A 72089-nucleotide genomic window follows, 5' to 3' on the forward strand; every position below is an offset into this window, starting at 1 on the left:
ATTTATTAGGATTAACCAAAGGCAATGGTTGTAACTTGCAAGAAGAAAAAGCAAAGATGGCTTTGTGAAATAGTCGTTGTTTGTATGGTGTGATTAGCTTCCTATCTGATAATATGGAAGCTATGGGGGAAACGACAATGAAAAACCGCGGTTAAGAATCGATTACGCGCTTTGGAGAGACGACTATGAACAGCCATAATCAGTTCCTGCAATCTCTGGTCGTACCAAACAATTAATGGCGTTTAGATTCAAAAGCTGTTGCAATCTTTGATCCCCAAAGAACAGTCAACCAGGGATGTTCTTCTAACCCATTAAGCTATAGATGGTTAATTGGTTAGCCTTAGTTAGCAGTAGGTTTTCTATGTACGTATCGTTTTTTTGTCTGGTTCTTTAATTTCTAGTAGATAGTTAGTTCCTTTTTTGCTTTCTCTCTGTGTTTTGTTGGTTGGTTAGTTCTAACCTTTGTTTTAGTGGAGATGAAGAGTAGCCGAAAAGTAAGCGTTGCAGAGGTCAACACCGGGGAGTTATTGGCGAGAATTTCTAATAAGTAGAGGAACAGAGCAAGGCCAAAGAGCAATCCAATACAGATGTGCGTTCTTGATCTTGAGAGAGGCCATCTAAGGCTTCTTGAGAGCTCCACGAGAACGGAGGCGAGGATCTTGAAACATGTCATGGGAGAAGAAAATAGAGAAACAACAATCGGAACAAACACCGCCACTTGCTGGTAATGGAGGTGTCAGCCAGAGGTGGTGGTGGGGGCGTTTGTTCCGATTGTTGTGATTCCGGTCGCGGCGGGGTTGGTGGAGGAACAGGTGGCGGTGGCGGTGGCGGTGTTTGTGTGTTGTGATTGCAATGAACGAATAGTTACTATTAAAGGTTTATTTTTTGTTCATTTACGTTTTAAGAGAGAATGGTATGAAAAAAGAAAATAGCAAAAATTTATCAAAGTATGCACGCCTCCAAGTCGAATAATTGTCGCCGGTGAGTGGCACTGAAACAAGCACCACCCCTGGATTGTCGGATGGATGAAGGAAATACGGAACCTTGGATCGCTCTCATTGATCGTGATTATGTTGGTGTTCGCCATTGAAAAGGAGGAAAAAAAAGGCTTCAAGAAGAAAAAAAACAGAGAAGACAGGCGAAACAGACAGAAGGAGAAATATATATACATGGTTAGGAACATTCGAGATATCAACAAATCCTATACGATCACATGCGAAATGGAACCAAACAATCTTGAACAAAATAATGATTGATATTAATCAAGAGAAAATTCACAATAGGTACTCTGCACTTTAGGTCGATTGTCAATTTAGTACCTAAACTTTAAAACGTAATAATATAATATTAAACTTTCAAAATGAGACAATCCAATATCTATTACTGTTAATAAACTGTTAATTATATATATCAAATGATTTTATGTACGATTTAAGACTTTTGAAAATATCAAAATTATCCTTAAAAATAAAACATATTATTCATCATCTTATTTCTCAACAATCCACATGATGATTAAAACTCAAAAACCCAAAATAAATGACTCGTTGCTCGCTATCCTCCAAAAACCCAAAATAAAGGAAGCAACAAACCCATGTTTTTAAAACCCAAACTTATCCAAAATCCGGATCTGCTACACTTTTTCTTCTTACCTCCTACACTAATAAGTAACAACTGTGTAATGGAACACCCGAGATCAACTCTAGGAGACCGTGTTAACCCATCAGCAGGTAGTAGATTGTCGCTATTAACAGATGGTTCAACTGGTTGATAAAGCAACTGTCTAACATCTAACATTATTATTTATTTATGTTGGCGTTGTTTTCAGTGTTACAAAAATATAACAAATTACAGGATGGATTTTAGACCACGCTGAGTGCGCTTTATGACGAGCAGATCCCAATTTTAATTTCGTATCCAAACGCTGTTGTCATCCAATCCATTGGCTTTGTTGTTTAGCCAGTCCAATGGAAAGGGATCATCACCATTCACTATGTTTGAGCTACCTGAGCTTTATGACCTCCCGCTGATCCTCTGGTGCCCAGGCATCATGAAGATTATTGGAGGTCTCTGCCGTGATCTCATCGAAACTAACGATTCGCCGGTTGAGCTTTATACCTGTGAGTGGGTTAGGATGAGAGTTGAAGGGGGAGAGGGAGATATTCCTAACAAGGTCGAGATTGTGACTGGAGGGGTGGTGTTCTCAGTTCGCATCTGGCCGGAGGTTCTTCCAGAAGCTAATCGGTGGAGAGAAGATGTTCAGAGAACTGAAGTCATTTTAAAAGAGCAAGGGAGCGGCTCAGAGGTTTCAAGAACGGTAGTCCTCGAGGAGGAAGGGGAGTGTATCTTCTTAGAAGAGAACCTGAGGGGCTCGTTGTTGAGTCTTCCGCCGGACCTGGAGACTCAGGTACAGGCAGCTCAAACCTGGAGTATCGAAAGGGGAGAGGAAGGTGGAAGGGCAAACAGCAAAGCCAGTGCTCATTGGGCACATCCACCGTAAAATATTAGCATTCATGCTACGGATGTATACAAAAAATACACGTTTACTTGAGCCAGCTTGGACGGCCTCCGGCCTCCAAGACAATGACCCACACCACTTTGTCCATTAATGGAGTATCCCCCTGTTTTCCCTTCCAAGACTGATGAGTGCTGAGATACGTTTAACTTGTAATCGAATACCTGGGATCACCTATATTAACAGATAGTTGAAAAAGAAAATTAGATGACACTTGAATGGCATTTGTGTCTTTTCCCATGACACTTAACGGCTAGTTAATAGCAGGTACTACATTGTCGTATTTTGAAAGTTTGGATACTAGATTGTCGCATTTTAAAGTTCGGGTACTAAATTGGCACTCAACCTAAAGTACAGAGTACCTATTGGGAATTTTCCCTAAGGTGGTGTTCGTAGCGCTGAAGTCTGAAAACATCTTTGAAAATATTAGAGGTTGAGCTACCTAATGTTGTCTGATCCAAGGTGTCTCGAATCAAGATCGTAGTTAGATAGTCCTGCCAACTGGTGAGGTTGAGGTGGAAGGGTGAAGTCGCACACCAAGATCTGGAATCAAGAAAAGATCAAAGGCCCGGGGAGTTGTTCCCCGGGTAGACACTCCGATGCTCAAGTCAGTGGTATGAAAGGTAAGTGGTCGGACCGAACAGATGAGAATGATTCTAGTCCAATCCAAAGAGGCAAAGTAATAGTATGAGGAGTCAAAAGTCCCTTACCCTGAGCGGAGGTTACCTATTTATAGTCAAAGATCTGTGTCCAATTCGGATGAGGCTTCTAGGGTTGTCGAGATGAGATTACCTATCGAGGTCTTCAGAATAAGTCCTCTTCCCCAACGAAGTTGTTTTCCTTATCCGCACAGGGCTATCTTTCTTGGTCGTGCTTATCCGTCCTGCGTGGTGCCGACGTGCTGGAGAGATAAGACAGCCACGGAGGCTGCCACGTGGTTCCCGCAGCCAGCTCAACGATAACCCAAATACCACTCCCCCAGTTCCAAAGTCGAGGAGTGTAGTGCTCGGCCACAGTTTGGTGTAAAAGAGCTTTGCAGTTCTCAACTAAGGAACTTCAACTTTCGTTGAGCATGTTCTTCCTCCGCCCGGCTACCTTTGACTCAACCTCCCCAAGCTCTTTTCTCAACATGTCCCGCACCTCCTTCAATTCATGAACTCAGCTCTTCAGCTTGCGGATAGTGTCGTCCCTTTCTTCCACGCCATACTTTAGCTTGGCATTTTCTTCCTTCACCTACTCAAATTTCGTCTCCAATGCCTCACAAAGGAGTTGTAGCATGCAAAGATGATCAATAAAGCCAATGACTAAGCAGGCAGACTACAAAATGATCGATCATCAGTACGATGATAGAAGTAGTGAACAACCGAAGAGAAGGGGAAATGACTTACGGCCGCTATCTGGTGCAAGGCCGCACTAGATCTCTAGAAAGCTGCTGGTCGGGCTATTGATCTCCTGCCTAATGATGGGCATCATCAAACCCCGGACGAGCTGCTTGGGGGCCCCCTCCATCTTGAGGCCGTCCTCCATTCGGACACTCCAATGTGGCACGTATACACCCACGAGCTCTCTACCATGGTGCGGTCTAACACGCACTCCCACAGGCAATGCCAAACTGATGTTGTCCTATCCGAGGTGTCTTGAACCAAGATCGTAACCAGATAGTCCTGCTAATTGGTGAAGCTAAGGTGGAAGGACGAAGCCGCGCACCAAGATCTAGAATCTAGAAAAAGATTAGAGGCCCGAGGAGTTGTTCCCCGGGTAGACACTCCGACGTTCAAGTTAGTGGTATGAAAGGTAAGCAGTCGGGCTGAGCAAATGAGAATGATGTTGGTCCGAGCCGAAGAGGCAAAGTAACAGTATGAAGAGTCAAAAGTCCCTTACCCTGAGTGGAGGTTACCTATTTATAGCCGAAGATCCATGCCCAATTCGGATGAGGCTTTTGGGGTTGTCGGGATGACATTACTTGCCAAGGTCTTCGAGAAAAGTCCTCTTCCCTAGCAGAGTTGTCTTCCTTATTCGCATTGGACTCTCTTTCTTGGTCATGCTTATCCGTCCTGCGTGGTCCCGGTGTGGCTAAAGAGATAAGACAACCATGGAGGTTTCCACGTGATGCTCGTGACCAACTCAACCATAACCCAAACACTACCACCGATGCCCTTTTATAAAATTAAAAAACCGAAAAGGTATTCAACATTGTTCATCTTCTTCTTATTGCAATCTGTTCGAGCTTGCACAAGGGACGACAATGTTGTTTCTAATTTGCAACAATAGCAAAGGGATGAGAAGAAAAGAATAGCAAAAAGAAATAGCAGATAAGGTTCTAAAAATTGATCCAGTTCAAACATTTTAAATATTTTAACAGTGATATGTCATCTTACCCATTAGATTGAAATATTTGGGTAAGATTCATATAAATATAAGAGAAATGAGGTTTGACTGTTTGAGATTGAGAAAGATTTGAGAAGCTGTTGACGACTGAGAGAGTAGGAGAGAGAAGAAGAAGAAGAAGAAGAAGGAGGAAGGAAGGAAGGAAGAAAGGAAGAGGAGGACACTTGTAGGCTGCAGTGGTGACGACGATGGCGACTTACAGTGGCAACAGTGATAGCGATGGCAACAACGAACTACAATGGCAACAACAGCGGTGATGGTGGCGAACTAGCAATGAAATTAGATCCAAGATTTCCCTTAGTTTAAGATCTCTCTCTCTCTCTCTCTCTCTCTCTCTCTCTCTTAGATCATTTGTCTAAACTGCTCTCCCAGATCCATAAATGTGAGATCTTTCAAATCTCTCTCACTATCTCACACATCCCTCAACTAATCTCTCTCTCTCTAGTATATCTCAGATCTGAGAGATTTTCTTCTCTTTTCATTTTTGTTCTAACTTGTTAGAAGTAATAAACCATAAACCATTCTCAGGGTCAAACGGTTCAACGGTCAAACCATTCAGGTCAACAGTTCATTAACTAATTCAACGGTTTTTACCAGAGACTGGGTTTGGGGTAAAACGGAACTGGTCGCCTGGACGATTTCTGGTTTGAATGGTCCAACCATTTGGGTCAACGACGATTTGAAAACATTGACGACAACAAGGGGAGATGAAGAGTCTTGCAAATGGGTTCTTCTAATTGGATTGAAGAACCAACACTAAATAGGGGGCCCTGGATGAAGCTTATTGCCCAGGGGACAACGGCTCTACATATTGCACAGGGGACGACAGCTTTGTTTCTGGTTTAGTTGCAACAGTAGTGAAGAGAGAGACAAAGATAGATAGATAGATAGATAAACTGACAACCTCTAGTTTGTTCAATTATATTTTTTATAATATTAATAGTATTAACATTTTATAAATATTATTTTATATTAATATTTTAAATTAATTTTAATATTAAATTTTTTATAATCTTAATATATGAAGTCAAATATTAACACTTTAAAGGAAAATTAAAAATAACAAATATTATTTTATAATATTTTTAATTAATAATATTTTGATAATTTAAATCTTTTATTAATATTCTTAATCTTATTTATTTTTTATTTTTCTAATTTTATTATTTCTTAATATTTAATATTTTTAAAATTTAACAGTTTTTTTATTGTTATTTAAGTAACAATTTGATGGTAAATTTGTAAAATGTACATTTTTCAGATATAAGAGCATTCAGATTGATGAACAACTCTATTACACTCAAATATCTACAAAAGCAGAAAAGCAAATTTTCTATAGATTGCTTTAAAGATTTTTTGGTTTTTTTTTTTTTTTTTGCTTTTCAGACTCCATACTTCAGATTTACCGAACACCACCTAATTAATAGCTTTAGTGTATAAAGTAATAACAATTTGACCCAGATATTAGTACCAAGTTTTAAGAATCCAAAATTTTCTTTTTCTTTTTCTTTTTCTTTTTCTTTTTTCTTTTTTCTTTTTTCTTTTTTTTCGTTTGTTTCTTCTTCAAGGGCTACATAATGGGGTATATAGCCCATCCCCCAAACCAGGTGCAGTCGGGATTTGATCCCAAGTCTACAAGAGACCATACCAACCAGCCAATCAGCACCTTGCTCAATCAAAGATAGTTTCAAACTATGAACTAAGGATGATTCAAATGGATAAGCGAGAAATCAGATTTGCACCTCACATAATGCATCTCACAGCAATGTCATAGCCCATCACAACCTTGCATAAAGAGCATCTTCTCATAAGCTCCATTTGGGAAGAGTGTAAATACAAATATGTAGATTACAAAACTTTGTATCTTTGTAATATTTTGTATGCGCTAGTAATTAAGCACATACATTGCACATGAGAAATTTTTCTTCATATTAATTATTTGAAATTTAGATATATCATAGTTAAGATATAAATTGAAAATTAGCAAAAGTAACAATATGATTAAAAATAAACTTAAATGCTTGTATCAAGTAACATATTATTATTATTATTATTATTATTATTATTATTATTATTGTTGTTGTTGTTGTTGTTGTTGTTGTTGTTGTTGTTGTTGTTGTTGATTATTATTATTATTATTATTATTATTATTATTATTGTATTCCATTTCTATCAAAAATGAAAATAACTTTTATTTTAACAATTATTTTTCTTTAATATGATGAATATATAACATTAGAAATGTTCTCAAATGTTTTTGACAAAACTCTATACATTTTTATTTTTGGTGTTCTATCTTTTTTCTAAATATTTAACATTCAATTATGACATCATGGGTTTCTTTGAAAAGTTGAATCATTGACCCACCATCTAGATAAGAAATTAGCTTTGCTTTTGGATTAGTTTTAAATTAGGGAAAATTATAGTCAGAGTCGGTTGTACATTTAAAATTAGGCTACAGGTTGGTCCAAAAACCAACAAAACTCTAACTATCTCTACATTTCAAATTCTAAAAACCCCCACCATATCGTCGAAGGCTTATGTGGTTGTTGCCAATATGGGACTTAATCCATGTTGGACACAAAAAAAATCTTATACCTAAATTGCCCTTTAATGTTGGGTGATTGGAAAATAAAAAAGGGTTTTTAGATCTCATGCTCCTTTCTCTCTCTCTCTCTCTCTCTCCCAAAGTTCTCAAAGTTGTCTCTCTCTACTCAACAATTGTGTGATTTCAAAAAATAAAAATAAAAATGGTTTTTGGTTTCTGTATTTTCGTTCTTTTTATCAATTTCTCTTATTCTCTCTCTACCTATCGTTCTCCCTCAATCTCTCTTATTCTCTTTCTCTCCCACTCCCTCTCTCATTCTTTTTTATGTTAATTTTTCTTACACACTTATATGGTATTAACCAAATCATATAAAAGAACATAAGACAAATTTGATATGGTTCAAAAATCATTACACCAATTTAATAAAAATTCACAAGAAACTCTTGGCTATGAAATTTACACCAACTTAATAGAAATTTACAACTTGATTGTACAAGTGGTTAGTCCATTTAGTTCTTTTATACAGCCTTATTAATATTGTATAAGTTTGTAAGAAAAATAAAAAAAATGGAACAAAAGAGGGAATGGGAGAAAGATTAAGGGAGAACGATAGATTGAGAGAGAGAGAGAGAGAGAGAGAGAGAGAAAGGTTTTGACTTGGCTACAAACCGAAGCTAAGAGAGTGGGAGAGATAGAGGGAGCAAGAGATCGAGAGATGACTATGAGAGTGAGAGAAAAAGGAGGGAGATCAAGAAACAAAGGGAATGAGAGAGAAATTGAAAACCTATAGGCTTTTTGTTGTGTCCAACATGGATTAAGAGTCCCGTATTGGCAATAGCCACATAAGCCTTTGATGACATGGCAGGGGGTTTTATAATTTGAAATGTAGAGCCAGTAATTTTCCCTTTAAATTATATATTTCATTTACATTATATAAAATAATTTTTACTTATCACACTTAATTTTTGTTTGCCTATGATATCATTTGACCTAAACCACTAACCCGCCACCCAAAAAAGGAAAAGTAGTTTGATTTCTAGGTTGACATTAAATTTTGTTCAATATATTGAATGTATAGTTTTATAAATATACCCAATATTTTATTTTTTATAAATATATAACATTAGATATGTGCCCAAAATTTTCTCTATATTTTTTTGTGATTCTTTGTATTTTCTATTTTTATAAATTTTATTATTTGACTATGGCACCATTTCATTTCTAGGTAGATTTTAAATTTGGCATTCCATTTTCATTATTAATAAAAATACTTCTTACATTTCATACTTATTTATTTTATTTTTATTATTTAATTTGACATTATTTATAAATCCATTTGATCCCAAATGGTCGAATTGTTTGCCCACCACCAAGAGGGAATAAAATGGTTTTGTTTTCAAAATATTTATTTTTATACTATTAAAATTAATATTGTAGATTTAATTACAAGAATTTAACAATGAGAAAAATATATTTTAAATATAGGTTTTAATGAAAGAGAAAAAGAAAATATTTTTATTTCCAATTGATTTTAAATTTTACATTCCATTTCTATCATTAATAAAATATTTCTTATTTATCATACTTATTATTATTTAATATGTATTTTAAAAATGTCCCCAATTTTTTTAATTTCTATTTTTTTTTTCATTTGATCCATTTTTGAGTTATATTATTTAATTGTGGCAACAACATTCCATTTCCATCATTAATGAAAACATTTCTTATTTGTCATACTTATTATTTTTAATATGTATGTTAAAAATGTTCCCATTTTTTATTTTTATTTTTTTTCATTTTATCTATTTTTGAATTTCATTATTTAATCATGGCAACATGAATTGACCCATTTGACCCAAATGGTTTAATTTCTTACCACCACCTAGATGAAAAACTATTTTTTTTAGGTAGATTTTAAAAGTATAAGCTTTTATGTTATTGAAATTATTAATTTATTAAGTATGGATTTAATTAATAGAACTTAACGATGAGAAGAAACAAAAATGACTTAAATATATGATTCAATGAACATGAATGCAAGTTAATAACTTACGTGTTAGATTTAATGAGAAGGAATCGAGTATATTGAATATCTTAAAAGTACCTCTTTTCAACTCATTTAATATCAATAACCAACTACCCTATTTGTCCTCATTTTTATAAATAAATTTAAATATAGAGAGGTAAATTTTACCCTAAAAAAAAACCAAAAATATTCTTGAGGCCATTTATGCTTTTTATAGCAGTATAGATTTGTGCCGTACTTATTTATATTTGTACTCTTTCCAAACTGAGCCTTGAAAAAAGTAAAAATATAAACAAAATAATACAAAATACAAGGTTTTATACCCTACATATTTGTATTTGCTCCAAATAGAGACTAAATGACAATCAAATACGAAATATATTCTCAATGCATGGTTAGTTGAAAACGCTGTCAGGTTGGTGTGAGATGCATGAGGAGCAAGTCCCGCTTTGAAAAGTAGTTATGGCCCATGTAACCTGAATGAAAAAATATAAGTATAGAGATGCTCCCAAATGGACTGCAAGTAAGCCCACGTAAGGATTTGACACGTGGCAACATAATAGCAATCTTGATCCTATTTGTAGGTTGATGTCTCAAAAGCAATTTTTTTTTTTCTTTTGGCTGCAAGAAAACAAAGGCCATATTGTTGATATTGTTGGGATCCATAAATGAAGACAAGAGAAAGCAAGAAACCACCCTATATTATAAACCTGTTCTGTAGATCTTTCCCATGATTTCTTGATAACAAGCCAAAAAAACAAAGAAACTTCAATGGGTGGGTTGGACCGTTGAGATCTGGGCGCGTTAAGGTGTATGGACCTAAAACAATACTTTTGGCCCAGTTGCTGCTCTATACCTGTTATGTTTGAAAATTAGGTCAAAGTTTCCAAACTTTCACGGTATTGGAAGAAAATATTAATGTGCCGCCTGTGTTTCACGTAGCACCGCTTTGTCCATTTTTTAATTCTTTTATCTACTAATATTTGAGACTATATATATTTGATCATTGGGATCATGGAGTCCAACCCAAGTCCCAATCGCAAGCATTGGGTCCTTTCCTTTCCTTTCCATGTTCAACATCTTCATATAAATATCTTTCAGTTTTAACAATTGTCTACATATTAAGATGGTTTCTGGTAGATATGACATTGACAACCACAGGAGTCATATTGCAGGTCCCATACAGTCAGAATAAAGCATGGGTGATGGATGACACAGATTTTATTCTATAAATATCACAAATTGATCCCTTCTTCAATTTTGACAAGTAATTAAGGCACATCCCTTCTCATGTATCTAACAAATTCTAATTTTCTAAGTAGGCTTGTCATTTATCCTCGTTGAATCATCAAGACAACCCCAAATGCTAGTTCTACCCGACCCACATGATACAATTATGGGCTGGGCTTGGACAGCTTAAAATGCTCTTGGACCCAACAAAAAACTGGCCCATGAGCATCCTTAGAAAAGACATGGGCACAGGCCACAGGGCGTGTAATGATCTGGTGTGGGGCTCAATTGAAGAAGTTGGGCTGTGCCTAACTTAAATCATTTGGCCCATTGGTGAGTGGTGACCCACCCTAATTTTAAAAGTTAAAAAGTTAAAAGAAAGCAAGGGGTACCGATGTCATTAGACCCGGTCAAAGGTCAATTACCACTTGTCGCAAGCAAATTTGAAAGTGTGAAACACCTGTTTTTTACTTTATAAAATTAGAAACATTCTCGTCCTCTCCGGTCTCCAGTCTCCACCCCGGAACAACCGCGTTTGGGGTTTGAATCTTTGACCCGATAGACCTTTACAATTCTAAATTAATTCCTAATCCACTAATTTAAGTATTTAACACCACAGTCCACACCACCTCCATTCAAAAAATAACAAACACGTTTTTACTTGTTATAATCCACGGCAGACGTGATGTGAGTCCGTGACCCCAGCAGATCTCCATCTCCATCTCCATCTCCATCTCCCTACATTGCGTTCCGTCTCTACACGTGTTGCCAGCCTCCTCCTTCCCTTCCCTACTCCCTGCTATATATTTATACGCTCTCACCCTTCTCCCAACTTTTCATCTTTTTTTTTCTTCTATTTCTCTATCTTTGCATCTTCTCTCTCGCCTCTTCTTCGTCTCCGGACTCGGTTCTCTGAATTTCTTCTACTTGAACTATTCATTAATCACTCCCCCTTGTCTCTTTTATAGTAATGAGGAAAGCAGAGTAAAATCGGGTACTCAAGAGGAGAGATAAGATGTTGACAGAAGCGAACAGCATGTCGCGGTCTAAAACTGGTAATGCCGCGCATTCTGATCCAAATATTCCTACTCCCCCTAACGAAGAGGAATTCGCCGCCCGCAACAGCAGCGAGTCCGGGACAAGCCCCGGTTACTACGACAACCCAATCAGCGCAGATAGCTCTCCCATGATCATGTCCCCATGGAATCAGGCTTCTCCTCTCGCCAAGTCTCCATGGTCCAGATCCTCTCCTGTTAGTCCCTTCGATGAGAATTTCCCTCCCAACGGTCTAATCGGATCCCTCGTCCGCGAAGAAGGCCACATATACTCTCTGGCCGCCACCGGCGACTTACTCTATACTGGATCTGACAGCAAGAATATTCGTGTCTGGAAAAACCAGAAGGAATTCTCCTGCTTCAAATCTACCAGTGGATTAGTTAAAGCCATTATAATCTCCGGCGATAAGATTTTTACCGGTCACCAGGACGGTAAGATTCGAGTCTGGAAGGTGTCCCCGAAGAATCCCAGCGTTCACAAACGCGTCGGAACTCTCCCCACTCTGAAGGACTTCATCAAGAGCTCGCTCAACCCCAGCAATTACGTCGAAGTGAGGCGTAATAAGAACGGACTCTGGATCAAGCATTTCGACGCTATTTCCTGTCTAAGCTTGAACGAGAATCAAGGAATTCTCTACTCGGCTTCTTGGGATAAAACCATCAAAGTGTGGAGGATTTCAGATTCCAAATGCTTGGAGTCCATCATCGCACACGACGACGCGGTTAACTCCGTCGTTGCCGGCTTCGAGGGTTTAGTCTTCACGGGATCGGCTGACGGCACCGTCAAAGTTTGGCGGAGAGAGCAACAAGGCAAAGGGACAAAACACGTGCTTATGGAGACGTTGCTGAAACAAGAATGCGCGGTAACGGCATTAGCCGTTAATCCGTCAATGACCGTCATATACTGCGGTTCATCGGACGGACTCGTCAACTTCTGGGAGCGTGAGAAACAACTCGCTCACGGTGGAGTGCTTAAAGGCCATAAGATGGCCGTCCTGTGTTTGGCAGCCGCCGGGAACCTTGTTTTCACCGGGTCTGCTGACAAGACGATCTGCGTGTGGAGGAGGGAGAGTGGAGTTCACACGTGTCTGTCGGTGCTAACGGGACACAATGGCCCCGTTAAGTGCCTTGCTGTCGAAGTCGATCGTGAATCAACGGCTGGCGATCAACGTTGGATCGTTTATAGTGGCAGCCTCGACAAATCGGTGAAGGTTTGGCAGGTTTCCGATCAGCCACCGGATTTACATCAAATGGCGGCCATCCAGCAGCACATGTCCGAAAATTTTGCTCATTCGGAGTCCTTACCGTCGACACAGTAACGTGGGACTCGGACTCGGAAGCGAGAGCAGTCGTCGGGGGCCGAACCCGAACCGAATCGTTGGTATTATTTCGTTACATACACTTGCCACGTGGCAAATATTCATGAATAGCTAGTGAATCAATGAAAAGAAGCGTATCCTAAAAATGGCGGACCGCACTCCGCAGCAGAGGCGGTTCTTTTACCTGTTACATTAATTACTGTTCCATTGACACGTGTCGTAGAAGGCCTTTCGCACGCAATGGATATCAACTCGTACAAAAGCGGCCTCAATTTGACGATACGTGACACGAGAAGGAAGGGTGAGAGTTCGATGGAAAACATATATTCTTTTTTTTTTTCTATTTGTTAATATTATTTTAAAATTTTAAATATGAATATAATGATGCCGGTTTAAAATTGTCAAGAAAATGAAAGTGAAGGAGTGCTGAGAATGATGATGGGCCGGGGGAATTTTTAAATAAGAATTTATTTCCTTGATAAACTGTGGAAAAATGTAATATTTGTATTTTTTTCATTTTTTTTCTGTTTTCTTCTCAATCTTGATTGAGGAGGATGCTGTATACAAGTTGGATTTGTTTGCATTTATGGAACTGTATTGTATAGTCGAAACTCTTGTCCATATTATGAATACAATCAGAATATATAAGAACTTTGGCTTAGATTTTTGTCATTATATAAAGGTTCTCTAATTATAGTATTATCCAAAGTAGGCAATTACAACTTGTGATTTTCTATAACAACTCTAGTTATACTTGTTAAAGAACAAGAGCATAGGGAGGTCAAAGCATATAAATATCGAACTAGTTTTTATGGACCACATTAAAACATAGCAGATGACTGCTGATCCCATGAATAAGGGTTTATATGGCTTACTTTTGACACTTGTAATATGTTTAAAATTTGGCTATGTGGTGGAACTTGGACTTCCAAGTTAACCATGTCTGGTCTTATATCGATTAGATGGTGTAATGATTTTTATGATTCTTGTTAATGCATTCAAGAATTCAATCAGATATATTGTTTCTCATACAATGATTCTTGTTAATGCATTCAAGAATTCAATCAGATATATTGTTTCTCATACAATCAGTGGTGGTTTTTCAAAATTACAATGTACATTCAACAATCATTATAAAATAGACAATTCAGGAGAGTTGTCAAAAAAAAAAAAAAAAGGATAAATCATAAATTAGGGTTGTAATCAAATCCGACTCGGATCGGATTTAGTAAAATCCGGATCCAATCCGATCACCAAAACCCGCTTCCGAATTTGATCGGAAATCTGATTGAATTTGAAGACCTTATATTTGAATTTGAATCTTAATGGATTTGGATCAGATTCAGATGTAATTTGACTCTGTTTTAATTTTTTTAATACTAAAAAGTTAAAACTTTAATTACTTTTTAATTTTTATATATAATAAATTAATACAAATATAATATACTGATTTTAATATATATATATATATATATTGTAATATATAGAATAAATTTATTTATAATTTTAAATATAATTATATAAAATTTATATATTAAAATCAATAAATATTATAATATAATCGGATTCGGGTTTTAATCCGATCAAATGGACCAATTGTTTAATCAAATGTAGATTACAACATCCAAATCCCATCTGGTTACATAAATATATAGTATGAATTTGAGATAATCAAATCGAATGTTGGTTTGGGCCTCGAGTTACCAGGAGCCTTGAAAAGAGGAGTCCTTGATGGAAAGGCTTTTGTAACTCTTTAAGTAGGGAAAGGTCCCAACTCTCCTACATATAAGTTTTGCACAAGTTAGAAAGAGTCCATCACTGCTCTTCCTCAATTTTGGCTTAGAATACGGAAATTGGTAATGATGGGAGGCAATCTCCCTCTCCCTCTTATAATTATTTTGCATTTTCTACATGCTAGAAATGGGATTTTCATCCGTTGTAAGTGTTTACATAAAGTTCAAACCATTAATGCATGTCTGGATATTTCCTTCATCCGGTGATATTTCCTTTTCCGGCATCATCTTCTACGTATTAGAACCAGTGCAAAGAATTGGTTAATAAAGAAAATTAGATAATACCCGAAGGGAATTCGTGCCCTTTTACTTGTCACTTAACAATTAGTTAATAGTAAGTATTAAATTGGCATACTTTAAAAGTTTAGGTACGGCATGAACACTAAAGTTTGGATACCAAAATGAGACTAAGCCGAGAGTATAGGGTATTAATCTACAATTTTTCCTAAGTAATTCAAAATTCTCATCATTGTCAATGCATGGGAAAATGATAAGATATAGAATTATAGGGGATTTTTGTTTTAAAACAAAGTTCAGGGGTCTAAGTGTCACAAGTCATAAGTACAGGGTGATATGTGTAAGTTAACCCATTATTCTGAAAAGCTAATTCTAGATTGAATGCTGTTGTAATCCTTGGTTGTTGAACGAAACAAACCTAACGGTTATTGGTAAAAAAGAACAAAAAAAGAAAGAAAAAAAACATAATAGCCTCCTCATCTCCTCCACGAGCCATGGCCTACCTGGTAGGGCTGTAATTTCAGTTAGATTATATCCGTTTTTTATCTGAATTCAATCTAGTAAGATTTGGATTTGGATACCCTTATAACAAATCGGATCGGATAGAAAAAATCAATTCGTTTAAGCTATGTTCGGTTTAAAAGAAAAATAGGCCCTTTCAAATCATAATCTTAAAAATTCAAGGGATGTTTATCAAGTTCGAATCGATCAGAAATTCAGAATTCTTTACCGGATCGGATCGGATATTATCCCCTGCTGAATTCCAATGGATCCGATCCGTCACTATTACCTGGCCCAAATTACACTGGTGTGTACCATACCATGATAGATGCGTTTCTGAAACCCAGTAACGATAAAAGATAGCTGCGGTTTCATTCAAACAAACACTTCACCAATTTAGGCAATCTCTGCGGCTAAACTTTTGGCATTGCTACTTATTATCCAAATCAACTTTTGCAACATTATTATTATGTCTCAATAATCAAAAGCAATATCATGAATGGAAACTTAGTATTAACCTAATTCTAGTATAATATTCTTACACCTAGCTTTTTAGTAGTGGGTCCCTCACCCATCCAAGGTTCCAACTGCACATAAATATAGCCACCTATTTTACACAGTTGTTGCCATGTAGCTTTCAGGCTTTGCCTATCACCTTCCCTTATAAAAGTATTAACAGTACAAATGGATTCGATTAATTTGAATTCAGTTTTATTTTTATCGGATTCAAATAATCCTTGTTGGATTTTTGGATTGAATTGTATGAGATAACAGGGTTTGATTGGAAATCGAGTCTACTTTGAATCACTCCTATCCGATCCAAATTATATATATTATTTATTTATAAATATGTTTTGTATTACATTTTATAATTTTTTAAATGGTGCCATATTAGAAATCCATTTTTTAAGAAAATGTTTGCCGTTTGATAAACCATTTTTCTGAAAATCGTTTTCTCAGACTAAGCCTGGGAAATCGGAAAATGTGTAGTATGAGTTGATGCTTTCCCATTTTTTCTACCATTGTTAATAATAATGATACCAAATAGAAAAATTGAAAAAATAACATCCATTCCAAACACCACCCTAGTTGACAATCTCACGAGTTACGCGAGCCAGTTGTCTCACTCGTGTGTAGGGTCCTCCATTGAATTCATCTCTGATTGATGCACGTGTTAGTACTGGGTAGCGTTATCAGTAGATGTTTTGTTGTCTACTTATCTTTACACCATTAAAACCTCTTGCATTGAGATGAAACGAGATTAAAAAAAAAATAATAATAATAATAACAGACAACCGGACAATGTAAGTAATTAGCAGGTGAGAGTGCAACTGCAGTGGAAGAGGAAGACGACTCAAGTGAAGATTCCAAGGACGCTGTTGTTGTTGTTGTGCTTCGGCCTCCGAGTTCCGAGTTTCGAGCTGCAAACAGGAGTCACAGACAGATTCACAGGCCCAAGTAGAATTAACAAAAGACAAAAACAAAAGACCCTTCGATCCGACATGTCCGCCACGTCATACTTTCCATTTCATCGGGAAAAGGAAAAAACCCGCTAAATTTATTTTCTTTCTTTATTAAAATAAATAAAAAAGCGGAAAATGAAAAGTAGATTCCACACCCCAACCCCTAAGCTTGAGTTTTCGGTTCTCTCTCTCTCTCTTGCGTCGTGCTGTCTTTTTCGTTCAAACCCCACTCCTTGAAAAACATTTTTCCTCTCACGCGGAGTCAGAAAACTGCTTCGGACTACTACCGTCTTTCAGTCTTTCTCTCCTTCGTCTGACTCCTCTCTTCTCTTCTCCGCTGCTTCGTCTTCCTTCTAACCGGTAAGAGAAGAATAGACTGTCTCCTACTTGCTTTTCTTTTTTGTTTAATTTTGTTGCCGAGTTTCGCAGTGAGGTTGTCTTTTCAATCATCGACAATATTCAGTTCATCAGACACTAGGATCTAGCTTTTCTTCAATTGGGGTTAGGCTTGGAATTTGGGTCTTTCTTTGAACAAGACTGACAGAAATGGAGGAGCTTCAAAGAGAAAACTCTCCTCCCTGGAGCGCCTCCTCCTTAGCTTCTAAGATTGAGAAACGAAGCCTTTAGCTGTCTTCGATGCTTTATACGGGTTTGGAATTTACGGCTAGGGTTTCTCCGTAAAGCTCAGCTGAACTGCTTGTAAGGCAAAACTATGAAGGGGCTTCTTAGTAGTATGTTGCCCGTTGGGGTTCCGATCCCTCACAGTCAGGATGAGGTCGAGTATTCGTTTGCTATGGAATACCACGGCCCTCCTGTTACCTACGATCTCCCACGTGCTGTCCCTATCGACATCAAACGGATTCCTACCGCTGCTGTGGTCGCCTCTTCCTCTCTTTCGGATAAGCTGTCCTTGCCGGTTGTCCAGCCACTCCTTGCTCCGGATCCTTCCGGCAAGAAGCACCCCAAAGAACTAATCCAAGGCTCGCGCAAGATTGTTTCTCCGACCTCCGTCATCACCTTTGATCAGAGAGATAGAGATGGTCCTGATTGCGGACTGTCCGGTGAATTTAGTAGCTCGGGCACGCTGGCCTTCTCGAATGGCCATGACCAGTCCTGTGAATTATCTGACGTGATTGATGATGGCTCGGACACGCTGGCCTTCTCGAATGGCCATGACCAGTCCTGTGAATTATCTGACGTGATTGATGATGGCTCGGGCACATTGGGTTTATCTAATGGCCATGAAGGTTCCCCCCAGTTATCAGGAGGAATAGGAGTCTCGGGTTCATTAGGGTGTTGTAATAACCGGGATGAATCACATGAATCATCATGTACCTCAGGTGCACTGCGGCCTTCCAGTGATTGCAAGGAGAGCTTAGATTTTCTAAATGACATCAATCCACCAGATTGGGGCTCCACCGAGTCGATGCAGAGCTCTCATTTTCTGTCCTCTGAGATTTCTTCCAGTAAGGGTGATGATTTCAATAACGATCCCGATTGTCATGCCAAACGAACATCAATTGTAACGTTTCTTGATGCTGAATCAAATGATTCAGTAAATGAGGAATTTGGTCCTGGCGAAGGTCAAGTCATCCAAGAACAGAGAGGACCTGGAACAAAGACAAAGAAAGGAGCATGTTATCGCTGTTCCAAAGGTAATCGGCTCACGGATAAGGAGGCCTGCTTTGTTTGCAATAAAAAGTATTGCAGTAACTGTGTGCTAAGAGCAATGGGGTCAATGCCAGAAGGAAGGAAATGTGTCACTTGCATTGGGTTACCTATTGATGAATCAAAGCGTGAGAGCTTGGGTAGATGCTCTCGAATGCTCAAAAGGCTGCTTAATGAGTTGGAAGTTCAACAGATTATGAATGCTGAGAAGTCATGCGAAAAGAATCAGCTACAGGCAGATCTTATTTATGTAAATGGGCAGAGGCTCCGTCCAGAGGAGTTGGTTTTATTGCAAAGCTGCCCAAACCCACCTAAGAAGCTAAAACCAGGAAGATATTGGTACGATAAAGTATCTGGGTTTTGGGGAAGGGTAAGCGTGGAATTCCTTTGACCTTTATGTTGGTTTTGTAAATAGCATTGCATATTTTGTAATTATATCTTTTAACTGAAATTTACAGGAGGGACAAAAGCCATGCAAGATTATTAGCCCCAATCTTAACGTTGGGGGTACCATTTCGGCAAATGCTAGCAATGGAAACACAAAGGTTTTCATAAATAACCGAGAGATTACCAAATCAGAATTGCGGATGCTTCAGGTTTTCTTTTCTTGGACGCAATTTTGTCATGCTGATATTGGCTAGCTTGACTCAACAACGGTTAAACTAAGCAAAGTTCTATTAACCTTTGCAGTTGGTAGGAGTCCAATGTGCCGGGAACCCTCACTTCTGGGTGAATGCAGATGGATCTTACCAGGAAGAGGGACAGAAGAACATAAAAGGGCATATATGGGGAAAGGTTCAGTCTAAACATGGTTTTGTATGTCTATCTCTTTCCTTATTCCTTGTCCTAGTTTTATTCATTTTTTTTGGTGGTGTACTTCTCAGGCTGGAATGAAACTTGTCTGTGCTGTACTGTCTCTACCCGTTCCTTCTAAAACTACAAATCCTTGTGGAGAAGAAGTAAACAATCTTGTCAACAGACCTGTTCCTTACTACCTTGAGCATAGAGCACTCCAAAAGATTCTTTTAACTGGATATTCTGGATGTGGGACAAGCACTATATTTAAACAGGTAACTCCTACTTGTATCTAGTTTTCTTTTTATTATTTTATTATTTATTTTTCATTATCTCATGATTTGCAAGTGTGCAACCTTAAATCAGGCTCTAACTGGTTAATAGAACTTATATTTTCAAGAGTAGCAATCCATAAATCACCACCATGAAGTGGCAATGTGGCATAAGAGCTTCTTACACAATTTGAATTCTGGCATTCATCCATTCATTGGGACTTATGGAGAGAAGTCTACTGAGGACAGACCCCTCTGTAGATGTTAAATTCATATTACAATATTCCGAGGCTATCCTTGCATCAATTGTTGAACGTTTCATTGCTTATTGTCTGCATCTGTCCTTTTTGTTGTTTTATGCAGTTGATCTGGATGGTTTTGGGGTTCATTGTCTTTTGTAGGACCTTACTGTCTTAATATATGCTGCTCATCCTCATTTCTCCTTGCCTAATCTTTAAAATAATTTTATTATCAACAAAATGGGTGGGAATTTTTAAAGATGAAATAGAAGTTCTGGACCTTGAAGAGGGGCCTTTCTTATCTCTAATCAAGTGATTTTGGTTAATGGGACTAGAGAAAACACAATTAGTCCCGCCCAGGCATTACTCTGTTGTCCTGGTCTGTCAGTCAAGTAACCATAAAAGTTAAGCTCAATGCTGTCCAATTAAGGCAAGACCAAAGCAGAGATCATCATCATCATCATCTAAACCTTGTCCAACTATATGGGATCAGCTACATAAATTCTGTTTTCCTATTCCATTCACTTTAGTGCCATATCCATTGTTAAATTATGATTGCTTAAATCACTAAGGAAGAGATATGACAATGAATTAAAGGGCTAGGCTTGGAAAATCGGCCTCTTGCAATGGAGTCCATAGATTCATCAAGAGATAATTGCTGGTTGCAGTGTGTCTCGATGATTTATCAAGGTCAAGTTGAAAAGGATCATGGTTATCTTTTGAGATCCTAGAATTTATTTCCTCCCAGATGCTCCATATGGAAGCAAGAGGCACACTTATCCAGACCCCTCTTACCAAATGGCCCAAGGCTGGCACCACAAGAAATTAAGATGTCCTTAGGATTACCTATCTAATCCTGAATATATATTTATAAAGTGACCACTGGAAAGCTATCACTAGGAAAGAATCAAATAACGAAGTGAAGTTTCATTGGTTCCCCAACTGCCTTGCATGTTGGACATACATGAAGAGATTTATCACTGTCCTTTTGTATCCCAAAACATGCTACTGCTATTGATCTTTTATGTGGTGACCTCCAATCAAAAGCCTTAATCTTAGGTAGTGTTTTTTTTTTCCCTTTATCAGCAAAACTTAGGTAGGGTCATTAGCTTCTAATTGGCTGCAAAGGGAGATTGTCGTTTCTTTGGAAACTTTATATAACACTATGAGGAAAGATATAGAAAGAGAAAAGTAGCATAGACTAGGAAGACCAGACCTTGTGATCCTTACCAACAAAAGGAATGAAGATCACTTAGCTGAGAGGATGGAACTGTATTTTTGGGTGTTCTGTGGCTTGGTGGAAGACCAAGTAAAGGATTGCTATTGGACTCCATATAACCAAGGAATCGAAAACATTAAATGTAAATTAGTCAAATAAAACCCAATTAAAAATTTAGAATTAGCAAAAGCCACCGGCAAATCAACTTTACATATGGGTACCACCAGCACTTCTTCATGGGTCGCTTCTTGAGGTGTCTTTTTCTTTCCTGGTCAGGTTTATGTTGTTTCCATCAGAGGCTTTACCCACCTTGATCAAATTATTTTCTTCTTGTACCAATAGCAGAACAAAAAGGAAAAAAACAAGAACTTAGTTTTTGTTACTACCAAATTCCTTAATAGCAATGGTGCAAGCATTGCTATTTAAATCAAGCTCATTACCCACTTTGGCATCATCTATAATGACAGATGCGCTAACTTCTATTTCCTTGCAAAAATTAGCAAGACATATTTCTTGGGTATAGAGCTGATATAAAAGCACTTCTTGAATACAGCTATACTCAGTGGAGAATCCTTTCTAACATTGTTTTTCTAGTTTATGAAATATAAAAAGTTGAAGTTTGAGAATAACTATGATGATTTTACTCATAAAAAAAGCTATGGTGGTTTTCTCATATTTTTCTAATGGATTTTAACTAGCTATCTGAAGATGTCCATAATTTATGTGGGTGGTGTTATGTTCTGTAGAAAAAAGAGAGTAATTATTGCTTGAAACAATTTGGCCTACAGTATTGATGAACCAAGAAATCTTAAAGGGGCTGACTCAAGTCAATAGTGTTCACTTCTTTGTTGAAAAATTTTGTCTTGAATGATGAATTGTGTTTGCCTTTTCTCCTGAACTTAAGGAACTGGCAGTGAGTCATTACGTTCTTATTTCAGGCCAAGATTTTGTATAACAAACCAGTCCCTTTCTCAGAGGATGAGCGCCAAGATATTAAGTTGATGATCCAGAGCAATGTATATAAGTATCTTGGTATATTGCTTGAGGGACGTGAACGTTTTGAGGAAGAAAGCCTGGATGAAATGAAGAAAAAGCAATCCCTTGATCAGTTTGATGATGTTGGTATGGAACTATTGTCTTTTTCCTTTTGGTTTTTTAATCTTAAAGTTATCCATTTTATTTTTTCAGTATTTTGGTCAAGGACACGCAGATGTTGTATGCTCATTGTTCAATGTGTTGTTTCACAAACTACTTATCATATATATATATATATATATATATATATATATATATATATTGATTCACAAACATATTCTTCGTAAATTGAATGAATAATTTGTAAGGGAAACTTTCCTGAAGAAGTATATAAAACCTTAAAACTCTAAAATCAATCTCTTAGCCTCCATTTGGTTTGTGGGAAGATTTGGGTGGGATGGGATGGCATGAGAAAGTGTGAATTCTTCATCTTCCATTGTTTGGTTAGACAAGGGAGAAATGGAGAGTAGTAGGAATATTCCTTTCCTATGTTTGATTTGTGAACAAATGTTGAGAAAAATACATTGGAACAAACTACATAAAAACAAAGTTTAAAACAAGCAGGGAACAGTGTTACAACCACCAATCCATACCAAAATGAGAAGAGAACAAAATTGGTTCAATTGAAGCAATCAAGCACTAATTGCTAAAATTACTTTGAAAGAGCACAACCCAAATCTGTACTATTGTATGCCCTCATAAACAGAACTGATTAAACATAGAATTTTCAGACTGTATTTAATATGAAGTAAGATAGAATGAAATGGGAATCAGTTTAGATACTTGCAGAATTAGACTCAAAGCATCAGTTTATGTGATTTACGTTAAAGCAAACTATGTAAATTTCATATGTTAGAACCAAATGAGAATCATTCTGGTACTTGGTTCTGTGATTCAGACTACCGTGCTTTCAATGATTCAGTGCTCAAATCAGCACAACACTCAGGCTGATTGAACACTACCTGAACCTCCTGATTAGAAAAGAAAAAATGAAGCACAGAAATAGAGGGGGTTCCCTCATTGCTTGACTTGACCGACTGAATGCTGTAAAATCTTATTCGGTCAGATCTGCATGAAGATAGTAAAAAGCAGGAAATGAAGAATATGAGAGAGAAACCTGATGCTTTCATTGTAAGTTGATTTTGAGGTTTCAGGCATCAATATTCAATGAGAATGGATGAAGTATCTTTGAGAGTGGAAGGGGCTAAGGCGGTGCAGTTAGGAACCACAATGAGCTGGATGGTTGGAGAAAAAAGATGTAGCAGAAAAGAACAAAATATAATGGGAACAGAAAAGAAGAGCTCTGATGCAGTAGGGCTAGAACAAACTATCATGAGAGAAAGAGAGAGAGAGAGAGAGAGGGAGGGATCCCAAGGAATCACTCCAAGGGTCCTAGAATCACTCTAGTATTTGTAGGAATCACTCCATAACTCCATACAGCAAGCCCACATGGGACTGGTCAAACTATCATGAGAGAGAGAGAGAGAGAGAGAGAGAGAGGGAGAGAGAGAGATCCCAAGGAGTCACTCCAAGGGTCCTAGAATCACTCTAGGGTTTGTAGGAATCACTCCATACAGCAAGCCCACATGGGACTGGTCAAAATGACGAAAATTCCCATACTGTCCAAATATGCAGAAATACAGAAAATTCCAAATTTGATTCTTCACCTCCTGCATTAAGCTCTCTCTCAAAGGTTACGGGATTTCCAGTCCGAGCTCCTGCATCTTAACTCGAGAGTGAAAGGGTCTGACAAGCCACAAAATCTTCTCTCAACTTTCCTTTCTCACTGGGGTTGCACTGTTTTGGTGCGATCCTGCATCCCAACTTGAGAAGTTACATCCCACAACTTTCTTGTTCCATCCACCTATATCTCGCTAAAGAAGCATGGGAAAATGGAATCCTTTAAGAATATTCCATGTTTCCTGGTAGTTTCTCACAAGCCAAGCGGAGACTTAAGTGAAATTCACATAAAAGACATCAATTATTTTCCTTATGCATCCACCACTACTGGTTTCTGAGAGTGTTGGTCTGGTTTACTTTATTTATCTACTATTATGTGGCCCCCAAACACCTTTGCTGTTTGTACACTCTTAATGCACTGCAATTTACACATATTAGGCATCAACTATTTCTAATGAATTATGTATCCACTATTTTTTTAAATTATTAAAGTTTAAGAACCATGTACATCTTTTTTTGTAGTTACATGTATATCTTTTTGTGCATAAAAGAACAAAAAATATATGTTCCCAATGTCTGCAAAAGGTCTTAAATTTGAAGACGTGAAAATCTTTCAATATTTATACTATAAAAGGTCATCTGTCTGTAATTGTATTTTCCTTGGATCACGTTTACTTGGCTCAAAAATACCATGGTTCTTTTCCTTGAACAAATCCCAGCAAATAAAAAATGATACTAGGTTCCACAAAATGTGTTTACTATGGTTTCTCGAACTTTTAGTTTCTGTGTATATTTAATGCGTTTTCCCCTGCCCCTTGTAGGGGTGATGAATTAGCCCCATCCCCTCCTATGTGTTTGAATTTTTTAATGGAGTATTTTTTTTCTGTAGTTTTAGTTGATTTATGGAGTATCTCTTGTAGTCAGTTTTTTAAATCAACTTTAACTTAAAGCATGTTTTAGACCTTTGATTTGATGTCTTGCTTATACCGAGGAATCTGAAAGTGAAATCTAATTAACAACAGGAAATGTCAAGGAGAATGAAGAAAAAACTATCTATTCCATTGGTCCAAGGTTGAAAGCATTCTCTGATTGGCTTCTCAAGGTTATGGTGTCAGGTAATTTGGAAGCCATTTTCCCAGCTGCTACTCGAGAATATGCACCATTGGTTGAGGAGCTGTGGAAGGATACAGCAATTCAGGCCACATACAAGCGGAGAAGTGAACTGCAAATGCTACCTGTTGCTATTTATTTCCTGGAGCATGTAAGTTAATGTTTTATTCTGCTGCTGGTTTTATCTGCATTGCAATTTTAGGCAGATTATGCTTATAATGTTGTTTCCTGTTAAATCTCCTGTCTCTATTCACCACATCTGATGGTTCTCCATGTAACTATGTTTCTTCTCGTCATGGGTTCAAATTTACAGAAAGGTGCTGATATGTAACATTATTTATTTATTTATTTATTTATTATTATTATTATTGTTATTATTATTATTATTATTATTATTATTATTATTATTATTATTATTATTATTATTATTATTATTATTGTTATTGTTATTTTGATATACTGCTCATACAAGCAAGCTATCTCCTAACAGATATACTTGACCACTCCAGAGATTTGGTTCTCTAATTGGGCATTTTCCATTTGGTACACATTCTGGGATCTTCACATCAAAATAGTGGATATTGGACACAAAGCTAAACATAATAGTACAACATTGCTTTGTAGTGAGCACTAAAACTGAATGTCTGCATGTTTAAAACCTAGTGGCGAAAGTAAGAACAGACTTGCTCAAATTGTTATAGTAAAAACCTGCATCTTTAAAACTCCATGAAATTGAATACAGTGGTGAATCTACACAAATTGGAATGCCAATCTTACAAACTTGACTGGTGTCACTTTTACTCAAAACTTGATTCATGCCACTTTCCCCTATTCTCTTTATCTTCTCTTTTATTTACCCAAGCTTATAAGATCTATGGTTAGGTCTGTATCCAGTCCACCCCTCCTAAGACCCCAGATAGATGGGATGGGAGTGGGACAAACATTTACATACAGATAAGGCTATGATATATATTGATAATTTTAGACTATGGTATTATTGTGTATCCCTCTGCATACAATCATTTTGTATATTTGCTTTTGGTTTACATTAATGAATGTACATTATTTTTCTGATTGAAAACATGCATTTATACTAAAGAAGAAAAGGTGTGAACTCCAAATGCAAGTCCAAGATGGAGAGGCCATAGAGGGAAGTCGGATCTAAGTGGATCTAGGGAAGGGTGGTGGTCTCTATGCTTTTTTTTTTTTTTTTTTTATCTGTGGAAGGGTCCTTTGGAGCTGATTTTTGGGTAGGTGCCTTTTGTATGGTGGTTCATGTATAGGAGATTTTTTGGTGCAGGGTTGGATTTTTCTGTATGCTGCTCCCAGCTATATTTAGTGTCTTTATTTTTGCCTATCTGGGTTGTTGCCTGTACAGAGCTTTTACACCTATTTTCTTTTCTTTTAATGCAATTTTGTTTTATTATGTAAAAGAGAAGGGAAAGTCTGTAAAGCCTATAGAGAGTAATTTATACAGGATAAGGAAATCTAGTAAAAAAGAATCACCGAGTTGTCAATGGGCCAACAGCATAAAACATATTCGCCTATAGGATTACTATAGATCCATTGATTTCTTCACACATCACAACCTCCGAGAGCTTTTTCTTATCAAAAGACAAAAAAGTTCCTTTTGTTCCCTATCTAGTTCTTTTCTATTTTTGGTACTGTATCTATGATGGCATTTGAAATTACAGGTTGAGCTGCTGAATCATGAAAGTGATTAGACCAATTGGTTTTCAAAACATAGTTGTGATACCACTATCATAGGTTTTGGGGACTCTGCATTGAGACAACATCAATAAGAATGTTGAGAAGCGATCTGCTTGGTGCTTGCCTTTTCCTTGGGTTTAGTGAAGGCTTAAGGGATTGAATAGCATTGTATTCTGATGGGAGGTGTAGTGGGGAATGAAATCTTGGTGGGTGCTAAGCACATATTCCCTTTGTACTTTATTAATTATGTTATGGATGTCAATAAAATGTATAGATGTTACCAATCAAAAAAATCTCTATTCTAAGCTTCCAAGTCAAATTTGTTTTGAGTCAGTGAAACCTGAAAGGTGGATACATTAAGGAAATGACAAGAATGCTGGGAGAGTGGGAGTGCATATAGGTGGGTGCCACATTCAACCATTGGTGAACCTTGTAAGATCAACTTGAAGAAATAATAACGAGATAAAGGGTTGGGTGGCTGAGACTGACCAAGTGGACCAGTAAAGGGGTGTTAAATCTTGGATATGTACAGAATCCTTTTATTCAAACCAATTAGCTGTTACCTATAAAAAATGATGCATGAAAAGGTTTGGGTTTCTTAAAAACCAACTGGACCAGAAAAGTCATTCTTCTAATCAGTCTGATTTGAGGGGGAGAAAGAAGGGAAAAGAAATGTCACTAACCCTATTGATAAAAAAAAAAGTCAATAACCCCATATAGATCTATACTATCACTTGAGGCTTGACTGCACTTGGGGATGCAACTTACAGAGAGGTTTCATTTGATGTAGCTTTGTTGTGCATTGCCAGTAATGGTAAGGGATGCAATTTTGATGAACTGTCAGAAAATGGCATGACTTTGCAAAGATGTAAAGCTATCTGGACCAAGGAGCCAAATTAGGAAATAAAATCTGAAAATTTAGTTACTCAGTTTCACTGTTGACATTAATGTTGTTTGTTTGCGGTGTAAAACCTCATTGATGTAAAAGTCCACCGCCGGTTTAGTTTTATTGGCGTTTGTTTGCAGTGTAAATCAAGATCGATGTAAAACTCCACTCCCGGTTCAGATTTGTTGGCATTTTGGATGGAATGGAGTTTTACATCGTAAATCGATCTAAAACCTCACTTATAATTGAGTTTTACATCGATTATCAATGTAAATACTACATCGATTATCAATGTAAATACTACAATAAAATCGATGTAATATTACATCAATAATCATGTTTTCTGAAGTTCAACAGTTTAGAGGTTTTATACCGTTTGGTGTGAAACTCCATTGGTGGGGTTTTACACCACAAACAAACACAGCCTAAATGACCAAGGTCACTGCAGATCCTATATATCCAGAGAACAAACTGATCCTGATCTTCAAGCAATTTTGTCTTCTTAGAAAGTTTTAACCATTCAATTTGTCTGTCTGGTTTGTTGATTGATTTGGTTTTCGTGTTCCTTTTCTCCCATATTTTCATATTTGAATTTCAATCAGTTTAGTGTAGGGAGACAAGTTATTGTAACTTATAACCATAATTTATGTAGATGCAGGTTCATTAGATTTCTAAATTTATCTTTCTCTTCAGGTTGTTGATATATCAAGAACAGATTATGAGCCCACCAATGAGGACATTCTACATGCTGAGGGGATAACTTCATCTAACGGACTTGCTTGCATGGATTTCTCGTTCCCCAAGTCAGCAAATGATGATGTTAATGAGACTGCTGATCATAATGATTCCTTGTTAAGGTTGGTAACCATGCTTCATGAATTGATTGTTGCTCCTGCTTGAATAGTAAAACCTACTTCATGAGTGGGTATAACCTAGGACACTTTATTAGCCAACATCCAATCATTGGATGATCTAATTGATCTGATTCTTTTGGATGCCAAAGAGCAAATGATTAGTGGAGATGCCTACTGAACTAGCATTTGTTGAGATCCTATTGCTGTGATCCATAAAAATTTGGCTCCTCCACCCACACATTTGGAACATATTTAATTTAGGTGCTAAATAGTAGAGTTCACAAGTTGGCTTCCCAAAGAATGGAAGTGTGAGGATTGAAGTGTCCCAAAGAACGGAAGCGAGGATTGAAGTGGATCCAGTTCCATCCTAAATTTCCTCTATTTGGTGATGATGAAGATTTTTGACAGTATTTTATCGATACTGTTATGGTTGTGCCTTGAATTCTTTGTTGCAACCCGCTCCGAATTAAGTTGAGAAAAACCTGAAGGCAAAATTTCATAGTGGTTTTTGGTGGAAGCATAGGGTAGGTACAGACCCAATCCATATTTAGCTTATGGGTCCAAACAGAATACGAAGAGCTATGTATTTCGAGGGTTTTCTCTCTTGTATGCCTAGTCTTTTGTCTGTGAGAGAAGTGAGAGACTTAGGGTGTATTTGGGGTTTAGGATTTTCTGAGTGAAGTTGCGTGTACAACTCTGTATTCCTCTCCATGACAGATTACATAGTGGATTTCTGCTCCTCCTTTGCTGGTGGATATAGGCTATAAGCCGAACCACATAAATCTGTATTTCTAGGTTTTGTGCAACAGATATGTATCACCGGTCTTTGCTAACATTTTATTGATTGGTAATTTGCAGGTACCAACTAATTAGAGTACATGCAAAAGGCCTCGGAGAAAATTGCAAGTGGCTGGAGATGTTTGAAGATATTCGACTTGTCATCTTTTGTGTTTCATTGAGCGACTATGATCAATTCTGTGATGACGGCAGTGGGTCATTTGTGAACAAGATGTTGGCAAGCAAGAGGCTCTTTGAAAGCATCGTCTCTCATCCAACCTTTGATCAGATGGAATTTCTTCTGATACTCGACAAGTTTGATCTGCTAGAGGAGAAGATTGAACAGGTCCCGCTAACCAGATGTGAGTGGTTTGATGACTTCAATCCAGTGAGAAGTCATCATAGTTCCAACAGAAACAGTAACAGTGTCAATAGTAATCCCTCGCTCTCTCAGCTTGCTTTCTACTACATAGCCATAAAGTTCAAGAGACTCTTCAATTCTCTTACTGGACGTAAGCTGTATGTTTCTCTAGCGAATGCATGGGAGCCTGCTACCGTTGATGAAGCTCTCAGATATGCAAAGGAGATTCTGAAGTGGGATGAAGAGAGAGAGAACTTAAGTATGAATGAGCTATCAAATTACAGTACTGAGGCAAGCTCCTTCTCTCACTGATGTCTAGATGGAAGTAGCTTGTAAATGGGTCTGTTTATCAATGCCCAGTGTATATATATTGGTGTATAGGAAAAGTAAAGATGAATTACATTCCACGAGCAATTACAACCCTATTTTGGGGCATGGGATTAACCAAAGGATGCTCTTCCAGCCTTGGGATTGAGTATTATCTCCTATGACAAAATTATTGCTTTGCAAAACTCATTTAACCACCATATTTCTTCGGTTGTCATTTAACATTTTATAGGAAATACATTTCATTAAAGTTCATAAGAATTCTGATGGGCTGAATGGCTAAAATCATCAAATTGGCGTTGATTCTGTGGATGGAAAACATTGCATTTGAAATCCATTTGGAGTCTTGAATAATCTTCTCCACGTGGGGATGGAAAACATTGTCGTTGAATGCTTTCTATCTTTCGGGTCCTGACTGAGGCTGTGAGACGTTTCCCTGCCATTTTTTAAAATAAAAGTGCAGTTTTTATTTCGTGTCATTGACTGCAACTTATTCCAGCATGACTATTGATTGATTAGAGAGGTTATTAAAGAGTACGTATTTCATTAGACTCACTTGGAAGATGAGATTTTCCGTTGTAACTTGGCTTTCGTAGCCTACATAGTGGGAAGAGTGATTCGTCTTCAGAATGCATGCATGAAGACCAACGCAAATGCCCAGAGCCCACTTTGGTTACTGGGAAAGTGCACGAGAATGACCTCTGAATGATTCAGTTTGTTGAAGTTTAGTTGGAACATGCATTCGTGCACTTCTACTGCCAACTGAGTCAAGCTCGGAACCCAGAGGAATGATTGCATCTCCTTCTAGAATTCTTAGGATCTAATCATTCAAAATGAAAATTAGTCAGTATAATGGACCAACACACCCTGAGAAGCAGAGACGAAAGTGTTGTGTGTGGCACAGAGGGAAGTCAGAAACGGAATTCAGTCTGGTCTGTACTCTGTAGCATTACCTTCGACATAGGAGGTCTGAATTCTGGGTCTTGGCATAGGCACAATGAAGTAGCATGAGCCATGGCTTGAAGCTGGTATGTATGAGTATAACTATGCAATTGGTCCAAGTCCAAGCGCGGATCCAGCAATTGATAATTAATTGTTAAGGCATGGCTTTGTTCTAGGGCCAGCATGGAGAGGGATAGATCTGCTGGGAACTGATTCGCATTTTGACGAGTTAAGTCGATTGTTCTTCGCCCTGTAATTAGCTCTAGTAACACCATGCCAAATGCATATACATCAGCTTTCTCTGTGAGTTTTGCGCCATCAGTGTACTCCGGTGCAAGATACCTGGAAATGAATTTGTATTAGAATATTAGTGCAACGGTGCAACCGCTACCTACTATGCCTATAATGCAACAGAAATCCTGAGCAGTTTCTTAGGGCTTCCCACCCTTTGGCCTCGATCGTTTGTCAATCGGGTAATTGATCACGATCCCTGTGTTGTGTTCTTATGCTTCTATTCTTGGTCCCATGGTAATCGAATTTTTCCAAGGGTATCTATCAATTACCCCTCCATCGAGGGTGGATAAGTTATTTATCCTTCTACTGATAATGCTAATCCCCTCCCACTTACCTCTTTACCTGGGTAAGTGAAAACGCACAGCACCACTGGCACCGACTAAACTCTGCTTAGCCAAGTAAGTGAAAACGAACTGGGCCTTTGCGTTACTGATAATTAAACAAATGTAGACTTTCTTTATGAATACAGGGAATAAGTATCAGGCGGAGAGATTGAATATTGTGATTACCCTAGAGTTCCAATCGCACACGTGTCGGCACCAATATCCCATGATGGTTGCCACCTGGCCAGTCCAAAATCTCCAACCTAACAAATCAAAGGGTTAGACGTTAATGTTTGGACTATTTTCCAACTTGATCAAAGTATTCCTCTTTAATGGTATGCACATGGCAAGCTTGAGCTGGGATACACAGCCACACAGGCTTCCTACTCGAGTTTTGTAATAATAATTTTAGCCAATGAAAGGAGGACAGTATAGAAAAAAAAAATTCTTTTAGGGTCCATTTGATTCGCAAGTTGAAATTAGAATGAAATTCTTCAAAATTGGAATTGAAGTGGTCTATTCTCATAATCTATTTGGTTCAGACAGGAATGAGAATGAAAATTAGAATCACCAGAAATAAAATTTCATTCACAAGGGAGAGGCAGGGAATAATCATCCCTCAAATGGGAGAATGTCATTCCAGTAGGAATGAGAATAGAATTTCGATTCTACCCAGCCAAACAGTTAGAGTTGGAATAGTTCATTCTAATTCCGATTCCAAACACCTATTCCTTCAAAACAAACGGGTCATTATCCGATTCTACCCAGCCAAACAGTTAGAATGGGAATAGCCCATTCCAATTCCGATTCCAAACCCCTATTCCTGCAAAACAAACGGGTCCTTATTCATTTCCAACCAGCAGGAGTCGTATCAACAAATCAAGAGACAAAACAAAATCAAGTACCAGTGGTTCGAAATCATGGGTGAGGAGGATATTGCTCGGGCGCATATCTCTGTGCACAATGCACCCAACCCTGCAGTCCTCGTGAAGATATCTTAAACCTCTTGCTGCTCCAATTGCTATCTTAAGACGCGAGTTCCAATCTAAAGGAGAGCTCTCATTTTCTGCGCACAAAACATACACACATTGAGAAAGTACGAAACTTTTACCATATGGCACCTTCATTAAGTCATGACCCTACATACATTCTATCTGCATTGACAAATACCATCCACATAGATTTAGGGTCCATTTGATTCTCTGCATTAATAAATACCATCCACATAGATTTAGAGTACATTCGGTTCACAGTCAATTAGAATCGGATTGCTTGGTTTTTATAGTCTGTTTGTTCAGATATGAACTGGAATGGGAATTAGAATTAATTAGAACTAATGGAAGAGAGGGGAGGGATTCTAATTCCGCCCAATCAAACAGTTAAATTTGGAATCGCCGGTTTTGGTTCCATATTCTATTCCTGCAAACCAAACAGATCCTTATTTATATGCAGAGGAAGAAACTGGAAAAAATAAAGAGTTTACCGTGTAAGTGGAATTCCAAGGAGCCGTTGCAGACGTACTCATAGACCAATACCCTCCTTCCATCCTCAACACAGAAGCCAATCAGCATCACAACATTCCTCTGTTGTGCACAACTCAATACCTCAACTTCCCTACAGAAATCGGCATCTCCTTCCAACCCAGACACTTTCAGCTGCTTCAGAGCTACCACCTGACCATCTCTCAACACCCCTCTGTGAACCAAACTGAACCTACCTTCAGCTAAGAAATTCACCTCCGAAAACCCATCTGTAGCTTCCTCAAGCTCTCTGTAGTCAAAGCATCTGGGTGGTCTTCCGAAAATCGGCCCTTTGTGCTGACATATTGAACATAGAGGAGGAGGTGCCGAAGATGTTCTGCTCAAAGACATTGCATCTCTGACGTCGGAGTTGACAGCGTAGTCTCTTTGGTGGCTTTGGTTATCTCTGAATGATTGGAGCCTTGTCTCTCTGCCAAGTTGAATGAACTTTTCAAGCAGTGCTCGAGAAGGCTGGGGTTTGGTGCTGTGGGTATTCTTGTAGTTTCTGATAGTCGAGCTCCGTTTATCGACGGTGTGGCTTTCGGGAACCCAATGGACATTCTTCTGGTTACGAGCCGCCGATGGCGTAGAATTTGTAAACAGAGAGATCAGAGCATCGCCACCCGAGTCAATTACAATGAAACGGTTATCCGAGCCTACTCGTTCATTTAGAGATCCAGGTTTTCTCTCGTTGAGACCTTCAAAGAAAGGGGAAGCACCTTTGTTGTTGGAACTCGAAACCCAAATTTCTCTAGTGGTGGTGGTGCTGGTGGTCCTGGAGAAGGAAGTTTTCTTATCTTCGGGGCTGCTCACAGGGGTTGAGTGCTTGATCCTGACGTCCGGCGACTTCTCGTCATCGGATTCTGGAGTTGAGAAGGAAGAGATAGGGGGTTGGACTTCATATGAGCTTTCTAATTTGAGCCTGAGTATTTTAGGTTGAGAACGCCTCATCACTACAATGTTGCAGTGGAGTTGCTCCATACAATGCTTCTCTTCCTGCTTCAGTTGTCTGTGACTGACAAAACAAACACATGCACACAGGGAAAGAAATGTGAAGATTTCCCCCCAAAAAAAAAGTGAGTACTGATTATAGAAAAACGACATTCCTTTTGATTTTCGATATTTTGTAAACAGAGGATGAAATTTTGGGTTTATATATTCTAATATTTATATATTTTTAACTATTTAAAATTGTTTTAAGAGGGTGTAATGTTAAGTTTAGAAGTGCTTATTTGAGAAATAAGTGAAGTGTTCATGAGCATTTGAAAAAAAAAAGACTTATTTTAAATAGGGATAGTATAGATATTTTCAAAATGATGTGGAATCAAAACAGGCAGAAAGGAAATAAGTGATTATTGAATAAGCATTTAAAAATAAGCACAAGTTTTGGCTTCTCTGAACAAATGCTTATTCTCTTATTTCAGGCTTATTTCTAAAACGCCAATAAGTACTTATTGGTATAGTCTAGTCCAAAATAAATGTTTATTTGAATAAATACTTATTTTTATTTTTAAGTACTTCCAAACTAGGTATAAGACCGAAATTTATTTTCTATTGAGTCTCATTTTTCATTGAGTTGTTTCAAGGGGTTCATGCCATTTAAGGATTTGTAACTCTGTATAAAAGGACAAATTTAATTAAAAAACAAAATCCTAAAAGATTAAACAAATCCAGCAACAACTGTGACAACAATAAAGAACAGAAAGTAATACTTTGGTGAGATTACTTGTCTAAAACGACCCAACTAGCTCCAGCCTTCTTTGATTCTGCAGCCACCACTCCACCGGGTGAAGCTGATACCACCTTGATGCTTACTCTAACCTACAGTCACCACCACCCAACCCATCATCATTGTTAATTGTTAGCAGCATCCCGTATTAATTTCCCATTCGATATTCCGTTCAGACAATGGATGCTTTCATTTAAATCAGCTTAGGATCCGTTTAGGTAAACCACTACCAATAAATTAGTGTGCAGAAACTTCAATTTAGCAGGCTTGGTGTATTTGTTTCATTTCTGACAATTAGAAAGAAAATGACATCAATCAAGGTATTGTTTGTACTGTGGATGTTTTTTTAATAAATAATTAAATATTTTGTATGAATTTGTCTTGAAAAAGGAAAAAAAAATGATTGATAAATGTATTTTTTGTGCTTTTGATAACCAGGTACCATTATACACCACATATAAGCACAGTAAAGAAGATGGTCTTTGGTATGGTTTCCCTCCACCTGAAACAATGGTGTCAGCTCATGGATATATACGCATATATCCGGAAATGCTATTTGGTAAAATGATTTATCAAATAAACATTTGTCTCAGCTTGTGTGAATCAATCATTTGGAAAAAGCTTCATTTTAATATTTCTCTCAACACCAAAGTATTTATTTATTGTTTTTTCTTATGGGGTGCCTAATGATGTGTAATGACACCTAGTTATCAAACACTAAGGGGCTGTTTGGCATGTCTTTTTGCACGGTCTTTTGGCTGTTTACAAGTTGGAAAGGCCAAAAATCGGTCTATTCTCGAAAGATCTAATTGCCAAAAGACACACAAAGCCCATTTTGTACTGATTTCAGGAAGCTCTAAATGAAGATTTCTGTGTCTTTCACGTTTTAATCTCGCGGGGAAAGACCCGAAATGCGCACGAAAAGACACACGTCTACCAAATGGTCTTCGGGCTGCCCAGATCTTATATTAAAAGCTTAGTATGTCTATTGAAGCTACGAGAAGATCTTTTAAAAAATACTTGCCAAACAGGCCCTAAAATTTTTAGTGATAGAAAAATATTATCAAATACAAACGTTTTTCAAATAAACGAAAATCATACTAAACATCTCCTAAAAATTATAGTATTTGAAAAAGCATTAAAATGAAACTTTCTTCAATGATTGAGCTCTTAAACAAATCGAAACAAATTTATTTAATAAATGTTCATTGCAGAATAAACCACTATATAACAATGATATGACTAAACATCTCCTAAAAATTATAGTATTTGAAAAAGCATTAAAATGAAACTTTCTTCAATGATTGAGCTCTTAAACAAATCGAAACAAATTTATTTAATAAATGTTCATTGCAGAATAAACCACTATATAACAATGATATGACTAAACATCTCCTAAAAATTATAGTATTTGAAAAAGCATTAAAATGAAACTTTCTTCAATGATTGAGCTCTTAAACAAATCGAAACAAATTTATTTAATAAATGTTCATTGCAGAATAAACCACTATATAACAATGATATGACACTATTTTCAAATAAATGGCAAGGGAACCAAACACGATCTAAGGTCTCAGACAGTGAGCGGTAGTGTGATACTGAGGAGCCTATGCAAATTTCTTGACTGTTAGTGGGTGGACCCAAATGTTACATTGGTTGGACCGTTGGAGTCTGTCAAACAGCCGTTGCTTGCTGCACCGATTAACTGACAACAACCTAGAGCCAACTCAGCTAAAATATTCTCCATATTTTCCTACCCACTGTTCATGGTTTCTCGAAGCAAACAGCCCCTTTTTGGTTTTTTTTTCGTTAAGATTCCGTTTCTCAAGTGACGTCAAAACTTATTGCCGGTCAGTCAGATCCCGGCGTCTGAGTCGTGACAGACTCTGACACACCCAATCAAGTGTTGTCAGACCATTGGGACACCGATTCTTTTGATTCACATAATGCTTATGGATGCAAAGATATAAGCAAGTTTGGTCGAACAGTTTGGTTTTTGGTAAATTGTGCCTCTCACCTGGTTTTGGTCGTGAACTTGGAGCATCATCTTGGAACAATACTCTGAGATCTGGCATTTCCAGTCGGAAGACTTCTCCCATTGACGGCTCCCACAATCTCCGCTCAATCTCGGAAAACCCCATAATTTCCGACCTGCATCATGAGCACAATATTATGATTATAAGCAATTAATTAAGCACACACCAACAGACTAACACGCCCAGAGAGAGAGAGAGAGAACAGAAAGCTCAGTGAATTACCTCTGTTTTTCTCGGGGGGAAGGATAGCGAGCAACGTAGTGCAATCTCCGGGACGAACGATGCAGGACAGTGCCCAAGCCAGTGCAGTCTTGGAAATGTCCTTCTCAGCTCTGACGGCCACTATTACGTGCTCTGAAATCCTCTTTTCAGTGTACTGATCTCCATCTGCTCCTCTTTTTCCAACATGGGGCGACCATGTTGTATCCACCGGAAACATGAGCTCCTCTGAAGTTTTGGAACACCGGAAAATGCGACGGAATTATATTGAAGAAAGAAAAAACCTAGCTTAGAACAAGAAAAAGAAGAAAGAGAAAGGACACAGGAATTCTTTCTTGCCTTCTTTGTTGGTGTGCTATAAATATATAGATTACATGCGAACATTTAAAAACTGGGCCTAAACATAAATCCAGAGTTAGTTAACCATGGTTAAGTGTCTGCCTGGCACCTGCCCTGAGGAGTAGAGCTGGCAGTAAGATCATTCATGATAAAATGAAATTTTAGTGGTCTGATCTCTGATTTTCATAATTCACTCTGTCAAGTTTATTGTTTTTTTTTTTTGTATTTTAATTTGTTGGACATTTATGGTTTGTGGGTGGAAGAGTTAAGTGTCCATTTTTCACTTTGTTTTTTATAGAGAACAGTGGTTGTATATGGAGGTAAAGTCTAGGGATGGCATTTTTTTTTATCTTACGTAGTGATCATCTGGCCTAATGGGGAGTATTTTTTTTTTTTTCTTCTTGAAAATAAATTTTGGGGTGGAATGAAGTTTGGGGTTTTACAATCCGCATAGGGGTACGGTATTAGGATAAATCAGACCTACATATTATTGGAAAGCAGATTAATTTCTTTACTAGGTTTTGAATGTAATAATATTTTGAATTTTATGTAAAGAATAATTGATAGTTTATGTTTTTTTACATGTTTAATCAAATAATTGGAATTTTTTGTGTTTGTTTATGTTATATTACTATTTTACTTATTTATTACTTATACATAACACAAAATAATAGGAAATTAGATGTGAATTTGAAGCCCAATCTTTCGATCTAATTCATCTCATTCTCAAATGCGAGGAGGATTTTGCATTTTCATCTGTTCGATAGGGTACCAATTGAGAGAATATAAAATTTAGAAAACCCTCTCCAAACCCACCCCATTACCATCCCTAGTGGAACCCGCATTGTTAACCCTCAGCAACATTGCAAACTTGCAAGCCCTACAGCCCAAGTACATATTAAAGTGTGGCACTGTTTAAAAGAATCCAGAGCCCCTGTTGCCAGATACTTGCAAGTTTTACTGAACGTCCAATGGAAGGAAGCTCAAAACTTCGATGGGATTAGGTTTGCCATTGATTCTCTTTTCCTGTCAGTTTGAGTGGTTTAGGTTTAGTTTTGTGGGGGATCTTCTGTGTTTTCAATAATTTAATTCCAATGTAATAGTAAGTAGTACTGTAATGGAGACAAGAGATTACTTTGCCGACACTATGACACGCTTTCTAAGGCAACTAACATGTTATTGTATTGTGTTTTTCAGTATTCCCCCACCACCATTGAATCGATTAGCGAGATACAAGTGTCAAGTGTAATTTCTTACAATTTTCTTATCCTCGCTAGTTGGTCTAGTTCTGGTAAAGAGTAAATATTTACCATGTATTTGAGACTTTGATGGATTCTGCACAGTTAGCGACAGGTTGGAATTGGGGTTTATAGCAGCTATCAATCAATGCCAGCCAAGCTATCAACCATATCGTAATAATCGTTGCTTTGGCTTTGTTGATGGAGATGTACGGAAATGCAACTCTACGTTCAATATCTCATCTCTTTCTCTCTATCTCTCTATCTCTCTGTGGAGTAGTGCCCAGAGACTACTCCAGTAAGGGCAACAAATCGTAATCTTCCCTTTTTCTCTCTCTCTCTCCCTTTCTCTCTCATTTTGCTCCACCCCACAAAACAACTTCCCATTCTGGATCAATTAATTCTTACGGAGCTCAACAGTAATAAGGAGAGGATGGAGGTATAAGTGAGTAATCAATATCCGGGAGCCGGCGTTTGGGGTTTGCAGCCAGCCATCAAACTGGTGAACCGTTCTGAGGTATATTGAATTCACCGGGGACCTACCAACAATGTCAAAAGGAGATTATCAATCAAGATTGCTGATCATAAACATTGATGATTCAATCACATACCAGTGAGTAGTGTAACATTGACAACGATGGTGGCTGTAAATGAGCCTGAATACTCTATAGTAGTGAGCAGTATTAACAAGGGCGGCGGGTCTCTAAAATGTTGCTACTTGGGACAAATAAAATAATGCAGTAAGTACAATGTGATTGAGATGATCAGAATCAGATGACGCATTCACGTAGGTACCTTCCCAAGAAAACATTAAATGGGATGGGGCCATCCACTTCAATGGATGTTCGGCAGGGTTGGCATCAATAATAGCATTTCACACACAAGTGATAGAATACATGAGAATTGAGACCCACAAACATTTTTGGGTGTTATCATTGGTTACACAGCCTGCCTGCTACACAGTTAAAACATTCAGTTAACCCAAATTCGCATTTCGAGGCCAAAGAACTCATCCATGATTCCTAACTTGTCAGGGGAAAAGAACTCCTGAACATTTTTGTTTGAGACCAATCCATTTATGATTTACCCTAACATTTATAAATTATAATGCATTTTTGAGACCAAAGGATTCCTCCATGGCAGGGACAATGTGTTAGAACATGAAAGTTCAGGGGGTCTTTGTTGTAAATAAAAACTCGGGAGCTACATGCCACTACCCCAAATTACAGGGTAGTAATCTGTAATTCACCCCAACTCCCTTTCAGCATTGTTTTTGTTTCCGTGTGGTAAGGGGAGGAAAAAAATTTAATAAACTATCATATCGTAAAATCCCATCCTCAGACAGGAAAAAACTCTGGAAGATTGCCCAAACTAATACTGACAATGTAAACAGCATAGTTGAAAACCAAAGAGAAACTTGAAGGTAGGATAGAGATTTGCCATTCTAACCACCATGTCGATTTTTACTCACATATTGGCTACGTTCTCTGCATGCATCAATAATCAGTTGGGGGCAATGGTATTTGAACAGAAATATGTACCTCTAAAAAATTTACAAATACATGTACATGCAATAATTGCAAATAGCTATCTCAAAGTCATGGACAAACCCTAATTGTGCAACCACGGCCATCCAAACCACATGATTCCCCTCGATCATCTAGCAAACTATATCGGACCTGCTCTTGCAGGTTCAATAAAACGTTTTTAACAGCCCAACCAGATCTTGACATTTCTTCCTTCAACAGGTGAACATCCTCTTGCAAATATCTCCTGCTATCTTCAACCACTTTAAACCAGTCTCTAACAACTGAGTCTATGGGGTCACCAAGTTCTAGAAGATGCTCCCATCTGCTCTTGTTGAGTAGAAGAGCTTTCCGGATATGACATGCCTACAACAAATCACATCCATTAGCCAATGGGTTCAGAATTATCATTGCTGATAATGTCAAGGCAAACAATTTAGGTTAACAATTAAGATCAAATCTCTTTTGACAAGCTAACTGAAATGCTCAATGCCCTGTAGTAATTAGTATTAGAAAAAGTAGGATAGTAAGGTGGCATTTGATAAATCTGAAAAGTTAAAAAGATATTAAAGTGTCTGAAATCTGAAATCTGAAAGGAGACATTGTTGCTTCTCAACTTTTTAGAGGCTCTGAATAAAGAAGGTTATTTGTGTTGGATCAAACCTTCAGCATCTGAAATTCATTGATTTTACTATTTTACCCCTAAAATAGACTATTTGGTAATTTTGAGTTCAATTTGCATTATTTCAGAAAAAATAATTTGTTAATTCAAAATAATATTTCAAATTATGAGTAAATTATAAAAAATAAAAAAGAATTTATTAAAATAAGAATAGAATTGAAAAATACATAATTTATAAAATTTAAAATATTTAATCATTAATATATAAAAACTATTAAAATATTTAATAATTAATAAAAATTAAATTAATTAATGATTAATACAAATATAATTTATAAAAAAATAAGAATAAAATTGGAAAGAACCGCCGCTGCTGCCCAGAGTTGCAGCGGCGATGGTGGGAAGACAGGATAGAGGGAGAGGAATCAGACACGCCGCTGGCCCGCTGCTGAGAGTTGCAGTGGCGGTGGCGAGAAAGAAGAATAAGAATATCTGAAATGTAGCATCGCCAGGAGCAGCATCGGCATTCTCTTCAGATGGATCTGCATATCTGTAAAGCAGAGGATGTAGAGAACGTTGAGTGAAGGGGAGGGGGAGAGAGAGAAGGGCGGAGGGAGAAGCTTGTGCTGCACCGTCTAATGAAGAAGAAGAGAGCAGAACTTCCCAGGGGAGGAGTCAAATGACCTAAATTTTTGAAGGGCATTATGGGTCATTTCAAATTTCTATTGGGGGGTAATTTGACACTGCCATGGATAATTAGGGATGGTTTCAATGTAATCAGATGTGTTGAAGAAAAGAAAGGAAGTCGGAGTAGAACAAAAGCGATGGATGACTTTTCAGGTTTAATAAACAGGTTTGAGTTTATTGATTTACCTCTTTCAGGTGCATAGTATACTTGGTCTAATAATCAGGAAGACCCAGTCCTGGTGAAGCTGGATAGGTTCTTGGTTTCAGCTGATTGGGAAGATAGTTTTCCAAGCATTAAGCAAGAAGCTCTACCGTGGCCAATTTCAGATCATTGCCCTATTCAGTTGGTCATGGGTAGACAAATCAAGAAACCTGCACCGTTCAGACTTGACAATAGCTGGCTTGAAGAGGAGGAGCTGAAGACTCTAATTGCAGAAAAATGGGATGATATCCAGGTGGAAGGCACAAGTTCTTATGTGCTGGCAAAGAAATTAGGGGCAATCAAGTCTGTCAAGAAGAAAGTGGAAGAAAGGTAAAGCTTCTACAACCAAGCAAAAGAAGTTGGAGTGCTTGGAGCTGATTAAGGAACTGGACAGATTAGAAGAACAGAGACAACTGCCTGAAGAGGAGAGAAGAAATAGAGAAGAGGCAAGGATCATCTTTGATAAACTAGCATACAAAGATGAAATTAGTTGGCGTCAGAAGGCAAAAGTGAAGTGGTTGAAGGCAGGAGACAAGAACTCCAAATTTTTTCATAAGATGGCAAATGCACGCTTCAGTATTAATAATATTGACAGGCTGGAATGTGATGGCAGGATTGGGGAGCAACCAATTGAGATTAAGGCCATTGCTACAAACTTCTATAAATCTCTGTTCTTGGAGCGGTGGAAGAAATGTCCTCTGCCTGAAGGTGTGCATTTTAAATCTTTAAGTGAATCACAAAAGGAGGATCTGGTTAAAACTTTCTCAGAAGAAGAAATTTGGGCTGCAGTTCAGAAGTGCTGGACTGTTATCAAAAAGGATATTTTGAAGGAATTTCAAGATTTTCATGCTTCTGCCTCTTTGGTTAGAAGCTAGGACGCTGCATTCATTACCTTAATCCCAAAGGTGGAAGGAGCAACAAATGTCAAAGATTTTAGGCCAATAATCCTGCTGAATAGCTTCTAAAAACTCCCTGCAAAAGTGTTGGCCGAGAGATTAAAGAAGCAGTCAGGAAGTGTAATATCAGATAACCAATGTGCTTTTATTGGAGGAAGACAAATCTTGGACAGTGCTCTTATTGCTAATGAAGTGATCAACTCAAGGATAAGGGCAGGAAAACCGGGAATCCTTTGTAAAGTGGACCTTGAAAAAGCCTATGATCATGTTAACTGGAGATGCCTAAATTTTATTTTGGAGAAGATGAACTTCAGTCAGAAATGGAGAAATTGGATGAAGGTATGCTTCTCATCACCAAAATTTTCAGTTATAATTAATGGAAACTCTTCTGGCTTCTTCAAGAGTTCCAGAGGCATTTGCCAAGGAGACCCCCTGTCTCCTCTACTCCAAATTTTCAGTTATAATTAATGGAAACTCTTCTGGCTTCTTTAAGAGTTCCAGAGGCATTTGCCAAGGAGACCCACTGTCTCCTCCTCCTCCTATGTGTAATGGAGGTTCTGACCCAATTCATCAATCGGGCAAGACAGGTGGGCCTCTGGGAGGGTTTTGAAATAACTCCAAGGGGTGAAAAGGTTAATGTGCTTCATTTTGGGATGATACACTGCTTCATAGATGCTTCTTTCCCCCAAATAGAGACTCTTGTAGGAATCTTTGCTTGGTTTGAAGTGGCAACGGGTCTAAAATTGAATCTTGGGAAATCATCCCTAATTTTGGTGGGAAATGTGGTGGATCTTGCCATGTGTAGGGGTGGCCACGAGTCAAGCTCTTCATGAGCTACTTGAGCTCAGCTCGGTTTCAACCAAGCTTCGAGCCAAGCTCAAGCCTAATAGAGCTCGGCTTGTGAGGCTCGCGAGCCAAGCTCGTATATATATATATATAATAAAATTGTAGAAAATAATATATAAAAAATATTATAATCTTTAATTTTTTAAATATCAAATAAAAATATTTTTTATATATAATTTTTTATTTTTATAAAACCTTTTTTCTCAAATCAAGCTCGATCCTTGTACAACCTCGGGGATCCGAGCTCGAGTCGACTCGGCTCGAATCCACCCCTAGCCATGTGGGCCGGAATGTTAGGTTGTAAAATGGACAAGCTCCCCACCACCTATCTTGGCCTTCCGTTGGGTGCTAAATGTTCTTCAACAATTTGGCAACAAGTATTAGAAAGACTAGAAAAGAAGCTTGCCTCGTGGAAAGCAAAGTATCTATCAAAAGGTGGTAGGGTAACATTGATCAGAAGTACTATGGCAAATCTGCTTACCTACTATCTGTCTCTCTTCCCTATTCCTGGTTGAATACCTAAGAGAATAGAAAGGCTGCAAAGCGATTTCTTGTGGAGAGGGTGGGAAGATGAAAAAAAGATATAGTCCAAGATTTTCAGGTGGTTTAGGTTTGAGAAGAATAAAAAGTTTCAATACTACTTTATTGGGAAAGTGGATCTGGAGATTTGGAGTTGAAGAAAATGGTTGGTGGAGAAAGCTCATTGCATCTAAATATGGTCTACAGCCAGGGGGGTGGATAACTGAGTACTGACAACAAGTTGCATTCTTATGGGTGTTCCTTGTGGAAAGATATAATGAGGACTCTTCCTCATATCCTAAAGGGAGTGTGCTTCAAAATAGATGTTGGAGAAAGAATTCGGTTTTGGAATGACAGATGGCTCAATGAGACATCTTTGGAAGAGAAATTTCCTTGTCTTTTCTCTGTTGCTGTTAATAAAGAAGCGAGGGTGGCTGATTATTTTGAAATTATCTGGGGGAAAGTGGTATGGAAGCCTAAATTCAGAAGGGATTTCCTTGATTGGGAAGTTGAGGAGGTTGTAAATCTGCTGAACCGCCTGAATACATTTGCCTTCCACCCCCACTCAGCTGACAAATGGGTCTGGATTTGGTCTGCTGATGGAAAATTCACAGTGAGATCTTTGGTTGACAAAATGAATGTTAGAAGAACTACTGATTTCCCTCAAACAAATCTGGATTCCCAAGTTCCATCCAAAGTCAATTTCTTGATATGGGCCTCAGCATTAAGGAAATGCCTAACAAAAGCAATATGGCAAAAAGAGGTTTGAGTTTAAACGATATTTGGTGTGAGGCATTGAAGAAGAATCTATTGAGCATCTCTGTATGCATTGCACAATTGTCTGGAGAATCTGGTCTCATTTCTTCAATGCTGTTGGTATTAGTTGGGCAATGCCAGGTACATTGAAGAGTCTGCTGCACTGCTGGTACCTGCCGGCCTTATCAAAGAAAGGAAAATACATTTGGAACACCATCCCAGCTGCAGTGATCATCTCTATAGGTCTGAAAGAAATGACAGAATATTCAGAAATGAGAGGAAAGATCCGGAGGAGTTGATCCAGTGTATTGTAGCCAAACTAGCACCGTGGCTGTCTGTTACCCCTGTGTTTTGTAATCAGAACATGTTTATGATGCTTAATTCTGCCAATCTATGGGAGCTTTGGTTAGTCCCTTGGGGTTTTTTGTATCAAGAGCTTCCCTTTTATTGTATGTTTCTTTCATCATGAATAAATTTACCTTACCTTTTTTTTTTCAAAAAAACAAGTGCTATCAAACGCCACCTAACTGTCATAATAATAATCTCTTCAATATCAGTAGTTAAGAAATAACAATAGCAACAAATATCTGTGAACACTACATGTCAAAAAAGGGCTAATGACACCAGACTAGAACATGACCCATTCACCATGCTACATACCCCATTCACAAGGAGAGCTAGGAACCACCATTTAATGATTCCATCAGGAGATATCTTCTGGGACATAGTAACACAAGTGAGTGATATTTCTAACTGAACTCCAACAATTAGAATTGCAAAAACTCATAAATAGTGCTATGGTGCTACCTCACAATGGGTCCACTAGATGTGTGCCATTATTGGTGTAATCATGCCAGACTGAGGTCAGCAAGGCCTGGCCTGGCCAAGACCAAGTACTTAGGATTAGGGTGGGAGAGGGTAACGAGTAGACCTGGTCTGTGTACATCCCCAGGTGCACCTTACATACATTATTACAATAATGCCAAGAGTGGTATTAACAGCGGTTTCCTATTACTAGATTGAATACAATTTATTTTTCCTATATCAAGTGCCATTTACCTGCAACAAACCCATGATGATATCTGTTGTGCCAGCTCCTTCCCGTAGGCATACAAGAATTCCTTGCTGAAATTTCAAATAAAAAATAAAGGACATTAACAAACCAAAACTATACTCTAACGTGTAAAGAACATTCTTCAATATGCTAACCTGCACATTTCTGGACAAACCCTTGATGGATGTCTCCAAGCAGATGAAGTAGAAATCTTCACGCTTCAGAGACTTCATCGTCAGCATTGAGAGCTTTGGTATTGGATCGTTAAGATCAACACATCCGACTCTAACTGGCAACGACTTTCTGCCTGATCCAAACCTCATTAATAATTTGTAGTCTCTGTCGTCTATGTACTTTTAAAATTCAAGCAGTAAATATGGAAATACCAAAACAATGGCCATATAGAATTTGCTAGGAGAAGGCCTCACCTCTGCTCCATGGAAAATCCATGCCTTCTTCCTTACTCACCTCTGCAGGTGAAGGAATAAATCCCAACTCAATCCAGGTACTAAGTATAATCTCAAGCCTATCCTGAATGTTAAATTCAGATGGTGAGATAATAAAGTTCAGAAACCAACAGGTGGAACTTAGAAAAACTTCTTCATTTCATTGCAGGGCATAAATAAGAGATCATTATATTTTTTTGCCCATATGGCATTTATAATCATAAAAATTATCCATCTATAAAAATAGATATCAATTTTGACTATCCAATAAATCATAAAAGAGCACATTTTTACCGGTTTATATCACAAGCAAGAATGAGCAAAAACTGGAATTAAACAGACATGGTACTTCAAAATTGAATGTAGTTTAAGTCAATGGACCAACTATTAACCTTCATTATTGGCTCATAAGAGCCCTTTAACACATGGTTGCTTAGCTTTTCATAAAATTCAATTGTTGTGCTAATATTTCCAAATTAGCACATGGTTGCTCATAAGAGTCCTTTGTTTTCTTCTTTAGTGGAGAAATCGCAGCTCGTGCCTCTCCAAAGGCTGCTTGTATGTGCTAATATTTCCAAATTAATAAAATGTTCGACAAGACCCCCCCCTTCCAACTAGTGCTATGCATCTTTATTCTTCTTAATATAAAAGGTTTTTATTAAAAATAAAGAAAAAATGAGATCCCCCCATTCCTCTTCTTCCTCTCCACCCCCCCCCCCTTCTTCCACCTGACCCCCCTTCTCTTAAGGAGGCTTACGCCTCCTTGTGCTCGGGAGGCTTACGCCTCTTAGGTTCTAAACTACGCCTCACGCCTCTAGGTAGTGGAACACCTTGCATCACGCCTCCGCATTTTAAAACATTGGTCTGGATAGTTGTTATTTCGACCCTCTTCTTTTACACTTTACAACTTTTTACCTGATATTTCCACAAAATAAAAAGAAAAGAAAAGGAAGAAAAGGAGATGACCAACCTTAGTTAATGTCTGCAGATGGACATGCTTGAGTCCTCGGTAGATCCCAAAAAGGTCGATTGTAGAGAAAACTGGGTATACAACAAAAGGAAGACATGCTTGCAATCTTGCAAAGTAAAAAATATAAATTAGTCCTCCAAAGATACTAATTAAATGCCACTTAATGAAAATAAAGGATAATTTGCAATCATGAAACTAGTAAACCAGGGCAACAGCAGAAACAATTGGAAAGAAGTTTATCTTCTGCAATAAAGCCAAAAATTAGAGAACAAGACGTTTGTAGTCTGCTTACTTATCCAAATTCAATTTCAATGTTTGCAATTAATTCTTGTTCAATGCAGAGAAAATATGAACAGAACATCTTGTAGATAATAGAATCCTACATTTATTGGTTTCTCTTGTCAATGTATTAAAGGTCAGAGTAAGTGTGAATGTGAACGCCATAGGGCATCGAACTCTAACCATCAAACTTACTAGTGGATAATATCTAACCATCAATAAGATATCAATAAATTCCAATGGGATTGATTTTGCACCCATTAGATTTATCACATTATAAGCTTCTTAAGCACATGGGAAGTATTCAAAAAAAAAAAAAAAAACTAATTTCAATACAAAGCAAATCAGAATTGTAATGAAAGGTAGAGACAAAGAGGGAAACCTTTGGCTGTTCTTGCACAATATATTCAAGAGTGCAGCAAGCATCAGGCCAATGTTATCAAAGCACACAGTTTGAATCTGCAACCCAAGCCAAAGATTAGTGTAGCCAATACAAAGTAGATAATGATAAAGCATAAGAAATGTGATAGGTTCAACCATAACATACCTGTGCTTTGGCAGAAACTTCACCAAGATTATCTGCAATTGCAAAACTTTGGTGTACAGCAGACTGCCAATACAGTAAACAATAAATGTCCACAGAAAATAGAAAGATAGGAATAAAAAACTTCATATATCATGTACAACAAGAAAAGGATTTCTTTTTTCTTTTTTTTTTTCCTCTTTTGAAACTTTGAAAGATAACAATGGAAAGGATTTGAAGCTTCAAACCTCTCAGATGCAAGGCAATGCAAGGTTAAATTTACTTCCATAGCTGGAAAAGGACTCCAAGCAAAAAGTGAACATAAAATCTACTCAAAATAAAAATCCTAAAAATGACTGACTTATAGTATTTGTTGACAATATCTAGTTTTGGTATCTCCTATACATGTTGCTCTTATCTAGCATTAATGGGTCATGACAGGTTTTTAAGTCCATGTCACTTACACCAATATCCGCATACCTTACCAATCTAGAAAATGAGAATTCTACAAGGAGTATTGGTTGTTTGCACATCTCAAGTGCAGGAGCTGGAAGCAAGTATGTGGCTAGGAATTAGATCCATGATCATGAATCTTAGAGTTTGGGAATTGGACCTGTCAAGTAAACTAAAAAGTATAAAAAAATTTTTCTTTTCTTTTTATTTTTTTGGAAAGAGGAATACTAGTTATAGTATACAATCTTCAAATAAGCAGGAATACTAATTATAGTGATGAATAGAGAAAGCACTCAGTAAGGCCACCATTACAAACTTGTGAATTACGACAAGGAATTAAGAGACTCCAAATGTAATACTAAACTACAGATGTACAGACATAATGCTAAGTAGAGCATGGATGGATTTAAGCATTTAACAAATAACTATTAAAGAAAAGCATGAGATGACATGATAGCAAATTAAGCTTAAGTAACCAAAACACTTAAAACATGACAGAGGCTTGAAGCCTTACACCAGTTGCTAGGTAGCAAGCCAGGCTTATTTGTTTAGCAATGTTGGCCACAGTTGCAAGAAGCAAGAAGTTCTGTGGGAATGCTGGAGTCAGCAACTCAACTCCTATGCTCAAGGTGAAGAGAACAGACGTAGAGAACCTAACTCTCTGCAAACTAGACAAAAACAAGTATTAAAATGTCACCTTATTTAACCCCAACACACCAAATTCTAGCTGGTAAATCCGTCATACCTTCAAATTGGTGTCAAATGCGGATGCCAAGCTAGCAGTGTATATGCATCGACTAAGCCTCCCAAGACCATCCTTTAGCACCCAATTGAGTGCAGCAGCTGAAGGAAGGGAGTGAGAATACCCAACACCTATAGCTCGAAACATTGCCTAATATCAACCAACCCACAATGTCAACATAATAACACCTATTACCTAATTGTCACCTTCCAGATCTGAAGTGAACACTGAAAGCAAAAAAGTCCTGTCAACTTAATACATAAATCTATTGCTTGCTACATCACTAAGTATTTGGCATTGGCCATTTGGATACTAAAGAAGAAACGCTCTTGCTCCCTTGCTTTAACCAGAAAACAAAAAAAAAAAAAGGAAAAAGGAAAACAAAAGTTACAGCCCCATTTATATTTATTTCTCCACACCTAATGACAAGCGTTTTCCTCTCAATGCCAAAGTAGTGCATAGCTTCATGTTGTATGAGAAAGAATCTTACAGTATGAATCCAGTCATTTATCTGCAGAAAACTCGAGACAGAGAATTAAAAAAAATAAAAATAAAAAAGAATTTTTCGCAGTACACTTTTACCTGAGTACCGAGAACCTGTAGGGCAGAACTGAAAATCCGATGCAAGAATTTCCATTTTACGTAATCTATGTAGTGCCCATGAACTTGGTGAGGAATGAAAAAATCCCGAATAGCCAAGCTACAAAATTGGAAAAATTTTCGAAACCCATTGTCTAATGTTAAACAATTCGAGGCGCCTCCATCCAAATAAACTAACCGCAAATGGGTGCCATCCCAGAAGTAGCGAGAAGCCCTACCAGACCGGCGAACTACGACAGGCAGGCGTAATGCCGTCGCTGGTTCTTCTTCTCTGCCGATGCCTTCGAATTCATACCCATAAGAAGTTTTCAAGGAATTTGAAAGAAGTAGGTGTCTTTGGGGGAGTTTCCGTTGCCTAAATTTAGGGCTTTGGACCATGGAGTGGGGACGTTGCGTCGTCCATGGGAGGTGGAGTCGAGTAGAATCGGAAGTGATATGAAATGCTGATTGCATGAGAGGAGAGCTCGCTCCAAAATGGAGGTACAAGAAGGAGCTCTCAGACGTACTGGAGATGAATAATGCCAGCCCCCCAAGCCGAAAGGCCAAACAAACCCCCAACTACAACTACACGTTTCGTTTTTGTGTTTTTGCGTGACCTTTGGCCAAAAAATGTTCATTCCATGTTGTCGTCTGTTATTACCTCTTCTAATTCAATGTTCGGGGTTTAGGGTTTTCACAAGTGCATCCGTAAGATTCCTAAGGACAGATTGGTATGTCAATTATTACGATGTGAAGAGTCAAAAACAATAGGGAAAAGTACGAGCACGCTCATTGCATAAATCTAAACACAGGCCGCCCATACAGAATTTAGAATGACTCTCGAATTCAACTTTTGAAATTATAACACCAATTCTCACACCATGTAAGTGCATTACTTCTACCTATGCTTTTCCTGTGAGGTGGCAATCTAACTTGGATTACATGTCATAATAACATATTTTTAAAATTTAGCCTTAAATTGTAAAGACTAAAATGACCCTATTAGGGCCCACGGCCATTGTTCTCTCCTGCCTTCCCTATTCTCTCTCTTTCGTTCTCTCACACTCTCAACTCTCTTCTCTTCGATTGCAACTTTTCCCTCGACGATTGAACTTTGGCTGCTCTCCCTCCTCTCTTACTATCTTTCGTTGTTCTCATAGTCTCAACTCTCTTCTCTTCAGCTGCTTCCTTACAACTGCAAGTTCTCCTCCCCAAGGGCGCCCCTCGTTCTCACTCTCATTTTCTCCTCCCTCGCTCCCCCTGTCTCCAGTTCTCAGTCTTTCTTGCTCTCACTTTCTTCCATTCTCGTTATCCCTTTTTCACACTCTCATTTTCTCCTCCCTTGCCCCCCTCAATCTTGCTCTCCCTTTGTTGCGCCCTCACCCTCTCCCTCTATCAATCTCTCTCGCTCTCGCTTTCTACCGTTCTCTCTCTCCCTCTCTCCCACTCTCCCTCCCTCTCGCTATCACTTTCTCTCGTTCTCCCTTTGTCTCGCTCTCCCTCTCTCCTGTTCTCCCTCCTCGCTCTCGCTCTATAACTCTCTCTCGTTCTCCCTCTGTCTCGCCCCCATTCTCTGTCTCTCTCCCGGTCTCCCTCCCCCTCTATCACTCTCCTGCTCTCCCTCTGCTCGTTGTACCTCTCCCTCTATCGCCCCCACTTTCTCCCGTTCTTGCTATCCCTTTTTCACACTCTAATTTTCTCCTCCCTCGCCCCCCTTAGTCTTGTTCTCCCTTTGTTGTGCCCTCACCCTCTCCCTCTATCAGTCTCTCTCGCTCTCGCTTTCTCCCATTCTCTCTTTCCCTCTCTCCTGCTCTCCCTCCCTCTCGCTATCACTTTCTCCCGTTCTCCCTTTGTCTCGCTCTCCCTCTCTCTTGTTCTCCCTCCTCGCTCTCACTCTATAACTCTCTCCCGTTCCTCTCTCTCTCTCTCTCTCTCTCTCTCTCTCTCTCTCTCTCTCTCTCGGCCTCCCTCCTCATCTATCGCTCTCCTGCTCTCCCTCTGTCTCGTTGTCCCTCTACCTGCAAATTTTTGGGTAGCATTATTGCTTTTTTCACTTCTATTTCTGTCTCAATATATACCGGGTGAAGGCCCATCTTAATTGTTTTTGTTTCTTGCGCAGCATTTGTCAATGCTCCATCATTTTGTTTGCCTTATCCATCAGACTAAAGTTTTGGCCAATACATTGAGGCCTTCCCTAACCGGAAGAAGTTATCATTTTGAACACTTGTGCCACTAACAGGTATTTGACAATTTCTTTGTATGATAGTTTAATTTGTTATAGTCAATCAAAAAGTCCTTTCAAATAAATTTGATTTTTGGTTCTCTTTGCATTTCTATCATAGTAAATAGGCTGTCATTTTTATATAAAAAATTTTGTTATGTTGTATTTGATGCTGATTCATTCCTGTTGAATGTGCATTGGAGAACGAGTGTACATTAGTTTACACATGGAAAAGAAGATCAAGCAAGTGTGTGTTTGTAAAATTTCTTCTATGGAAGGTCAATTTACTTAATGAAAATGTCTCCAAAATTAAGATGATAGTTTAGTGATAATCACTCATGACAAACATTAATAATCACATATTGTTTTGTTGTAGACTCTAGGAGGGTGTTTGACTTCTCAGCATGCTATTCAAACTCCTCTTATAAAGAGCCAAATTGAGTTAATGAGAAACACTAATTTGTAAGTTGAATGTCCTCAAATCAAAGAAACTTGAATTTGTTTACCTAACGTGAGAATTTTGGCTAAAATTAAAATAGTAATTAAAAGTGACATTGATAAAACTTAAATGGGAATAATAACCTTATAACCTTAATATGGAAGGATGCTAAAGTAATTACAATGAATGACAACAATAAGCATGGGATAAAGCAAACAAACATGTTTTGAATAGAGAAAAAGAAATTTATGATAAAAATAAATTTATAACAAATAGGCAGTAACTATGGAACAAAGCAAATCAGTGGAAAAAAATTAAACAAACAAAAATTTGAGAACAAAACAAAAGTTAATTCCATCACACCATTCGTAACCTATTGTCATTCCAAAACCACAACCAAAGAGTGTGAGGCAAAATGAAGATAAGTTATAGATTGAGATTGAAGACACATTAGCATGAAAATCCAAAAAATTGACATATGTGACTGATGAAATACCAAGGTTAAGAATCTCCTCAACCCAAACCTTACCATCCCATGGGATACAGAGAACTAAATAAGGGAGAGTACTACAATGTATATTACACTGAATTGAATCCTGCTTTTCGTATTCCAAACATAAGTTCTTATCCAACCATCCAATAAAGGGACTTTACCTTACAATGATCCCAATGATTGACATTCCAGAATTAAGTCCTAATCTTTGGTAGTTTTGGACAAGACTGAGACCAACATTCTCTTGCTTGGTATTCCAGGACATTACCATTGCACTAGCAATGGCCCCCTCATACAAATATATTCAATGGCTTGGACTAAGCAGCAACTCTTAAGTTCAATCATTTCTTGGAGCTAGATTTTCCACAAAGTAAATGAGATAATATCCTAAATGATGGTTATTGGGTTGGCACATTTGGCCCATATCTGCCAATGGGCCATTAATTTTTTTTTTTCAATAAGATAAAATTTATTTGGAAAAAGAATACATTAGAAATGCGATAAAGCATCATCCAAAGTGGAAATAAACACAAGAGCCCAACTTTGATCTCATAGATCCCATACTAATATCAATAGAACCAAATGACAAAATGTTATAATCTTTTCTCTAAACAACCTCTATCACCATCCGATAATACAAATCAAGGTATTATTTTTATTGTCAAATGATATTGGTTGTTTGCAATTGCTTTCGGATGTCTTTATATTAAAAATTGTTATTTTAACTCCATATTGATAAATTTTTACCAAGTTAGATGATGCTTACCAAGTTGCCACATTTTGCCCTACTTTTTCCAAGGGCCATTAAGATTTTTTTTTTTAAATAAGATAAAATTCATTAAGAAAAGTACACATTAGCAAGGTGATAAGGCATCACCCAACATTGTTCCCACTAGTCCCATACTAATACCCCTAAACCGAATGACAAAATCTAATAATCTTTTCTCCAAACAACCACAATCACAGTCCAATAATACAAACCAATGCATTATTTTATTATCAAATAATATTGGTTGTTTACAATGGCTTTCGGATGTCTTTATATTAAAAATTGTCATTTTAACTCAATTTTAGTAAATTTTTACCAAGTTAGTAGATGGTTAAGAGGTTGGCACATTTGACACCATATTTTCCAATGGGCCATTAAGATTTTTTTTTTGTCGAAGAATAATATAAAATTCATTAGGAAAAAATACATTAGGACGGTGATAAACCTTCACCCAAAGAGGAAATAATTCTAAACACCAACATTGATCTCACTGGTCCCATATTAGTATCCTTAGAACCGAAAGGCAAAATCTTCTCATCTTTTCTCTAAACAACATCTATCACAGACCAAAAAATAAACCAAAATATTCTTTTATTGCCACATGATATTGCTTATTTTCTATGGCTCTTGCATGCCTTTATATTTCAAATTGTAATTTTAATTCTATCATGGTAAAGTTTTATCAAATTAGATGATGCTTACCAGGTTGGCACATTTAGCCCCGTCTCTACCAATGGGCCATTAAGATATCATTTTTTTTGAAAAATAAAATAAAATTCATTTGAAAAAAAAAATACCTTAGGAAGGTGACAAAACATCACACAAAGAGGAAATAAACCTAAGAGCCCTACAATCATCCCACTAATCCCATACTAATACCCCTAAAACCGAATGGCAAAGTCTGATAATCTTTTCTCCAAACAACCTCTATCACAGTCCGATAAAACAAAACAAGGTATTATTTTACTGTCAAATAATATCGGTTGTTTGCAATGGCTTTCGGATGTCTTTATATTAAAAATTGTCATTTTAACTCCATCTTGGTAAATTTTTACCAAGTTAAGTGATGATTACTAGGTTGGCACATTTGGCACCTTATTTGGGGGCCATTAAGATTTGTTTTTTTTATTGAAGAATAAGATAAAATTCATTAGAAAAAAGAATATATTAGGATGGTGATAATCTATAAACAATTTCGAAAGCCCAACTTTGATCTCACAGATCCCATACTAATACCCATAGAACCGAATGACAAAATCTTATCATCTTTTATCTAAACAACCTCTATCACAATCCAAAAAACCAAATCAAAACATTCATTTATTGTCACAAGATATTGCTTCCTTTCTATGGCTTTTGCATGTCTTTATATTTCAAATTGCCATTTTAATTCTATCATAATAAAATTTTACCAAGTTAAATGATGCTTACCAGATTGGGACATTTGGCCCCGTCTCTGCCAATGGGCCATTAAGATATCATTTCTTTTTAAATAAGATAAAATTCATTTGAAAAAAAAAAAAACCTTAGGAGGTGACAAAGCAACACCCAAAGAGGAAATAAACTCAAGAGCCCCACAGTCATCCCATTGGTCCTATACTAATACCCCAAGAACCGAATAAAAAATTTGATAATCTTTTTTCCAAACAACCTCTATTACAGCCCGATAACACAAACCAATGTATTATTTTATTGTCAAATAATATTGGTTGTTTGCAATGGCTTTCAGATGTCTTTATATTAAAAATTATCATTTTAACTCCATCTTGGTAAATTTTTACCAAGTTAGGTGATGATTATCAGGTTGGCACATTTGACACCTTATTTGCCAACGGACCATTAAAATTTGTTGTTTTTTTATTGAAGATTAAGATAAAATTTATTAGGAAAAAGAATACATTAGAATGATGATAATCCATAAAGAATTCCAAAAGTCCAACTTTGATTTCACAGATCCCATATTAATACTCGTAGAACCGAATGACAAAATCTTATCATATTTTCTCTAAACAACATTTATCATAGTCCAAAAAACAAACCAAGATATTCCTTTACTGTCACAAGATATTGCTTCTTTTCTATGACTTTTGCATGCCTTTATATTTCAAATTATCATTTTAATTCTATCTTGGTAAAGTTTTACCAAGTTAGATGATGCTTACTAGTTTAGCACATTTGGCCCTGTCTCTGCTAATGGGCTATTAAGATATCATTTTTTTTGAAAAATAAGATAGAATTCATTTGAGGAAAGAATACCTTATGAAGGTGATAAAGCATCACAGAAAAAAAGGAAATAAACCCAAAAGCCCCACAATCATCCCACTGGTCCCATACTAATACTCCTAGAAAAGAAAATAAACTCTAGAACCGAATGACAAAATCTGATAATCTTTTTTCCAAACAACCTCTATCATAGCCCGATAATACAAACCAATGTATTATTTTATTGTCAAATGATATTGATTGTTTGCAATGGCTTTCAGATGTCTTTATATTAAAAATTGTCATTTTAACTCCATCTTGGTAAATTTTTACCAAGTTAGGTGATGGTTATCAGGTTGGCATATTTGACACCTTATTTGCCAACGAGCCATTAAAATTTGTTTTTTTATTAAGATTAAGATAAAATTCATTAGGAAAAAATACATTAGGATGGTGATAATCAATAAAGAATTCCAAAAGCCCAATTTTGATTTCACAGATCCCATACTAATACCCGTAGAACTGAATGACAAAATCCTATCATCTTTTCTCTAAACAACATTTATCACAATAAAAAAAAAACAAACCAAAATATTCCTTTATTGTCACAAGATATTACTTCCTTTCTATGGCTTTTGCATGCCTTTCTATTTTAAATTGCCATTTTAATTCGATCCTAGTAAAGTTTTACCAATTAGATGATACTTACCAAATTGGCACATTTGCCAATGGGCCATTAAGATATCAATTTTTTGAAAAATAAGATAAAATTCATTTTAAAACAAAAACCTTAGGAAGGTGATAAAGCATCACAAAAAGAGGAAATAAACCCAATGGGCCATTAAGATATCAATTTTTTGAAAAATAAGATAAAATTCATTTGAAAAAAAAGACCTTAGGAAGGTGATAAAGCATCATAAAAAGAGAAAATAAACCCAAAAACCCCACAATCATTCCACTAGTCCCATACTAATACCTTTAGAACCGAAAAGCAAAATCTGATAATATTTTCTCCAAATAACCTCCATTACAGTCCAATAATACAAACCAATGTATTATTTTATTGTCAAATCAAATTGTTTGTTTTCAAAGGCTTTCAGATATCTTTCTATTACAAATTGTCATTTTAACTCCATCTTGATAAATTTTAACCAAATTAAGTGATGGTTATCAGGTTGGCACATTTGGCACCTTAGGGCCATTAAGATTTGTTTTTTTTTTTTTTTTTTGAAGAATATGAAAAAATTCATTAGAAAAAAGAATACATTAGGATGGTGATAATCCATAAAGAATTTCAAAAGCCCAACTTTGATTTCAGAGATCCCATACTAATATCCATAGAACTGAATAACAAAATCTTATCATATTACTTATATCACAGTCTAAAAAACAAACCAAATTATTCCTTTATTGTCACAAGATATTGTTTTTTACTATGGTTTTTGCATGCATTTAATCTCAAATTGTCATTTTAATTCAATCATAGTAAAGTTTTACCAAATTAGATTATGCTTACCAGGTTGACACATTTGGCCCCATCTCTGCCACTGGGCCATTAAGATATCATTTTTTGGAAAAATAAGATAAACCCAGTAGCCCCACAATCATCCCACTGGTCCCATACTAATACCCTATTACCGAATGACAAAATCTGATAATCTTTTCTCCAAGCATCCTCCATCACAGTCCGATAATACAAACCAATGTATTATTTTGTTGTCAAAAGATATTGTTTGTTTCCAAAGGCTTTCAGATGTGTTTATATTAAAAATTCTCATTTTAACTTTATTTTGTTAAATTTTTACCAAGTTAGGTGATGGTTATCAGGTTAGCACATTTAGTACTTTATTTGCGAAGTGGCCCTTAAGATTTGTTTTTTCTTATTGAAGATTAAGATGAAATTCATTAGGAAATAGAATACATTAGGATGGTGATAATCTATAAAAATTCCAAAAGTGCAGCTTTGATGTCACATATCCCATACTAAGACCCGTAGAACCGAATGGCAAAATCTTATTATCTTTTCTCTAAACAACTTCTATCACATTCCAAAAAACAAACCAAAATATTCATTTATTGTCACAAGATATTGCTTCTTTTCTATGGCTTTTGCATGCCTTTATATTTCAAATTGTCATTTTAATTCTATTATGTTAAGTTTTACCAAGTTACGTGATATTTATTAAGTTGACACATTTGCCCTCGTCTCTGCCAATGGGCCATTAAAATATCATTTATTTGAAAAGTAAGATAAAATTCATTTGAAAAAAGAAATACCTTAGAAAAGGTGATAAAACATCACCCAAAGAGGAAATAAACCCAAGAGCCCCACAATCATCCCATTGGTCCCATACTAATACTTCTAGAACCGAGTGACAAAATTTGATAATCTTTTCTCCAAACAACCTCCATTACAGTTCGATAATTCAAACAAATGTATTATTTTATTGTCAAAAGATAATGTTTGTTTCCATAAGCTTTTGGATGTCTTTATATTAAAAATTGTCATTATAACTACATCTTAATAATTTTTTACCAAGTTAGGTGATGGTTACCAGGTTGGCACATTTGACACCTTATTTGCCAATGGGCCATTAAGATTTTTTTTTGTTGAAGAATAAGATAAAATTTATTAGGAAAAAAATACATTAGGATGGTGATAATCCATAAAGAATTCGAAAAAACCAACTTTGATATCACAGATCTCATACTAATACCCGTAGAATCGAATGGCAAAATCTTATAATCTTTTCTCTAAATAACTTCTATCACAGCCCAAAAAATAAACCAAAATATTTCTTTATTGTCACAAGATATTGTTTATTTTCTATGGATTTTGCATGCCTTTATATTTCAAATTGTCATTTTAATTCTATCCTGGTAAAGTTTTACCAAGTTAGATGATGCTTACTAGGTTGGCACATTTGGCCTTGTCTCTGTCAATGGGCCATTAAGATATCATTTATTTGAAAAATAAGATAAAATTCATTTGAAAAAAGAATACCTTAGGAATGTGATAAAACATCACCCAAAGAGGAAATAAGCCCAAGAGCCCCACAATCATCCTACTGGTCCTATACTAATACCCCTAGAACTGAATGACAAAATCTGATAATCTTTTTTCCAAACAAATTCCATTACAGTCCGATAATACAAACCAATGTATTATTTTATTGTCAAATAATATTGTTTGTTTTCAATGGCTTTCGGATGTCTGTATATTAAAAATTATCATTTTAACTCCATATTGATAAATTTTTACTAAGTTACGGGATGATTATCATGATGGCACATTTGGCACCCTATTTGCCAAGGGGCCATTAAGATTTGTTTTTTTTTTATTGAAGAATAAGATAAAATTCATTAGGAAAAAGAATACATTAGGATGGTGATAATCTATAAACAATTCTGAAAGCCCAACTTTGATCTCATAGATCCCATACTAATACACATAGAACCGAATGACAAAATTTTATCATCTTTTATCTAAACAACATCTATCACAGTCCAAAAAACCAAACCTAAATATTCCTTTATTGTCACAAGATATTGCTTCTTTTCTATGGCTTTTGCATGTCTTTATATTTTAAATTGTCATTTTAATTCTATCCTAGTAAAGTTTATCAAGTTAGATGATGGTTACCAAGTTAGTATATTTCCCCTCTCCCCCCCCCCCCCCCCCGTCTCTGCCAATGGGCCATTAAGATATCATTTGTTTTTTAAAAAATAAGATAAAAATCATTTGAACAAAGAATCGAATGGCAAAATCTAATAATCTTTTTTCAAAACAACCTCATTTACAGTCCAATAATACAAACCAAGGTATTATTTTATTGTCAAATGATATTATTTGTTTCCAATGGCTTTCGGATGTCTTTGTATTAAAAATTGTCATTTTAACTCATTTTGGTAAACTTTTACTAAGTTAGGTGATGATTACCAGGTTGGCACATTTGATACCTTATTTGCCAAGAGGATATTATGATTTGTTTTTTTTTTTTTTTTGTTGAAGAATAAGATAAAATTCATTAAGATGGTGATAATCCATAAAGAATTCCAAAAGCCTAACTTTGATGTCACAAATGTCATACTAATACCCGTAGAACTAAATGGCAAAATCTTATCATGTTTTCTCTAAACAACCTCTGTCATAGTTCAAAAAACAAACCAAAATATTTCTTTATTGTTACAAGATATTGCTTATTTTCTATGGCTTTTGCACATCTTTATATTTCAAATTATCATTTTAATTTTATCTTGGTAAAGTTTTACCAAGTTAGATGATGCTTACCAGGTTGGCACATTTGGCCCTGTTTTGTGCCAATGAGCCATTAAGATTTTTTTTAAATTAAAATAAAATTAATTTGAGAAAGAATAAATTCGAAAGGTGATAAAACATTATCCAAAGAGGAAATAAACACAAGAACTCAACAATGATGCCACAATTCTCATATTAGTACTTATAGATTCATTGCACTTTTTCATCACTTGCTTCCCATTTTTCTTTATTATCACAATCTTTCTCTTGTGTATCGCCTTTAGAGACATGTCCTTCCCCCGTCACCTCCTCCCCCCACCCCCTTTTCAACCTTTGTAATCCCTCATGGGTATTCACTCCCAACTTTAAAACAACAAGTTCACCAGAGTTGTTGGTCCCATCTGATTTGTCATGTTGACAAATCATTTATTGAGATGTACATCTCCTCTCTCCTACGTTTTGTAGTTTGATTTAATATTGTTAGGTAATGAATTAAATTTGGATTACTATGCATATTGGTGTCAATTACCATTCCATCATGTTATCACAATTTCCTTAAATGCCAAATTGATAAACTTTTACAAATATGAGTGTGAGGCATTGATTAAGTTTATTGATGTGGATATAATCATCTGCAATTGGAATTAATGTCCTAGTATCGATATTTGAGTTATGTCACTTAATTCAATTCCTTCCTTTGGGTGACTAACATCTATTTTAATCTCTTCCTATTGCCTATCTTACCAATAGTATAATAGTATTTTATTTATCATGTTTCATCATATCTAAACATGTTTTTAATGAATTAAATTGCTTTCCTCCATCACCGTTGTGCTTAAGAAGGTGTGTATCACCGAAATTGACATGAGATTGTTTGGTTGCATAGTAATTGTTATTCATCTTTTTCCTCTTGTTGAATGGTGTGCTAATTTGTTTGGGTTTTAATCAGACAAAAGGGAAACTTTATACAATTGGTTTTATCTCAAGCTGATATACTTGGCACTATGAATTCTTCATTATTTTCTTATGTATATATACTTGTTCCAACTGACATTGATTATTTTCTACAGATATTTACAACGCAAGATGCAAGTATACACTAGAAATAGTATCACCCATTTGGTGAAGTTTATTTCATCACTTAACTTGTCTAACCATAAGGGTGTTGAAGATGTCATGAGACAAACACCATTTGCACATTTTCTTGACTTCCCAGATGTAATGTCGGAGAAGTCATTTCTATGTGCACTTGTGAATTGTTGGGACATGCAATCAATTTCGTTTAGGTTAGGGAGAAAGCTTGTCACATTCATGATATCTAATGTAACTTTGATTTTGGGTTTGTCTATGAGAGGCAAATTTGTATATGATCCCACATATATTATATCTACAAACGAAAATCTTCAGAAAAAATGTGATACAATGGGGTGATTTAGAAGAAGAAATTAGGGAGTTGTTAGGAAACAAGAAGGCAAAAAGGAAATATGTCCCAAAGTTGTTTATTGTCTATATATTGGGTCAATTCCTTTTTACAAAGACATGTTATAACATTGACTGTAAATGGTTTCAGTACACTAATAAACTTAAAGAATTAAGAGATTATGATTGGGTTGGTGTTGTTCATAGAGAACTATAAAATAGTTTGAATGAACTCTCTATGTCACTGATGAAGGAGGCACCACCCAAATTTGGGTGGCTACATGATTATGCTACTATACTCATCATAAATTTATATTTTGTATAAAAATTAATTCCATTTAATAAAACTTGTATGCTAACGTTGAGTGAGTTCTTTTTATCTTGTTACCTGCAGATTTGATTGTTTGAACATTCTACTGTATGGATTCCTTCCATGCTAGATGCATTTTCAAGAATTGCAAAATGATCTAGCACCACTTATCGTCGAAGGAGAACATATAGTGATGCTATTGCCATGCTTGCGGATGATGAGGTAATATAATGAGATTTTATTTATACTGTCAATCTTCTAACATAAATTATTGTTTTAAAACATTTTGTGTTTCGTTTTTTTAAGGTTATTCAAATTTTAGTTCCTACCTCAAGTGAATAAGTGGTTATGTTGGATGATGGAGAAAATGAGGAGGAAGGAGCCTCTTCAAATAAGGAGAAAGAGGGTTACCTTGCCTAATACCTCTATTAGGTTTAAATTCGTCTGTTGGACTCCCATTGATTAAAATCTTATAGGAGTTTGTTTTGATACATTCCATAACCCATGCAATCCATTTCTCATGAAAGCCAAATTTCTTTAAAACTTTTTCAATAAATTCCTATTCTAATTTATCATAAGCCTTTTCTGTATCAATTTTACAGGTCATAATCCCTGAGCTTCATTTCTTTTTTTTTTTTTTCATCGTATGAATCATCTCATGAGCGATTAGGATATTATCATTAATTTATTTGTTCGGCACAAAGACACTCTAATACAGGGATATTGTTTTCTCTAGGAGATGTTTAATCCTATTGACAAGGGTTTTAATAATGATTTTATAAATGACATTGCATTCACTGATAGGCCTGCAATCATTCACAGTTTCAATGTTCTTTTTTGGGATGAGAGTTAATAAAGTCTAGTTTAAAATCTTTAAAATCCTAGATAGTCTTCCACTATGGAAGAACGTTTTTAATACGTCACATACTGAATCTCCTATAATATTCCAGAATTTTTGAGGTTCTTCATAGAATCAACAGCCTCACTAATCTCATCATTTGTAACATCCCTAGAGATATGAGCATTTTGCTCATAATTTCATAGTTGGGAAGGGTTTTAGAGGATCTCAAGAACTCCAAAATATACTAGGCTTGAAATCTCCTACTACAAGATTTAACGCAATAGCAAGTTGCCATGTAGCAAAATAAGGAGTTATATTTTGAAATCTCCTTTAGCTAAGGGAAAGCTATAGTGTAACTTTTAGGTTGCGTTTGGAAATGATGCAAATAAGTGTGAATGCAAATATGTAAAGTGAAATGGTTGTAAAGTTATGTTAGTTTTTCAATGACAAATTTACCTTTTTACCAAACAGTCTTTTAGTTGTAATGGGTGCAAACATGAATTTTAATAAAACATATGCCTTCTTACCAAACAGACTTTTAGTTGTAATGGACATGAATTTTAATAAAATATATGCATTTTTTTTTATCAATAACCCACTTGAATACAAATTTACTTCTTTTTTATTAACGTACTTTTACATCTTGTTCTGTCATTTATCAATGCATAAATGTAATGTTGCCAAACATAGACAAAAGTGAACTTACTCTAAATCAGAATTTACACTCATTCATTTGCATCGTTTCCAAACGCAAGATTAAGTGTTTAACCGCGATAGGTCAGTTGGGGTAGAGAACCGAGCTATAATGTAGCTTTTAACTTTTCCACTAGAAATGTGCTTGATGAACTTGACACATTCATTTTCAAATGAAAGAAAATAAAACATTGACAAATTAATTTCAGTACCTTGAACCCTGTTTGGATACCACGTTAATCTATTTAGACAAACTTTGAATTGATTAAAAAAAAAACTGAGTTGATTCTCCTAAAGCTGATAGTGGATTTTCATGCTGTCTAAACCCCATGGCCCCAATTTCCTGTTCACCCTATTGACCCAGTTGACGCATGTTCTTTCCAAGGTAACAGATGATGATAACAAGTATAAGGGGAAATGAGTAGATAATCATAATAAAATCTAAAAGTAGAACCAGAAGGACAACATGGGAGTCCAATCCATCTCGCCGCCGATATACTACTTTTACAATTTAGCAAACGGAATTTGGCTCAGTTTTCAACCAAAATATGTACATAAATATTCACAACGACGCCCAGAAGGTGAAAACAAAAAGAAGAAAAGAAAAAGGATTTTTACAGTGACTGGTTACCTAGTTCTATACAGAAATTGCTAATTAATAACATGGAGATTATGCTGGTTTTCAACAAGAAGTAAAGCGATCCATGAGCAAGCAGACTATGGTTTCAGAGAGCGTTGATGCATGGAAAGGCTCTAGTTTGATGGGCTTGGGAGGGGAGTTGATGAACAAAGAAAAATGTTTTTCTTCCTGGTGTTGTTGTTGTTGTTGAGGACGTGGTGAAGCCTTTCGGAATTGAACCTTCTCCCCCAGCGTTGAGACGAGCTCAGTCATCCAGACATCTACTAACTCCACATTGTAGAATGACACAATGAAGCTGCAAATCTCTCAAACAAATTGTCGAACGGTGTGTCGTCGATTTAAAAAATAGTTGAGAAGGGCAATGAACATATATAAGAGCATGTGGAGAGAGATGATGGAGGCGAGAGCCAAGAGAAGACAAACGAGTTTTGAAGCGAATAGCCAGATTCATTCGAAGATGAATTGTTTTGTCGAAACCACTTTGCAGGAAGAATGTGAATCAGGGTGCCTCTGCCCCTAGTTACAATGAATATTGGAGATGAGTATGACATGTGTTTTGGGTGGGGCAAAGCCATATTGTGTGTACACTGCACAAGCGACAGACGTGATTGATGGTAGTTGGTTCCATGTTTCCCCCAACATTTAAACATTTTCCGATTATTCAACTATTTTTTTTTTCAATAACGATGTACAATCCATTTTTCAGAAATTACGTGATGTTTGGTTAGTTGTTTTTTCATATTATACCTAACTTTCTAAAAAAGTTGTCTAAATATGGAGCTGTTTGGTAAGTCTTTTTTAGAAGGATCTTCTATAAGTTTTGAAAAGATGATGTGAGTTTTTGTATCAAACTCTTACTGGTTTGAAGACCACTTGGTTAAAGCGCTTTTGTTCGTACGTCTTTTCTTGTGAAGACGAGTTGAAAAAAAGGCAAAAAGCTCTTTTTGGAGCTTTTTGAAAAAAACTTGAAATGGACTTCTGGCATCTTTTTACGATTACGGCTTTTGGCGATTAGATATTTTCTCAATTAAACAGGAAAAAGACCAAAATATGGACTATTAAACTTGTAAAAAGTTGACAACCCGCACGAAAAGACATGCCAAACAGGACCTTAATAAGCTTATCAAATCATTTTTTTCTTCTTATTGGGCAACTTCTCAAAAAAAGCTACCTATACTTGTAGTAAGCTTTTAAAACCGTTTCCTTAATCCCTATTTCCAAATCCTATTTTACTTTTTTGTTTCATTGGTTGGTAAAAATTAACCTTGATTACTTGTAAAAATTAACATTGGTAAAAATAAAATATATTTTTTTGTTTGTATTATTGGTAAATACATTATTTTACTTCATATTATTTATTTGTTTATTTAATCAACTTGCATTGGCTTCAAAAGGTTAGTTAGGTTAATACAAATAATATGCTAATTTGCTCTAACATATTATTTTAATTTTTATTATTAGCAAATTATAGTTAGATTAAATGTATTTAGAGCCATTAGATATAGTATTTAATAATTTAATTAACTTATACTAATTACTTATGTTAATTTAGATAACGGTAATTTTTTATATGTTGAATTAAATTTATCTTTGTGGCTTCAAAATAAAATAATTATAATTATTAAGGTAATCAGACGGGTCACTGTGCTATTCTAATCAAATCGATAAAAGTGCTAGCTTTGTAATTACCAATAAATGATGAGAGTTATTAAAATGATTAACTATTGATCATTTTCATTTAAAAATAATAATACTTATTAAAATTACTACAAATTATTAATAAAATTAAATTTATTAAAAGTATTTATTCAATTATTAAACTACCAATAATTATTTTTTGAAAAGTAGCAATAAATAAAAACATTCAATTATTCAATTTTTATATATTATAAATAACTTTGAATATTTCCAGTTAATTAACAACAATTTTTGGTTATTAATTTATCAATTAATTAATAGTAAATAAAATTATTCAATCATTTATATTTTCCCATTTATCACCTGGCCTCGCACTAACATATTAATATAACAAAAGAACTAGATATGTACCAAGATTCAAAAAATCGTTATGTATCGGCCCGTATCGGGCCCTTCTCGATATGCCCCTGTATGGGCTGTACCGGGTCAGGGCCTGATTCAGAAGGTAGCCGGGACTTAAAGCGGCCCCTCTGAACCAAAATAGAAAAAAAAAAATGGCTATAATCTTCCCATCCATGACTTGGAAAAAATAGGGGATTTATTATAATCTAAGGATTGTAGGCATTATGTGCTCTGGGTGATGGCCCTTCTCTTCAGGTTCTTGGATGAATTCGGTTTTTACAGGAAAAAGAAAAAAAAAAGAAAAAAAACAAAAAGATAAGATATTTGGTGTTGTGGCCAGGTAAGGCACCTTAGCGTTTCTCTCATCCTTATCTTTCATTACATCCCGTAAGCTCCACCATCCAAAGCCACCTCACCACTTTTCTCATCCTTATCTTTCCTTTCATCTGGGGTCTGTTTTTTTTTTTTTTTAATTTGTTTGTCTTTTCTCTGCACCAACATCAGTCTACATTCTGCACAAACCGCCAAACAGAACCCAGCTTAGTCTGAGTCTGGCAATACCTTCACAACACTCTGAGACACGCATGGCATTAACAATCAGAACAGACCGGAATAGACAGTTAGACCGTTTGACTCAAAAACCAGTCATGACTGTAGGTCCTGTTTTGAACCTAAAATCTGTTTGATCAGAGTTCAAATTGAATGGTCGAACCATTTGATCCAAAAATCGGTCAAAGTGATTTTATCTCTGGATTGATTTTCAAACCATGGTGAGGTAGAGAGAGGTAGGGAATACGTTGGATTTGTTACTTTGCCTACGGTCCTTGGATAGTCGGATATACGCTATTTGTCGGCCCTAAGGCTAGGGGTGGATTCGAGCTGAGCCGAGCCGAATAGTATCAGGCTCGTGCTCGGCTCGAGACTATTCTACATGGCTCGAGCTCGAGTTCAAGCTCAGTTCGAGCCAGAATCTTGAGCTCGAGTAAAAAATTCATAAGCTCGAACTCGATTTTGAGAAAAAAAATATTTTATAAAAATAAAAACTATATATAAAAAAATTATTTTAAATTTAAAAAATTAAGAATTATAATATATATATATTCGAGCCAGCTCGTGAGCCTCACGAACTGAGCTCTAATAGACTCGAGCTTGACTCATTTAATAATCAAGCCACTGAATTGGGCTCGAGCTCGAATTTGGTTGAAACCGAGTTAAGTCGAGCTCGAACAGCTCATAAAAAGCTCGTCTCGTTGCCACCCCTACTAAAGGCTAGAGGGGTGAATTTGGATGAGATCAAGGCCCCTTCTAACACCGTTCGAACAATTACAGCCTTCCATTGGAAATATCTCTATACCTATGTACTTTATTTCATAGGGCCTTGCACCGACTGAAGTTGAGTTCGAATCGGGTATTTGCGCTATTTGTCTACAGCCCTCCAAATCGTTCTTTTTATGATTGGCTTAATAGCTGGGTGAGTTTAGATGAGCAGAGGATCTCCCCCTAGTGCTTCTGTTTTGGAGGAAAAATTTCTCTATTGTCATGGATGTCGAGTTATCTCAAGCCCTATTCAATTTTTCATCTTCAAATACTACAATTTTTATTGTTTTTAAAACTGACTTAGTGACTGAACCAGTTAGGGGTTCAGTTATCGGGTTGAACGGTCTAACTATTTAAGTCGAACACTTGGCCTGTTTTGACAAAAAAATAAAAAAGGGTCAAAACCGTTCAAACGGTTAACCATCTGATTCAGCGGTTCGCTGACCAAAATCAACGATTTTGAGAAAAAAATCCGGTTTTTGGAGAAAACGGAACCGATCACCTGACCGGTTTCCGGTTTTTCTGGTCCAACCATCCGATCTGATCTGGTTTTGAAAACCATGACAATTTCTACCCCATTGCCAAATGTTGTGGACAGATGAACAAAACCCCCAACTGGTATGGTAAAAGTTAATGTGGATGGGACTATTCGTGACCCATTTAGTGGCATTGGTATCAATATCATTGTTTGAAATACCCTTTGTGAATTCATGGAAGGTAGAGAGCCCTGAAATATCCCTTAAAAATGCTGTTGAAGTGGAAGGTGCTGCATCTAGAGAGGACCTTGTATTTGCTTCCCAATTTATCTCCCTTCTTCAAATTGAGGGTGATTCATTCTCCACTATACAATTCCTGTTAGACGATTCTCGTGAGTCTCCTTGATGAATCCATATCATCACCGTGGAATGGATGGACTCTTTTAAACAATTTTATACATGTGCAAGCCACTCGCACTCTCCGGGCTTCAAACAAAGCAGCCCATGAGTTAGCCCAACATAATTGCTCTATTGCAAATTGTTTAACTTGGTTTACCTGTGGGGAGTTAAGCCCAACATAATTTGCTCTATTGCAAATCATGTATATCAATCAGTCATTTTATTGTCAGTATACAATCCCCACATTTATTTGCTGCTATATTGTGTCCCATCATAATTGTAGATATTGGAGAGTATTATTATCTGGGTAACGGATACCTTTCTTCAAGCAGGCCAATAATGCTTTCTCTCCCTCTCCCTCTCTCTTTACCTGAGTAACTTGTATCGTACAAGAACGTTGAAACCTCACTTCTCTGGTAAGTTTTACTTGAGAAATATTTGCATGGGTATACATGATTTCCCAGGTAATTTAAAACCAATGGGGCCTTGAAAGCAGCTTTTAGCTCAGCCCACCCAAATGGACCCAAAAGTGCAAACACTGTATTAAAATGTTGACATTCAATGTGTCTTGGTATTATACTATTATCTAACTAGTGAAGACCCATGTGATGCATGGGCTTTGTTAAGCAAAAGAACACATGAGCATATAATATTTCTAATTGGTTTTTGCTCCAATTAAAGTATCCAATTTTCTAAATCTCTAAGTTATTAATTTTACTTATTTATTAGTAACTTATTAAATAATTTTACTTTCAAGTAAGTTAAAGTAATTAATGATAACTTTACTAATTTTCTAATTTAAGTAACTAATTCACTAATTTTACATATTTACTTAAATTAGTTACTTTAATAGTAAAACTAATTTCATTTTAATTTTACTAATTCAATAATGTACTAATTTACCACAAATTTTATTAAATATTAACAATTTACTAATATACTAATTTCTAGTAATTTAAGTGATTATTAACTTTTTTGTTAACTAACTGTACTAATTTAGTAATTTTAAGTAGTTCACTAATTTTTGTTTTAGTAAATTAAGCAAATTTTCTAATTTTAACTTTATTGGTTCACTTAAGTTTAATGACTAATTAACAATTAATTAATTGAATAAACAATCATTACTATTATTTTAATAATTAAAATCTAAAAATTTGAGAAACATTTGCAGTGTATGATAATCCGAATTGGGATTTGCTCCTCACACCGACCTTACAGCAACATCCCACCATATATTGGGAATATCTCTCCATGAATAATAACATATAAGTACAGAAAATATTCTCAATATAGTGTGAGGTAGGTGTGAGGAGCAGATTGGGACACCGATGATCCATACCCTACATAAGTTGCTTAAATGGGTAATGGTGCACCCAGCTAAATCTAACATGAAAAGCAAGTAAGCGGGTCATAGAAAACCTGTTCCCGTTCTTCTTCACCCGACTGAGAAAACGGGTTCAACAAAATCTGCTTTAATTTCTTTTTAAACATGTTTTGCTCAGTTGGAATTCCTATCACTTTTTCCTCCACACATTTTCTATTTAACAAAGGCAATTTTTATGCTTATATCGCTTGTCTTCTTGCTTGGTTTCTAATCTATTTTGAAACATTTCTACCTCATTTTTTTGTGCCTGTTCTTATCGTTTTCTTCAACAAATGAAACTACTATAACAAATAAAAAAGTTTGGCAACATACCTATGTTGAAATTCTTGACATATGAAATCCAAAAATTCTTATATAAATAAAATGGATCACGGTTATGGTCAATAATGTTGAGATGGCCGAGTTGGTCTAAGGCGCCAGATTAAGGTTCGGGTCCGAAAGGGCGTGGGTACAAATCCCACTCTCAACATTTCCTTTTAACATTAAGATGGGCCTCCTGGGCCTCAGACGTTATTGCTCAAGAATAGTGATGGGCCTGGATTTTATAAATTCTTTCAATAGTACTGTGCGAGCGAAAATTGCTCATTTCTGCTATACTTGTTCAATAATCAGATGAAAGATTTTCTTCTCTTGAAATGATAAGAAAATCCTTTTAATTAATAATAAACTACCTTCTCTGTAATTTAAATTCTAAATATACCCCTCTAGTTTTTTGGATGAAAAAAATATACCCCTGTAATTATATAAATTCTTTCAAACTTGATCAACTCGTGCAAGCCTGTTTAAGTTTGGCCCTTGGTAAAAGCTTGAATTGGGCCTGGATTGATAAATTTGGGCTTAATCTTGGATTGGGACTGAATGATTCAACAATTTGCTTGTCAGGGTCAACAGGTTTTAAAGATTTTACGGGTTTATAGATGAACTGACCCACTTTACCTTCGGGTGATGGGTTGAATGCTTCAACTGCCCGGATCAACGGCGGTTTAAAAACATGTGCTTTTAACTCGATCTAACCTGTCTGAGTTGCAGCCCTAGTTTATTTGCATTCTCATACATTTACACCCGTATAAATGAAACATAGGCTGTATTTCGTTGTAGTGCATTTTTATTTGCACTAGTATAAATGCATGGGAATACGAATGAAAAAAATGCAGATTTTTGTTTAATTTTATTATGGATTTTGCTTTATTCTACTTCAGGTTTTAATTTACTACATTTGTGCTGCAATTAAACAAAATAAACCGAAATGCATCAGATTTTACACTCAAAATAATTTATACTACAATAATTTTGCATCACTGCAAATTTATTGCACGCCTTAGACTTAGTTTGGAAAGAGTACAAATACAAATTCGTATAGTGCAAAATCTTATATTTTGTATTATACATATTTGTATTTGTACTCCTTCCAAATTGAGCCTTTCCTTGTGTCCAAAGTAATCAAATACTTTTTGAACTTAGGTAAGACAGAGGTGTTTGGTTTCAAGAAAATCTAAGGGATGTTCTACAACATGAATTGTTTTTCTTGTTGTCGGTTCCAAAAACAAATCAAAACCATTTGGTTTAAAATCAGATTATCTTTTAATGCAAAAATTCAAAAAAAAACATGTTCTTGGTTGTGTGCTTTTTGTTTTCAGAACTGAAACCAAAATCATGTTCTTGATCTAGTTTTAAAAACCATGGTTTTGAAAACCAGGCTGGACTGGTTGACCCAGGAGTGGTCATTGCTCCGAATCTGGTTTTGGACCCCAAACTGTCCAACTAGGCTTCAGACTGGATGGTTGGACTGCTTGACCCAGGAACTGGTGGTCAAAACGGTTTCGTTTCTAGTCCAATTTTTAAAACCATGTTAAACACATTTTTTTTCATTTGATTATTTAACATCGTATTCTATAAATCATATAATTTCTATATCAGAAAATTTGTTTTTGTTTTAAAGATCAATATTTTGTTGATTCCAAAAACATCTATTGCTTTTTGAAACAAAAGCAACTTATTTTTTCCTTTTTGAAAACAAAAACATGTTTGATGTAACGATTCAAAAAAACAAATGAAAACAAAAACATCCATATTTTCGTAAGATTGCAATTGTAAGATATTTTTGGATTTACACAATTTTTAAAAAGTAATATAATGGAATTAATTTATAGTCCATTTCCCAGCTGACAGAAACATAACGGAAAGTGTTTGTCCAAAAACTTGTGTGATATGAGACGTTCTAGTCCGTCTATGAAATGAAGGTGACGACTTTGTTTGTTTAGGTGTCGTTGTAGCAAAGACTTTGGAATCTAATCCTAATTTCACCAGAAAACATTAGCTGTATTGAAAAAATGGGTAAATTACAAAGAACCCCCTCTTCTATGGTCGTGGGACAAAGACCCCCTTGGCCGTTAAGTTAGATGACGGAAAGCATTAAATTATCAAAATACCCCACTAAACT

At 36.4% G+C, this 72089-nt stretch overlaps 4 protein-coding genes across 20 annotated transcripts; 2 read left to right on the forward strand and 2 right to left on the reverse strand.

Annotated features, from left to right (window-relative positions):
• The first annotated feature begins 11344 nt into the window (after positions 1-11344).
• On the forward strand, positions 11345-13742 carry LOC148849190 (protein JINGUBANG-like). Its single transcript, XM_088952591.1, has one exon. The coding sequence runs from the start codon at positions 11723-11725 to the stop codon at positions 13079-13081; it is 1359 nt and encodes a 452-aa protein (XP_088808717.1). The 5' UTR covers positions 11345-11722; the 3' UTR covers positions 13082-13742.
• A 3512-nt stretch (positions 13743-17254) lies between these two features.
• On the forward strand, positions 17255-30269 carry LOC148849191 (extra-large guanine nucleotide-binding protein 1-like). The gene is made up of 8 exons (XM_088950928.1): positions 17255-19113; positions 19202-19339; positions 19434-19538; positions 19628-19813; positions 22207-22390; positions 25006-25244; positions 28383-28546; positions 29402-30269. The coding sequence occupies exons 1-8, from the start codon at positions 17788-17790 to the stop codon at positions 29991-29993; spliced, it is 2934 nt and encodes a 977-aa protein (XP_088807054.1). The 5' UTR covers positions 17255-17787; the 3' UTR covers positions 29994-30269.
• LOC148849192 (inactive protein kinase SELMODRAFT_444075-like) lies at positions 30198-37430 on the reverse strand. The gene is made up of 9 exons (XM_088950929.1): positions 37075-37430; positions 36834-36967; positions 34814-34908; positions 33051-34102; positions 32473-32633; positions 31754-31830; positions 30962-31292; positions 30565-30828; positions 30198-30444 (listed from the first exon to the last, which is right to left on the reverse strand). Exons 1-8 carry the CDS (start codon positions 37289-37291, stop codon positions 30682-30684), a joined length of 2214 nt encoding a protein of 737 aa, XP_088807055.1. The 5' UTR covers positions 37292-37430; the 3' UTR covers positions 30198-30444; positions 30565-30681.
• A 2653-nt stretch (positions 37431-40083) lies between these two features.
• RUS4 (root UVB sensitive protein (Protein of unknown function, DUF647)) lies at positions 40084-50583 on the reverse strand. 17 transcript variants are annotated; one of them, XM_088951001.1, is made up of 13 exons: positions 49988-50300; positions 49752-49869; positions 49589-49680; positions 49173-49319; positions 48942-49088; positions 47999-48061; positions 47834-47910; positions 47173-47278; positions 46185-46287; positions 45912-46063; positions 45762-45827; positions 45363-45419; positions 40084-40540 (listed from the first exon to the last, which is right to left on the reverse strand). In XM_088951001.1, exons 4-13 carry the CDS (start codon positions 49314-49316, stop codon positions 40247-40249), a joined length of 1209 nt encoding a protein of 402 aa, XP_088807127.1. In that variant the 5' UTR covers positions 49317-49319; positions 49589-49680; positions 49752-49869; positions 49988-50300; the 3' UTR covers positions 40084-40246. The 17 variants fall into 17 exon arrangements, 12 of the variants coding, with proteins under 12 accessions (XP_088807127.1, XP_088807124.1, XP_088807126.1 ...); XM_088950998.1 differs by having other exon boundaries at positions 49173-49300; positions 49752-50394; XM_088951000.1 differs by lacking the exon at positions 49589-49680 and having other exon boundaries at positions 49988-50373.
• Between the last annotated feature and the right edge of the window lie 21506 nt (positions 50584-72089).

Source organism: Nelumbo lutea, chromosome 6, assembly GCF_056320005.1.
Source record: "Nelumbo lutea isolate HS-2025 chromosome 6, American lotus-T2T, whole genome shotgun sequence".
In the NCBI taxonomy this organism is placed as follows: domain Eukaryota; kingdom Viridiplantae; phylum Streptophyta; class Magnoliopsida; order Proteales; family Nelumbonaceae; genus Nelumbo; species Nelumbo lutea.

Bases quoted from the DNA above. Each gene is read 5' to 3' on its own strand.
- LOC148849190 (XM_088952591.1), top strand. From the start codon at position 11,723: ATGTTGACAGAAGCGAACAGCATGTCGCGGTCTAAAACTGGTAATGCC.
- LOC148849191 (XM_088950928.1), top strand. From the start codon at position 17,788: ATGAAGGGGCTTCTTAGTAGTATGTTGCCCGTTGGGGTTCCGATCCCT. The intron at 19,114-19,201 runs GTAAGCGTGGAA...TGAAATTTACAG, and splicing joins TATCTGGGTTTTGGGGAAGG to GAGGGACAAAAGCCATGCAA. The intron at 19,539-19,627 runs GTTCAGTCTAAA...TGTACTTCTCAG, and splicing joins AAGGGCATATATGGGGAAAG to GCTGGAATGAAACTTGTCTG.
- LOC148849192 (XM_088950929.1), bottom strand. From the start codon at position 37,291: ATGTTTCCGGTGGATACAACATGGTCGCCCCATGTTGGAAAAAGAGGA. The intron at 34,103-34,813 runs GTAATCTCACCA...TTGTTTTGTCAG, and splicing joins AGTTGGGTCGTTTTAGACAA to TCACAGACAACTGAAGCAGG. The intron at 32,634-33,050 runs GTAAACTCTTTA...TTTTGTGCGCAG, and splicing joins CTTGGAATTCCACTTACACG to AAAATGAGAGCTCTCCTTTA.
- RUS4 (XM_088950994.1), bottom strand. From the start codon at position 50,222: ATGCAATCAGCATTTCATATCACTTCCGATTCTACTCGACTCCACCTC. The intron at 48,062-48,941 runs GTAAGGCTTCAA...CTGTATTGGCAG, and splicing joins CTTGCTACCTAGCAACTGGT to TCTGCTGTACACCAAAGTTT. The intron at 45,828-45,911 runs GTTAGCATATTG...TTGAAATTTCAG, and splicing joins GTTTGTCCAGAAATGTGCAG to CAAGGAATTCTTGTATGCCT.